The sequence below is a fragment of the Zingiber officinale genome, chromosome 6A, assembly GCF_018446385.1.
Source record: "Zingiber officinale cultivar Zhangliang chromosome 6A, Zo_v1.1, whole genome shotgun sequence".
Classification (NCBI taxonomy): Eukaryota; Viridiplantae; Streptophyta; class Magnoliopsida; order Zingiberales; family Zingiberaceae; genus Zingiber; species Zingiber officinale.
In genome coordinates, this window is record NC_055997.1 from 99,051,172 (window position 1) to 99,122,412 (window position 71,241).

The 71,241-nt window shown below is 39.5% G+C and overlaps 7 protein-coding genes across 7 annotated transcripts; 2 read left to right on the forward strand and 5 right to left on the reverse strand.

Annotated features, from left to right (window-relative positions):
- Positions 1-13,738: 13,738 nt before the first annotated feature.
- Positions 13,739-14,507, reverse strand: LOC121997122 (non-specific lipid-transfer protein 1-like). The gene is made up of 2 exons (XM_042551377.1): positions 14,090-14,507; positions 13,739-13,996 (listed from the first exon to the last, which is right to left on the reverse strand). The coding sequence occupies exons 1-2, from the start codon at positions 14,440-14,442 to the stop codon at positions 13,987-13,989; spliced, it is 363 nt and encodes a 120-aa protein (XP_042407311.1). The 5' UTR covers positions 14,443-14,507; the 3' UTR covers positions 13,739-13,986.
- A 5,287-nt stretch (positions 14,508-19,794) lies between these two features.
- Positions 19,795-29,934, reverse strand: LOC121997123 (U-box domain-containing protein 63-like). Its single transcript, XM_042551378.1, has 8 exons — positions 29,327-29,934; positions 28,967-29,243; positions 28,420-28,501; positions 21,956-22,013; positions 20,800-20,888; positions 20,598-20,693; positions 20,448-20,518; positions 19,795-20,106 (listed from the first exon to the last, which is right to left on the reverse strand). Exons 1-8 carry the CDS (start codon positions 29,769-29,771, stop codon positions 19,980-19,982), a joined length of 1,245 nt encoding a protein of 414 aa, XP_042407312.1. The 5' UTR covers positions 29,772-29,934; the 3' UTR covers positions 19,795-19,979.
- A 332-nt stretch (positions 29,935-30,266) lies between these two features.
- On the reverse strand, positions 30,267-33,824 carry LOC121995080. The gene is made up of 6 exons (XM_042548914.1): positions 33,609-33,824; positions 33,169-33,324; positions 32,966-33,088; positions 32,740-32,877; positions 30,609-30,776; positions 30,267-30,530 (listed from the first exon to the last, which is right to left on the reverse strand). The coding sequence occupies exons 1-6, from the start codon at positions 33,822-33,824 to the stop codon at positions 30,267-30,269; spliced, it is 1,065 nt and encodes a 354-aa protein (XP_042404848.1).
- Positions 33,825-35,425: 1,601 nt separating this feature from the next.
- Positions 35,426-38,155, forward strand: LOC121995081 (binding partner of ACD11 1-like). The gene is made up of 5 exons (XM_042548915.1): positions 35,426-35,501; positions 36,492-36,595; positions 36,669-36,744; positions 36,861-36,941; positions 37,625-38,155. Exons 1-5 carry the CDS (start codon positions 35,445-35,447, stop codon positions 38,153-38,155), a joined length of 849 nt encoding a protein of 282 aa, XP_042404849.1. The 5' UTR covers positions 35,426-35,444.
- Positions 38,156-39,023: 868 nt separating this feature from the next.
- On the reverse strand, positions 39,024-41,273 carry LOC121997124. Its single transcript, XM_042551379.1, has 2 exons — positions 41,126-41,273; positions 39,024-40,156 (listed from the first exon to the last, which is right to left on the reverse strand). The coding sequence occupies exon 2, from the start codon at positions 40,056-40,058 to the stop codon at positions 39,273-39,275; it is 786 nt and encodes a 261-aa protein (XP_042407313.1). The 5' UTR covers positions 40,059-40,156; positions 41,126-41,273; the 3' UTR covers positions 39,024-39,272.
- Positions 41,274-41,717: 444 nt separating this feature from the next.
- LOC121997125 lies at positions 41,718-45,357 on the reverse strand. The gene is made up of 4 exons (XM_042551380.1): positions 44,531-45,357; positions 43,624-43,772; positions 43,263-43,427; positions 41,718-43,185 (listed from the first exon to the last, which is right to left on the reverse strand). The coding sequence occupies exons 2-4, from the start codon at positions 43,763-43,765 to the stop codon at positions 41,858-41,860; spliced, it is 1,635 nt and encodes a 544-aa protein (XP_042407314.1). The 5' UTR covers positions 43,766-43,772; positions 44,531-45,357; the 3' UTR covers positions 41,718-41,857.
- A 4,444-nt stretch (positions 45,358-49,801) lies between these two features.
- On the forward strand, positions 49,802-51,673 carry LOC121995082 (zinc finger MYM-type protein 1-like). Its single transcript, XM_042548917.1, has one exon. It carries the CDS (start codon positions 49,802-49,804, stop codon positions 51,671-51,673), a length of 1,872 nt encoding a protein of 623 aa, XP_042404851.1.
- The last annotated feature ends 19,568 nt before the right edge of the window (positions 51,674-71,241 follow it).

Genomic DNA, 71,241 nt, shown 5'->3' on the forward strand with positions numbered 1-71,241 from the left:
AAGTTCTTCCTGGTTCCTTCTGCGAGCTTTGCTGAGCTCTCACTGTCGAAGCTTCGGGTGAGCTTCCTGCTGGTTTTCTAGCTGAGCTTGGATCCGAGAAGTTGCTGCTTCATCAGGATTCCAGTCGACAATGAGAAGGCAAGCAAAGGGTTTTACATTTCGATTGTTCTTGTTTGCTTTCTCTACTGTTGTACTCCTTATTGCTGTTGCAAAGTTATTGTGGCGAGGTTTCTCCACCCATAAGGAGTTTATATTAGCCGGTTTTCCGGGGACTCATCCACCGACGGATTGATAGGCTTCGTCCACCTTACGGACACGCCGAGGAGTAGGAGTTTCATCTCCGAACCTAATTACATCGACGAGTTTGAGGTTTGCTATTCTCCGTTGTCGTTTCTATTGTTTATTTCCGCTGCGCTAACCTTGATTTGTAGAAAGAAACGAGCAATTTGGGGTCGGCTATTCACACCCCCCCTCTCTAGCCGCGATCATCGGTCCTAACAAGTGGTATCAGAGCAAGGTTGCTCTTCGCCGGATTAACACCCGAGGGAGCACAAGCTAGAGAATGGATCTATTCGGAGAAGATGTCACGATTCCACCTTTCTACGATCGCGACGACTTCGCGTTTTGGAAGGTAAGAATGAAGTACTTTCTTATGACTAACCTAGTTCATTGGAGTTGTGTGCAGGTAGGGTTTACTCATCCGGTGAATAAAGACGGAGAAACCCTAGAGAAGAAAAAGTGGACGAAGGAGCAAATCCACCAATCCACAATCAACGATGAGGTAACGAAAATTCTTGAATTTTCATTACCTAATGACATTTTGTGTAAGGTAGGTGGATATAACAATGCCAAGGAGTTGTGGAACAACTTGGCCAAGCTCCATGAGGGAAGCTCCATTTCAAGTCATGAAGAGGAGTCAAGTGAGCCAAGTAGCTCACATCATGGAGGAGAGGAATTAGAAGTTGAGGGCTACTCAACATCTAAGGAAGAAGAGGAGGAGAGTTCTTCTTCAAGAATGGAGCAAGAGGAAGAAGCTTCTACCTCCGGAAGGGATGTAGAAGAAAGTCTTCATCCATCCTCAACCCTAGGTAACTCAAGCATTTCAATTTCAAATAAATTACACATAATGTGCTTTGAGTGTAGGGAGTATGGACATTACAAGAGTAAGTGTCCAAGGAGGGTTAGGAAGACTCCACCGGCGCCAAAGATCAAGAAAGCCGGAGTCCCGATACGCAAGAGCAAGGAGCGCGTGGTGTGCTTCCAATGCAAGCGAAGGGGACATTATCGGAGCCAATGTCCGAGGGGGAGGCAATCTCACAAGGACAAAAGACCGAGCACGTCAATAGGGGGAGCGAAGGCAAACCCTAAGGTAACATTTAAGTCTCACTATTGCAATAAGACACATGCTAGTAGTTTTGTTGCAATTGTTAATAATGATAAGCATGTTAACTTTAGGAACCAATACATGAGCTTAGGAGCCAAACATGTTAACCTAGATAAGAATAATACTAGAAATGTCAACCCTAGGATTAACTCATCTAAGGTTAAGGAGAACCTAGGTAGAAATCCCAAATCATCTAGACATATGCCTAGGAATACCTCAAAGAAAAATGATAAATTAAAGCTTGAGGTATTAGAGAAAGAAAATCAAGTCTTGAGGTCAAGACTTGACTCTCTAGAAAAGGCTCTTGAGGATTTGACTCTAGGGTTTAAGGGTCAAAAACCAATGTCCAAGGACAAGAAAGGTTTGGGTCACAAACCTAAGTCCCAAGTGGTCAAGCCCACTTATCACAATGTTCCATTCGACTATGGAACAAAATCTAGGGCTAGGAAGACCATCACCAAGGTCACAAGGGGAGTCACCCCTAGAGTTGATCTTGATGAGTCCCAAATGACCAAGGCTTCAAAGCCTAGGAGGGTCATTAGGAGGGTTGCTAGGGAAGTCATCCCTAGTGAATATTTAGTGAACCCAATGAGCTCCAATAGGTATTGGGTTCCTAGGAGCGTGATTTCATCATGCTAGATTAGTTAGGGTGTGCCAACCTTACTTGAATAGGTAGTTAACCTAATCATGGCAAAAGGTGGCACTTTAGGATTTTTTTCAAGGTATAATCAAGCCTTGAAAATGAAATTAAGAATTATTCCTAAGGTGATTAGAATGTGTCAATCAAATTTGAGGAATTTTTCTAGAGTCAATCTAGTTGGCACATAGTGATCTAAAAGTCTTGAGGATAAGATTTTAGGTCTATTACACTTAGGAATATAGAATTTATGGCAAAATGATCGAAATTATCAAAAATGGCAACTAAGGCTAGAATTAGGTATTTTCTATACCTTTATATATTATTTGTCATGTATTGTTTGCCATATGTCATGTCATGACATCATATTTATTTTATGATCATTTAAAATGTCATGATAATGCTTAGGTTAGTTAAATGTCATGTTTTATTTAAGTTTCATACTTTATGTCATGACATCATGACATTGGCACATGTTTCCATTTATGATACAATTATATGTCATGTCATCATCTTTTGCATTTATGATCAATGAAATTGATTTAAGGACTAAAACACAATTTGATATGGAGATCAAATTGTTATTTAGAAAAATGCATGAGAACTTAGATTAAGCTAACCTAAACCCATATCTCACATCAAAATTGACTTGGATATGTTTGATACACCTTAGATGTGTGTGAGATATTATGATTGTGAGTTAGGATCAAGGTGCATAGTTCTTGTACCTAGATGAGCCTAATTCTAATTGGGGATCATAGGGAAAGCTTGTGTACAAGTCATGTACATTTAGCCCTAAGATTGTGGTCCCAAATTAAAGGGTTTAAAATCATTTTAAAATTGATTTGAAAAACCTTGATGAAGCTTCTCTAGTGATAGCATTCATCATTGAGCAAGTTGATACAAAGTTTTTTTTTGAAACTTTGAGTTATTTCAAAATCTTTTGAACTTTGTATCAAGATTTGAAAATAGAAGTTATTTTCATAGAAAACTATTTTTCCATGATAATATATGTTATGAGGAATGTATCCTTAAAATTTCACAATTTTTGGAATTTTCTGTAATTTATTAGGGGTTTTTGAATTTCGCTGAGGGAAAATCAGAAATCAGAACCTATCAGTGCTGGATCGGTCCCCGGGACCGATCCAGGGAAGGCTGGATCGGTCTGGTAACCGATCCAGGGGACGCCTGATCGGTCTGGTGACCGATCAGGGCGTGCCAACTTGCTAATTTTCGACTGTTTTGTCTGAAATTTCAGCTGGGAGTTGGTGTTTTGGATTTCTAAAGGCTTGAAACTCTCCAAGACATTGTTGGTGCAATGGTCAAGGGGGAGTTGACCTTTAGGGGGAGTTTTACCTATTAGTCAAGGGGGAGTTGACTTTTAGGGGGAGTTTTTACTCCTAAAGACTTGAGTGATATGGGATTATCACTAAGTTAATTGTTGACCTTAGTATCAAGGGAGAAATTAAGGGTTTCAATGAAAGGTATGGGACTTTCATTAGGAAGAAACTCTTGACCTTGATTCACTCTTTTTGATGTGTGTCAAAAAGGGGGAAAATGGAGAATGTCTAGAGAATGTTCAAGGAAGAACATTGGAGTTAGTAGGAGAGTTTGTTGATCACAACGAGTGAAGTTGTGAACAACGATAACTTACTCTTCAGGGGGAGAGTTTGTTGATGTGTGCCAATAGGGGGAGAATGAAGGATTTAAGTTAGGCCTTCATTATCTAAGAAGGAGGTTGTCTTCTTAGAAGGAGAATGTAAGGTTGTAACTTATGTTTCATTACCTAGTGGCATGAAGAAAGTTGAGGCTATTGGATTAGCCTAACTTAAAGGTATTGTCAAACATCAAAAAGGGGGAGATTGTTGGTGCTATTTCCAGTAGGTCAAGGTTGACCTAGTTAACCAAGCGTAAACCTTGGTCATGGTTTCGATGTTTGACAATACAGAAGGAGGTTGTAGACATGGACAATGCAGGTGCAGTTGTCCATGCGGAGAGATACTGATCAGGGTCTGATCAGGTTGGATGAAGAAGAGTCAAGTAGGTCAAGCTTGACCGGATACTTGACTGGGAAGTCCTAATTGGGATGTTAGGCAGTTCGGAAAGTCCTGGTGAGTGAAACCAGGCAGTTCGGAAAGTCCTGGTGAGTGAAGCCAGGCAGTCTGGAAATCCTGGTGAGTGAAGCCAGGTGAATATCCTAGTAAGTGAAGACTAGGTGAAAGTGAAAGTCCTGGTGAGTGAAGCCAGGCAGTTGGAAAGTCCTGGTGAGTGAAGCCGGGCAGATTGGAAATCCTGGTGAGTGAAGCCAGGTGAAAATCCTAGTGAGTGAAGCTAAGTGAAAGTCCTGGTGGGTGAAGCCGGGCAAGGGAAAATCCGGATAGATCAAGGGTGATCGGACATCTGGTGTTGAGAATGTCAAGTAGGTCAAGGGAGTGACCGGATACTTGACACGAAGAGAAAAGTCCAAGTGGGTCAAAGGGATTGACCGGACACTTGGTGGGGAGTCTTAGCAGGTCAAGGGAGTGACCGGATGCTAAGCATGAGATACCAATAGGTCAAGGTTGACCGGATATTGGTTTGGAAGGCGTGGGACTTGGTTTGGGCAAAAACCAAGACCTGGATCGATCAGTGGATCGATCCAGTGATACACTAGGTTATCTGATCGGTCTGGTGACCGATCAGTAACCAAACAGTATGCTACTGTTTGTTATCTGATCGGTCTGCAGACCGATCAGAAAGCGAAGGAGAAAAGGAAGATTGCATGCTGATCGGTCCTGGGGACCGATCAGGGTCTTCCTGGACCGATCAGGATATGTCCTGATCGGTCCAGGTATATCCGTTGAGAGACAACGGCTATCTCCGTCTTCTTCGCTGTCTTCTTTGCAGTACAGGTTATAAAAGGAGATCGAGGGCTTCTTCTCCGAAGTTTTCTTCTTCTTCTTGATCTTCTTCTTGCTTCTGCAAGTTCTTCCTGGTTCCTTCTGCGAGCTTTGCTGAGCTCTCACTGCCGAAGCTTTGGGTGAGCTTCCTGCTGGTTTTCTAGCTGAGCTTGGATCCGAGAAGTTGCTGCTTCATCAGGATTCCAGTCGACAACGAGAAGGCAAGCAAAGGGTTTTACATTTCGATTGTTCTTGTTTGCTTTCTCTACTGTTGTACTCCTTATTGCTGTTGCAAAGTTATTGTGGCGAGGTTTCTCCACCCATAAGGAGTTTATATTAGCCGGTTTTTCGGGGACTCATCCACCGACGGATTGATAGGCTTCGTCCACCTTACGGACACGCCGAGGAGTAGGAGTTTCATCTCCGAACCTCGTTACATCGACGAGTTTGAGATTTGCTATTCTCCGTTGTCGTTTCTATTGTTTATTTCCGCTGCGCTAACCTTGATTTGTAGAAAGAAACGAGCAATTTGGGGTTGGCTATTCACACCCGCCTCTCTAGCCTCGATCATCGGTCCTAACAGTTACTACCCCCTAGGGTTTTCCACCTGCCTAACCGCAGCTAAGACTTTTGCCTAAGTACCACTTAGGACTTTCCTGCAAGCTCCACGAACTTGTTAGATCACAAGACGACTTAACTTTGAACCCTTTGCCATTATCAAAACTTGGGTTCGATCGTCTGATGCTTCCCGCACCAACATTATATTCTGATCTCTGTGTCTAAGTGTGCAGGAGCTTAGGAGAACAGGAAGCCAAGAGGAAGACACAACTAGCGAGATGGACGACACGAGAGAGAGCCGATGGGCTTGGTGCGTTTGAGAGACAAGGTGCTGGGGAAGAGTACACCGATGGACGAGAAGGACGCGCGCGGCGGTCCGAGGGACGAGAAGCCGAGGAGGAAAGCTGCTTGAGGAGAAGGTTGAAATTGGATTCGGGTGAGCCTTATTTCGGTTGGCTGAAATCACCCAAGCAGAAGAGCGAGAGGAAGAGAACAGAAGCTGAAGCCTTTTGCTAGAAGGTGCCTTCACTGTGCATGGAAGGCGCCTTCCTTACGCATGGGAGGTGCTTTCAACTCACCATGGAAGGCGTCTTCCATGGCTATGAAAGGCGCCTTCGACCAGGCAATTTGGCCGTTTGTGGAAAGGATAAAGTTTGATTCTTTGGTCTCACTAGAGGCGCCTTCCAGCCCTATGGAAGGCACCTTTAGCCTGTGGATAAGTTTTTCCCGGGGTTATAAAAAGACCCCTGGACCTAGGAAAAATGTAACAAATTTTGTATTCACTTTCCTAGTCTTTTCTGAGCTTTCGTTGTGTGTAAAAGACTTCTCCACCTTCAGCAAAGGAGATTCTTAGTGAGTTTTCATCTGCCTTGGATTAACAACTATCTAGGTTGTAACTAAGTAATTCTTGGCCTTTTACTTATTTTCTTTAAGTTGTTATTTATATTTTAATTGTTTTGCTACTCTAAGTCGAAAGACGAGAAAGGAGTTTTTTTAGTGTCACAGGCGACTCAACCCTCTCCAGCCGACCTACCTGGGACCAACACATAATACACCGGCGACGTGAATAAATATTGGCGATGGTTAAGGAATTAAGTCCGAGAAAGGAGAAGGTTATTGCTAGAGTATATCTTGAATCCCAAAATTTGAGAGTGCATAAGTAATGTAATTGGAGGTTTTAGGAACTTGATGGTGAAAAATCCTTTGTTGTTGATTTAATGGATGAGAATTGTTCATGCAGAGCTTGGCAGATTAATAAGCTTCCATGTGAGCATGCTTGCGCCACTATTGAGTCGAGGTCGTTGTATGATTTTTACGACAAGTATTTTAAGACTGAAATGTATCATCAAGCATACAAAAATTATTAATCCAATCCCAACTTTTGACATTAACAAGTCAAATCTTGGTGAAGGAAATGTAATCAACGCTCCTGATGTGTGCAGTTAGCCTGGTCGTAGGAGGACTAAGAGGATACTATCTCAAGTTGAAACACGTGTATCAAAGTGTAGTCGTTGTCATCAGAAAGGTCACAACAGACGCAGCTACAAAGAAGCTATAAACTAATTATTATTTCATTAAAATGATGTTTAAGTGTTTGATTTGTCATTTGTTAGTAAATATATGACACTTCAGAATCCATCTTTGATCCAGCTAATACAAGCATTTTATCATGAATTGTAATCCTATTTATGTTCTCGACTTTTCCTCCAAATAATCGAGCCACAAATTTGAACTCCATGCTGGCATTCAAATCAATAGATTGCCCCACATGGGTCAAACCAAGGATGATGCAAAACTCGGTCGATGTGAATGAAACTACAATGTTGTCACCAAACAAGAAAGAACGTGAAGACTGCTGGAATCTGTTTAATATTAAATCTATTCTGGTACTACTAATTGACATTTCAGGAATCTTGAGCCATCGAGAAAGTGGAGTGCTTTTGATCCTCACTTTTTGCTTATTACCCAAATTGGGTAACACTTCATCCAACACAGTTTTGAAATATGTTGGTGAACAATGTGAACATGATTATTTGCTACTCTTGCTCTTTTCTTGCTATTCTCCACAGATTTTCCCTTAATCTTCTTTAATTTTATAGTTCTGATTTTCTTTTCCATTTCTATATAAAAACAAATTATTTTACAATTCATACCATAAACTATAATTCATGGAAAATATGGGCATCAAAGCAAGTATATTATTCAGTTTATTGATAATCACTACAAAACAACCACATATCTCATTCAATCATTTAATTGAAGAAGATAAAATACAAACACATTCATAAAACAGGTTGCAATTAGAAATCCAAAATTCATTTTTATTCAAACTAACAAAATCAACCACACTCAAACAACAAGAACAATTTATAATTCATACCATAAAGTACAAGTCATGGAAAATATGGGCATCAAAGTGCTTAAATTGAGTATATTATTCGATATTTTGCTAATCAATACACAAAAGTAACCGATATCTTTCAATTCTTCAATTAAAGAAGATAAAACACAAACACACTCAATTGCAATTCGAATATCAAAACTAATTTTAATTATTTGAGTCAGAGAATGGACAACACCATCAAAACTAGTTTACCCATTCATACCCTAAAGTACAACCCTACAGGTTTTGAGCATCCAAGTACCTAAATTGAAAACATTACTCAGTTTATTGATAATCACTACAAAATTTGCACATATCTCACATTTTTTGAATTGAAGAAGATGTAATATAAACTCATTTATAAAATTGCAATGCAGACACCTAAACCTAATTTTATTTAACATCAACCTCACAAAATTGAAAACACCCATGAACTAAAGTTTTAATTTTTCGCAGATGAATTAAAAGAGATATAACAGAATTATCCAAATTGACCAGATCAAATTACCAAATCAAATCATATTAGTATTTGGATTATTCTAATAATTCTGTTATAATTATTCTCAGAATTATTCTTAGAATAATTCTGTTATTTATTAATTAGTTATTTGACCAAGTACTTTTGAACATTATATATTGTATTGTCCTTAGGGCAAATATCAATGAACAATAGATTTTATTATTCTCATCTTATTCCTTCCTCTCTCACTATTCTTCTTCTTGCATGGTATCAGAGTCATCTCTCTTTTTATCTTCCCTCAATTTCTTGAGGCGGAGATCGTATAAACGATGAATTTTTTAAATTTTTCCCTCAAGCCTCTTATTTTCTCCTACGTGTTTTAATTTTCTTATTCTTCTCTATTTTTCAGAACAAACGAAAAGTACTTATTTTCTTCCGCTGCCAACCCCTTTGCTTCTCTTTCCTCTTCCTTAATCTCTATTTTTTTTTCCACTACCACCGGACAAGTTATTTTTTACTTTAGATGTCAAATACTCGACGACATCAAAGAGGACAAAAGCAAAGTCCAGACCGATGTCAAATTTGTCACATCGTTGGTCATACTGGAAATATATGCCCTAAAAGACTTGATTGGTCTAGGGTAAAATGTCAAATTTGTCTTGGAATTGGACATTTTGGTATTCAATGTCCTAGTCCATTTGATTCAAATTTCATTGGTGGTCCTACAACCTCAAGACAACCATCTATTTCACAAGTATATCCTAAAGTTCTTTCGTCTGTGCCTACTTGTGGTAAAAACCCAAAGTTCTCATCTACTGATTGGTATATTGACACTGGAGCAACTCATCATGTCACATCAGATTATAATATCCTTACAGACGTAATGCCATATTATGGCTCAGATACGGTGCAAGTAGGCGATGGTTCAGGTTTGCAAATTGCTAATCTTGGAAACACATATGTTCATTTATCTAATCGAACTTTTCACATGCGCAATGTCTTTCATGTTCCATCTATCACTAAAAATTTACTTTCTACACGCCAGTTTTATCTTGGAAACACATGTTCATTTATCTAATCGAACTTTTCACATGCGCAATGTCTTTCATGTTCCATCTATCACTAAAAATTTACTTTCTACACGCCAGTTTTGTCTTGATAACAATGTCATTTTTGAATTTCATCATAATCATTATCTTATAAAGGATAGAGGAACAAATGCTATTGTGTTTTACGGAAGAATCAAAAATGGCCTCTATTGTCTTCAGAGTTCTTCAATCAAAGCTTTTGTTGGTGAACACACAAATAAACCAGCTTGACATGCTCGACTTGGTCATCCTTCCCTTCCTATTGTTCAGTCAATCATCAATAGGTATGGTTTACCTACTTCTATTACCTCCTCTCCATCTTATTCATGTAGGGCCTGCATGGAATCTAAAAGTCATAAGCTACCTTTCTCTTTATCTGATCATGTTTCTAATTTTCCACTTGAAATAATTCATTCTGATGTTTGGGGCCCTGCACCTATTTTGTCTAATCAAGGTTTCCAATATTATGTTACGTTCATTGATCATTTTAGTAAATATACTTGGTTTTATCCTATGAGAAGGAAATCTGATTTATTTGATATATTTTGTAATTTTCAAATTCAAGTTGAACGATCTTTTAATCGTAAAATACTCTCTTTTCATTCTGATTGGGGAGGCGAATATCAAGCTCTCCATCGTCATTTTGTCTCTTATGGAATTGTTCATCGAGTTTCTTGTCCTCACACTCCAGAATAAAATGGCTCTGCTGAGAGAAAACATAGACATATAATTGAAACTTCCTTAGCTCTTCTTCATCATGCATCAGTTCCGCGCAAATTTTGGGATGAAGCTGTTTGCACTACAGTATATCTCATAAATCGACTTCCTACACCATTGCTCAATCATAAATGTCCTTTTGAAAGACTTTATAATCAAACCCCTGATTACACTTTCCTTCGAATTTTTGGTTGCGCATGTTATCCATGGTTACACCCCTATTCTAAACACAAACTTGACTCTCGTTCACTACAATGTGTTTTCCTTGGTTATAGCAATTTGCACCATGGTTATCGTTGCTTGCATATACCAACAGGACGAATTTATATTTCACGACATGTTACTTTTGATGAGTCTTTATTCCCTTTTTCGGTAACTTCTTCAATCTCTCCTCCAGATACAAGTGACACCTTCTTAATGCCACCTAATATTATCAGAAGTGATGGAATTCTAGGTCCTGCTCCGGGGCTCTCTAATAACTCTCCTATACCATCAGAATCACCTCCGGTTGCTACTCCAATCTTAGAAGTCTCGCCGATCGAAGATAATATGCTCTCTGGTTCCTCGGATAATGCAAGTCCGTCATCTACATCACCATGTCAGCCTACTTCCTCGTCGTCATCAACAAGTGATTCAGATGATAATGCTCCTCGTCGCATGCTTCCCATTAGTGATATTTATGACCGTTGCCCACCAAATGCAACTCGATATCCCCTTCCACGAGCTCTAGTGGTTTCTTCCAAATCTATTGAACCAACCTGTTTTACACAAGCAAACAAGGATCCAAACTGGCGTAGTGCAATGGCTACAGAATTTGATGCACTTCTTCGCAATGGAACATAAACTCTAGTTCCGCGCACTCCCTCAATGAATGTTGTGGGCTCTAAATGGGTATTCCGTCTTAAGCATCGAGTTGATGGTTCTCTTGAAAGATACAAAGCTCGACTTGTAGCTAAAGGATTTAGTCAACAGCCAGATATTGACTTTAATGACACTTTCAGCCCAGTCATCAAAATTACATCTGTCAGACTATTATTATCAATAGCTGTTAGTTCTAATTGGCTTGTACGACAATTGAATATTTCAAATGCATTTCTCCATGGTCATCTTGAGGAAACTATATTTATGGAGTAACCACCTGGTTTCATTCATCCACAATTTTCATCTCATGTTTGCCAACTCAAGAAATCCTTATATGGTCTTCGACAAGCTCCTCGTGCATGGTTTCATCGACTATCTAAATGGTTACAAGCTCAAGGATTTTCTGGGTCAAAGACTGACTCGTCTCTATTTCACATATATAATGATGAAAATATGATATTTTTTCTTATTTATGTGGATGACATTCTGATAACCGGCAATGATCACAAGGGTATCACAACTTTATTAAGTCTTCTCAATCAAGAATTTCCTACTAGAGATTTGGGTATTGCTCGTTTTTTTCTTGGTATTGAGCTTATTCCACATGAGGATGGCTATCTTCTCTCTCAGAGTAAATACATTACTGGACTTCTTCAAAAAGCCAAAATGGATGGAGCATGTCCGGTCTCTACGCCAATTGCTATAAACAACTCTCCAACTTCATCCTCTCCTGCTCTATCTGATCCACAAATTTATCGAAGTATTGTTGGGGCCTTACAATATGTCACTATCACACGTCCTGATATTACTTTTGCGGTAAATCGTGCTTGCCAATTCATGCATGCTCCAACCGAACAAAATTGGGATAATGTAAAAAGAATACTTCGCTATCTCAAAGGCACTATTCTACATGGTCTTCTTTTATATCGCCAATCATCTCGAGATTTACATGCATATAATGATGCGGATTGGGCAAGTTCTCCTGAAGATAGACGCTCTACTAGTGGATATGCAATATTTCTTGGACGAAATCTTATCTCATGGAATTCGAAAAAGCAACCTACGGTATCTCGTTCAAGCACTGAGGCAGAATATAAAGCTATAGCAAATACAATGTCAGAAATTATTTGGCTTCAATCACTTCTCTCTGAACTTCATCTTGCATCAAATATTGCACCAAAAATTTGGTGCGACAATATTGGAGCAACATATCTTACAGCAAATCCAATCTTTCATGCTCGTACAAAACATGTCGAAATTGATTTTCATTTTGTTCGTGAACGTGTGACAACTCAGCAGTTATCCGTTTCTTATATTTCTGCTGAAGATCAAATCGCTGACATCTTTACTAAGCCACTATCCAGACAACGTTTCAACAAGTTAGCAAGCAAACTCAACGTCAGAGATCTCCCGCTGAGTTTGTCGGGGGTTAAAAGAGATATAACAGAATTATCCAAATTGACCAGATCAAATTACCAAATCAAATCATATTAGTATTTGGATTATTCTAATAATTCTGTTATAATTATTCTCAGAATTATTTTTAGAATAATTCTGTTATTTATTAATTAGTTATTTGACCAAGTACTTTTTAACATTATATATTGTATTGTCCTTAGGGCAAATATCAATGAACAATACATTTTATTATTCTCATCTTATTCCTTCCTCTCTCTCTATTCTTCTTCTTACATGAATAACAAATTAATTGAAAGCTAGGGCACACAAATTTTACTTACCGATGATTCAAGGGTTTAAGATGGTTTAGTCGGGTTATGCCGTCTCTTTGATTTCTACCTTCAACGTCGATGGAGATAGTTTAGGAACGAAGCCGAGGAGTGAATCACCGATGGGCTGGAGTCGCGAAGGCAGAGTGCGTCGTCAAGTTTTGGAGTCGCGGAGGTGGAGTATGTCGCTGAGGTTTGGAGAGGCGAAGTGATGCGTCGGACGTTGGAAGAGAATGCATTTAGTTGTGCATTTAAATCTAAAGGACAATATAGTAATTTCGCTATGGTCAGGGAGTTAAAATAAATAAACTCGTTTGATCAAGTATCGAGAATAAATTTCTACTAACACGAGGATTGAATGCAATTGTTTAAGTTTGCATGGGGATTTTAGAGCAATTTCCCCAACTCGTAGCAAATTTGTTCCATCTTATAAACCAAAACTTAGCTATTTGCCAAAGTATTAATCTCCATCTTAAAATACTAATCTTGCCAAAGTAAGCTCTATGAAAATTTGGAAATTGTAAACTTATTTTCCTTGTCTGTATTACTGGTCTTCAATTCCTTCAGAAGTCTCAATCCTTGTTCCTGCAAATATCAATTAAATTCAGATAGATATTGCCAGTCGTTGTCCGTGAATATGGAAGCATGTATTTTGAACATGCTGAGCTCCAGGTCATATCTATGGTGATGCAGTAATTTAATGGCTTTCGCAAAATGTAAAGTTTCTAGTCTTTTGGCAGAACCTCCTGTGCGGTCAGAATTTATTGCATTCAATGCTAGATCTGCATCGTGATGATATCATGATAGTAATTTCAGAATAAATGCCGAGGGCCGGGAGACTCTGATATCAGCTGTGGATCTTAGTGGGAAGAACACAAATGAAAATTGCACAAATTACATCATTTTTCTTTTATAAAATTCTGAACTTTCCTCACCAATCCAATCTGTGACGAATCAGTTTTTAACATGGCTTAATTATAGCGGTTACCGTAATCTCTTCTCTAGCAGTCATTTTTTTCACCCAAATAGTTGGCAAACAAACAGTAAACATCAACACGAAGACGACTAGAATTAATTATCGTGTGACATGATATTACAATACGTACGTACCATGCACTGCAGCAAGACAACGTACCGTAGACGACACAAGCAACTAATTTAAAACGCATAATTAAAGGCAATAGGTAGGAATAATGCTTGGGCATGTCGCGTGACATGTCCAGATCCTGATTATTATTCTAACCCAGGAAAACGTAGTGTACGTCCACCACTTCACCTTCCTCGCAAGGTTCTTATTCCACCCTGCAAATCAAATCAACCAAAGAAAAGTTGATGATCTATTAGTAATGAAGTTAGTTAAGAGGAAGAGTTTGGTTAGTTAGGTTTTAGACAGACTTGCTGCAGTCGACGGAGGTGGAGATGGGGTAGGGGACGGTGACGCCGCACTTGCCAGGGATGCCACTGACGATGCTGAAATTGATGCCACTGACGGAGGCGACGGTGGACTTGAGGCAGGTGCAGACCATCTGCCGGTCGGCCTTAGATTTTACAGCCGCGTTCAGGTTCCGCACGCCGTTGCAGCACGACATCGTTGGCGCTTTCGCTACGCCTCGTGCGTACGAGATGCACGGCGCCAGGTACGTCACCACATTCCCGCACGCCAACGCCTCCGCAGTCTGTGGCGCCACCGCCAGCACGGCTGCCGACACCAGAAGCAGAGCTGCCACGAGAGGCATTGAGCGCGCCATGAGCTGGGTGGATCTTCTGCGCTCGACCGGAAGTGTGTGGGGAGAAGGGCTGCCGCCGACGGTTTATATAGAAGCTTTTGGACACTGATCACAAGACTAGTCGGAGAGGGAGGTGGAAGGGGCAGTTGGAAATTTAATGCGGAACATCAGGGAGGAAATTGGAAATTGCACAAAAAAACAACGAGCAGAGAATTTCTTTCATAAATTTATTTTATAAAACTAATCATTTGTAAGTGTATCTACGAGCAGCGTAATTACGCCCTACAAATGAAATTAGCAATATTACAAGATTCACCTCTTGACTGTTACACTTACACATGCGCCCACCCTGAGGGCCTCCTCCTCTCTGCATTAAAGCTTCTGTCTTCGTTAGCTGTTCGGTCTGGTTAGAATTTAATGTCAATTTCGATGTTGGGTCTTTACTATTGATCAATGGTCAGACTAAACCTACCATCAATTAACGATGAAATATAAACAATTAATTCTTGCTAATTTCCCAGGCAATTGCTTGGGCTATATTCTTATATTTTCCATAGTTTTGGGCAACATAGTGTAATTAGAATATGCAAAAGAATAGTTTAGGGCAACATAGTTTAGGGCAACATAGTGCAATTACTCATGACTTAGAATTCACTCCATAATTTACCTCCTGTCTATGTACCTAAATTTAGCTTCCTTCATACTTGTGGAGCCTGTTCTAGGAGTCGTTGAAGTGACGGATCCACCCTTAATGTAGAGCTGAAGTGGAAGGTAGAGCTGTAATGAATCATGCCAGAACAAATTTTATTATCTTTGATAAAATAAATAAGTCAAATCACGAGTCTAATATAAATCAAATCGTTAAAATGATTATTTCAGTTCGACTTAGTTTCTTTTTTATGAGTTTGAGCTTGATTTAAATTTTAATTTTTTAGATGTTATCAAGTTTTTAATTTAAACGTGTTTGATTGTTTAAAATTTTAATTGATTATTAAGTTTGATAATATAATATAATATATTTATTTTAATTTTTTTATTTAGCATAAGAGTTTTATTGATAATCATAGTTTATGAAAATTGTTCACGAATATTATTCACAAATGCTATTTACGAGTGTTGTTCATAAATATTATTTATAAATATAAATGAGTTCAACACATATGTGTTCAAATTTATTCGTTTAGTTTAACAAATTATTCAAATTTATTATTTAATTAATTTTATATATATTAAATAAATATAAATAAATTCTTACTAAATCGAACACTACTTAAGTATTCGTGAAAGTTTAGTTTATTTAATTACAGCATAGATGAAGCTTAGGGTTTGAATCCCCATCAGCTTTTGAGGTTTGCAGTGGTTTAAAATTTGTATCTGTACCTGATACCTTACAAGCTAGGGCTGCTGATAAAGGTCTTACGATGAAAGGATCCGAGTTTTGGATTCGAAATCTATTAGTTTTAGTTTTCGATTCAGTTTTGAGCTGAACTTTTCAAGGAAAGTCGTCTAAGTAGTAGATACTAGACGCAATAAATTAGGTCTATTTCCCAACCTATTGAGTTTGTTAACCTATTGCGATCGTCATATGAATTATTCAGCCTCTCATCGGTTCGACCATTAGTTTCAAGGGAGTTAGCGTCGTTTTCTTAGTTTTTCCCCATTTATTGTAGCCTTTTTAACAAAAAAAAAAACATTCGTTAAGTTGCATTTTCATAATTTGGATATAGTTTCTAATAAATTGCATAGGCTAGATGTGGTCCTCTAATAAAAAAATATTAAATCTATTACCATAATAACTCTGAAATATCGATTCCACGGATATAGAGAGGGGTAAATGTATGTACAGAGACATTAAATCATGATAGGGTAAATCCAGGTCTTCAATTTATCTAAAAATCGACTCCTAATTATTACGTCAGAGATGTCATGTGTCCATCGTCTGTGCTATACCTTGATACACGTGGTCCTCTAATCAAGAAATTATCATAGTTTGATGATGACGACCCCACCCCACTGCCACGGTGGAGGTCAAAGTTAAGGCGGTCAAGGCGTAGATGGTATCGACCAGTCAGGCAAAGAATGCCCAGACCAGGGAGAAGGCTATGATCCGCTGCTTCGACACGGGGAAGCAATCAAACAACCGACGCTCAAGGGAGACAATGTGCAGAAGCCGAGCCGAGCGGTTATCCCGCTCGGCCAGACAACAGTGACATGCATAGCTCAACTTCAGCTGGGCAGCTACCCCGCTCGGCCTGGCAACAGGCTTTGGCAATAACACAGTGAACCTTCGGTCGAGCAAACACACATGGAGGAACAACGAGGTTCCGGCCAACCAGATGGGGCACCAGGGCGGCAGAATTCAAGCCGAGCGGCCAACCCTCTCGGCCTAGCAGTATACTCCTAATGATATCTAGTGATATCCTTTTGGGAGTTAGTGCCGTCAACATCGGGCATGGGCTGTCATAAGATTGTACGGCGAAAGTTTCCACTATCACTTCAGAGATATGCTCGGGTCGTTAAGGTACTGTGTCAGAGACACTTTACTGACAAGTTTTTTCAAGGAAAATTTTGACAAGCGTGCTCGTCTTGGGAAGCGTGCACGCGCGCTACCGGAGCTTTATATAAAAGGAGGTCCAAGTATCGACGGAGATACGCAATACATGTGATATTCACTGTTTGTGCTACAATAGTCTTCTTATTGCTCTGCTTCATTTCTCGTCGTCGGTGACTAATTTAAGCATCGGAGGGTCAACGCTGAGAACCTCTTCTCTAGTTCGGCACTGACGTACTCTGTATTACAGATTCACACGGAGTCCACAGGAGGTAAGCATCAATGTTACATCCCTAACTTTTCATATCTTCGACTTTTAGATTGAATCATATTTAAATACCCACGCATCTTGATTATGAATGCTAGACAAGATAATATTACACACGTTGTGCTCAAACTACTAAGACAATTGAGCTACTACATTAAGAGTCGTTGCGCTTCCGGATTTATTCCGGATTAATACTACACAGGTCTTCCGGATTTATTCTATTAGTAGAATCAAAGGCCTAATTAAAAAAAAAACATAAATTTTACATATTGTGGGATCTTCTAGCGCCCCTATCTAGCTGTCGTGTGCATTGTCTTTTTTTTGTGTTTTTTTTCACATGCAGCTGTTTTTTCATGTCTCAAGTACAATAATTTCTTAAAATTATACCCTATCTTTCATCCAACCCCAGACTAGATTTGTTGGTCCGCAAAAGTCCATTCAGGGATAGACTATTTATATTTATGATTGAATTATGATCATGATCTGATCATAATTATAAGTAATCCATCTCCTAATCTATTTTGTTTAGACTGATCTGGTCTCCCAACTCTCCTAATCTATTATGGTCACGACACCTTCTAAACATTAAAAAAAAAAAAAGAAACAATGGGATTGACTATGCCATCTCTATGCATAAATTTGGATCTCAAGGTCAGAAGTTCTGAGTCACGGAATTAACATCTTACAAAGTGTAAAATAAGGCCGTGTGATCCGATCCTTGCCCAGAGCCGACACTGATTAAAGCTCTGTGTACCGAATTACCCACTGTACTAATGATCAGACAGAAAAAAAATGACAAGTGATGAGTTTTTAGCATTAGGCTTTAATGGATTAGTACATGGACAGTTGGGCACCATGAATGCATTGATAATAGCCTACGTTATAGGTAAACTATCTCTAATAAATATTAATGTCTACCATATGCAATAAGCTCAACCATCTATTGGTTGGATTGGACAACTCTCCAAACCTAGAGAAGAGACAATTTAATGCCTCATAATTGATGGGTAACATGGCTGTTTGAGGTAGTGGTATGCTAATTAAATTTAAATAATTTCTTGTGATTATATGGAATGAGAAAGGTAGAGTTATAGAATAACAATGACTCTAATATCCAACAATATTGTGGGGCATTTAGTTTGGTTTATGGAATAAAATCACCCAGTTTAGGATATGTGTTCATATATATATAGTTAGTATTTAAACGATACTGACACACTGCACTCGGGCGCGTGCTTGAGGGGGAAGTCCATGTGGGTGCCTGGAGCTCCACATCACGTGGGCCCCACACCCTTAAGTCACGCACCCCGAATAAAAGAGGTCAATTCGGATGAATTAAATTAGATTTTTTTTTAAAAAAAGAAAAAATCTAACTCGAATCTGAATATAATCTTGAACTCGTAAACCTTAATCCGACCGATCCGAATATTTCGATCTAAAATGTTTTTTTTTTATTTTTAATATAATTTTTTATTTTATCTTAATACTCTATCATCATATTAATATTAATATTAATATCAATATATATATATATATATATATCTTAATTTTTAAAATAAAATTTAATTTAATCCTAAAAACGCTACGAAATTTTAAATTCAGATCAACTCAGATAAACTTGAACTTGATCTAAAAATTTTCAATCCGAAAATCCTTTAATCCAAATCCGACTAAACAATTTTCAATTCGAAAACCTTTCAATCAAAATCCAATTCGAATTTGATTTTTTTTCAAATTGATTCGGATCGAGCTCATTTTTAACACCTCTACCCCGGGTGCATTTGGCTACCTCTATTTGTCCGATTTACTTCGCTCTACTCTTTGTCTACCTCAGCCTGGCCTTCTTGGCCACCCCTATAGGTCAACTCGGTTTGTAAATTCCAGTCGGCTCTCCTAGCCCACCTAATTTGCTCGATCAATTCGAACTACCTAATTAGCTTAGCCCACCCACACCTCTCTAATTTGACAAAATCTGGTCATTCTTCATCCATAAAGGAATCCATTACGTTTTAACCGTCTAAAAGGCATTTCGAACTCCTATAAAACTGAACATTAAATATTCGATGTTCAATCAAAATCTTCAAATAGTTCAATCAGTGCAAAACAACACTAGTAGCTCTTGCAGAAGTTCAAAATTCATACCTGCATATCATTGTTGCTGCACGATGCCAAGCAAGTCGACATTTCGCTCCCACAGAGGGTAAACTTTTAGCCAAATTGAATCATCTCCATTCTCCACAATTGATTATCGTAAATATTCACGAATTAGAAATACTGAAATCACGAGACAGTGGAAAACACACAACACACACATATATATCAGTGTCACGAACCTAGTGATAACAAAATACTATAGCACAGATCAGAAATCATATGGCATTATTGGTTACTTGCATTTTCATGTTTAAACAGAATTAAGAGATGCTTCGGACAAAGTTGCAAGATAACAAGCTCCCCTAGAAGATTAGAACTCAAAGTTGCATGACAAAGTATATCTCAAAAGATTTCGTCTAGGATTGCAGTAGTCCTATGAGAAACCTTCGTTTTACCCAAGTTAGGGGGGAATCAGATGCATGTTAACTTACTAGGAATATTGTTTGTCCAAATTACTAGGAACACATTATACAAACATTGTATATCATATTAGCTGCATTTTAACTTACTAGGAATTATATCTAACATAGTTCAATAGCAGAAAAGGATAAATTAAAAATCATTTCTCTTGTACACATCAATGCCTTACAGCCAATTGGGAGTTAGGGTTTTGTCAGGTATCATCTCAGTGCCTTGATCATCCATAAGCTTTTCTAATGATCGATATTGCAACTTGACGCTCTCTGCATTGTCCAATGTCTTCACGACGTACCTATTATGCATTAATAGTCTTATGAATTTGTTCTACTGAGAAATGAGAAAACAAATGGAAGAAAAGAAAAGAAAAAAATCTAAAGATTCACGTTAAGCTTAGGCATACATATACAACCACTGCCATCATGCACTAATACTTATCCTGGAATATTATGACACTATTATTCATTGGCCTAATTCAATTTATTCAGTTCTTCCCCATCAGAAATTAGGTTAAGAAAGACTCCAAAGCACAGGTTAGTACCAAGAGATAGTTGCCCAAGATACAGCTGTTAAATTAACCATGTAGATTGGCATCTAAAACTGTAATAAAGTGACTCGTGATCTAGAGCAACTAACCATCCATTTAAGCACTGTGCTGTCACAACTGCTACACGTCCAACAAATCTTTGTGGAGTCCTCTTGTTACCCTGAATAATTTTTTTTAAAGGCCAGTAAAATACAGATAATGCAGCATGGCAAACAATCCTTTAGCATTTTGGTATTTACCTTGATAATAACCCTGTCAGAGACAGCAAATGGAAATTGAACACCTTTACCGCGCGAAAGATCCATGGAAAACAAATCATTGTTATTGCATTTTTCCTTCAGATAGGGAAAAGGGAATGATTTAGGCCCGGTAAAACACATATAATGCAAAATAAAACCTATCCACATAAAGAGCACTAATGTACCCTATCACAATGCCCACCTGCTCAAACTTCTCTCTTTTTCTTCTTGATGCTTTTAACAAATGCAACTCCTCTTCACGACGGAATGCCTGGACAGCAGCACGAAGAGCTGATGAGAGAGATGTGAAATGTGAGATAGAATGTTGCTCCTAGTAGCAAGAAGTAGCATGAGCTAACTCATAGAGTTGTCTGGTAAAAAAAATAAACAAGCATAATCAAAAGGATCATGGTTTACTAGCAGCACTCAATAAAAACTGCAGCAAGTAGCTGACATGTTTGGATGCCCTTGCACTCACTAGATCAGATTTACACAATAAATACCCTAGCAATTGTTTCACAGTATCACATAAGCAGTATCATATTAATTTAATCTTAGCTCGCTTGCTAGATCAAACTAATCTACTGATTCAATCAACTCTGATATCCTTAGCTACAAACTAGAGGAATATGAGTAATATACTATACGACTAATTACAAATACAGAGTCATCATACCAGAGAAAAGAGATAGTTATTGGATAATTTCTAACATGCAAACCATAGTAAATTCAAATAGATATTGCCATTTGTTTTCTAAATGCATCATGGGAAATCCTAAATGGATAGCCAAAAATGCAATTTTGCACTATAGCCATGCAATTAGTCACAATGAAGCTATTGCCTAGGCGGTATTAAGAAGAAGACATACACCTAGGATAATTGGAATCACCTTAGCAAATACCTCAACTTGCCTGAGCCATGCCATAAAACCTACAGGACTTGAGCAAGATAGTGCAAGTACTCATAAAAAGTTTCGAATTAATTTGAGGTCAATTCCATGCTTTCGATCAAACAGATACAAACTTTGTTTGCACAATTTAAAAGAGACGACATAGGCAGCGAGCCAAGTGTTTCTGCTTTCTGACCTCCCAAATTACAACAACCCCTTGGAATCACAATAATTATACATAGTCACAAGCATTTACACGTGAAATATCCAGAGTGCTGTAAGCAAAGGGCAATCATATACAATTTATGTGAATTACAGGAAATGCCATAAAGGAAATAGAAGAGATGACAGTACAGGTGAACACGTAAAAGAAATTTATCAACAGGCAATGCTACAGAGGGAGAACAATAAACAGCAGCCATTTTAGTTAATATTTTTGATACATTGAAAGGAATAATGAAATCTTACTCAAATTCGGTCGAACTGAGTAGTCTGATACAGGCTGAGAACAAGTAATACAAGCTTTCTGCATGGAGAAGCAAAAAAAGTTTAATCATAAATTTACATCATTTTCACCCAAGAAACAGTATAAACTCAATTATCTAGAAATACCTCTTAGGGCAAGCTATATCAGGACAAACTGGTGCAGCATACAAGTACAATTTCCGATTGAATTAATTATATATAAAAATAAACAACAGAATATGTCAAATACCCAATAGCTCAACTAATTTGAGCAAAGAAATTAAAAAAATTAAATTTGTTGGTAAAATATTTAAACTAGCTAGCATTATGGAGTTCAAAAAGAGATGTGATATTATTGTTCGTGTTATATAAATTTGTTGATAACTTGTAGACATATGTATTCATAAAGTTACCCATTGTGATCACCATAAGGCCTTTATAAGATGTTTATCACGCTGTTTTATATATGTATGCATATGTCTTGATGACTCAGCAGCTGAACTAGCAAAAATCAAACAACACAGACCAAGTTCAAGAGACTTGAATCTTCAGGTATTAACACTGATTTATGGCCCAATAAGCCAGGAATCATTAACTCAATCTCACAGCATGATCACTCTCTGAACGATGCTATCATCCCTCCAAAAGAACCTGCTAAATTCATGCATCAACTAATGACTAAGTACCTTGTGCTACTGAATATCTCTATTATTCAAACTTCTCAATCTTGGAAAGTTATAATTTAGGGTTTGACCAATTCAAAAGGTTATTGAGGATGATCATAGGTGTGAGTTTGATCCTATCCGCAAAGAATTTCCTAAATGGGTCCCTTGGGATAGTCCATTTAGGTAAAATTAGAATGTTTTCACCATAACATGATGTATGTGTGCACGTAGACATGCATGCGCTCATGTTTTTGAATTGAAATTCATTGGATCTGTTGAAATAAAGAGTTTTTAATATTCATCATATTTGAGGAGAATTACATATGCTTATATAGCCACACAACCCTAAGCATCAACTTATTAACAAAAGATAAAAAGACTTATCTACCCTTGCTTCTCACAACACTCCCCCTCAAGTTGAACATATATATCAAACGTGTTTAACTTGCTAAGAGAAGAGTCAAACACAACTTGGGGTATAACTTTTGTAAACATATCAGCAAGTTGATCCTCAGACTTAACATAAGGCAGACATAGCTCTCCAGAATCAAGTCTCTCCCGAATAAAGTGACGGTCAATCTCAATGTGTTTAGTCCGGTCATGTTGTACTGGATTATTTGCAATATTGATTGCTGCCTTGTTGTCGCAATACAACCTGAGAGGTAATTCAACCTGAAATCCTATGTCTGTCAACAGAAAACTCAGCCACAACATCTCTGCAATACCATGTGCCATGACTCGATATTCAGCTTCAGCACTGGACCGTGCACACACATTTTGTTTCTTACTCCTCCAAGTTACCAAGTTTCCTCCCAAAAAAGTGCAATAGCCAGAAGTGGACCTTCTATCATCTCGAGAACCAGCCCAGTCTGCATCAGAATAGCATTCCACCTTCAGATCACCACCTCCTTTAAACAGCAAGCCTTTTTCAGGACATGATTTCAAGTACCTTAGAATCCTGTCACCAGCCTTCATGTGGATAGTTTTAGGAGCATACATGAACTGGCTTACTACACTAACAGCATAGGTGATGTCAGGCCTAGTCATAGATAAATAGAGTAATTTTTCCAACCAGCCTTTGATACGCTCCCTTTTCCAGACTTGTAAGATCTTCCCCACTAGAACTAGTAAGATCATGATTTACTTCTATAGGAGTAGACGCTGGCCGAGAACCCAGCTTCCCTGTCTCCTTGAGTAAGTCCAACACATATTTTCTCTGACATACATAGATTCCTTCCTTTGATCGAGCGACTTCAATACCCAAGAAGTACTTCAATGATCCAAGGTCTTTAATTTCAAATTCTGATGTTAACTTGGACTTAAGAGCCTGGATTTCTACCTCATCATCCCCTGTAACTATTATATTATCAACATAAATCAAAAGAATGATAGTGCTGTCCTTTTTCCTTTTTATAAAGAGTGTATGATCAGCATTCCCTTGTTTAAAACCAAACAATATCATGACTTTGCAAAACCTATCAAACCATGCTCTGGGAGATTGTTTAAGCACATACAAAGCTTTTCTTAGCTTGCAAACCATTCCTTTTGTTTCAATTCCAGGCGGTGGCAACATGTATACTTCTTCATAAAGGTCACCATTCAAGAAGGCATTTTTAACATCTAATTGAAATAGAGGCCAATCATATTGAGCAGCAAGAGAAAGAATTACCCTGACCGAGTTCAGCTTTGCAACTGGTGCGAAAGTTTCCAAGTAATCTACCCCATATGTTTGGGTGAATCCCTTGGCAACAAGTCTGGCTTTATATCTAATCACTTCACCCTCTGAGTTATACTTGATAGCATAGACCCATTTAGAACCAACCAAGTTCTTCCCCTTTGGGGGATCAACTAATTCCCAAGTACCATTTCTGTTAAGAGCCTCCATTTCTTCGTTCATTGTTTCCTGCCACCTTGAATCCCTTACAGCTTCATAATAGGAAGAAGGTATAGCATGATTTGATAATTGTGAAACAAATGCATGATATGAAGGAGACAAACGAGAGTATGAAACATGGTTGGAGATAGGATGTTGAGTACATGACCTGACACCTTTTCTAACAGCAACCGGAAGGTCCAGCTCGTTCATATTTAGAGGTGCGGTTGGCTCAACTGATGAGGATAACTGCTTCAGAGGATCAGGAGTCAGAGCATCCGATTCAACCAGCCGATCAATAGGAGGTTCTTGCTTGTGTCTTCGTCGTTTATAAGTAATAATATCTGGTGAAGACTGTGCTCCCAGTAATGGAGCATCTTTTCCCAGTGATGAGGCATCTTTTCTATTTTCTATGACATCCAGTGGAATAGGAGAAGAAACCACTTGAGGAACGACCACTTGAGGCACAAAGGAAGAGGTAATATTCTCCCCCTGAGGATGAGACTGAGGAGAATAATAAGACTCAGACTCAAAGAAAGTAACATCCTTCAAGATATATCTCGTCCTAATAATAGGATCAAAGCACTTGTAGCCTTTCTGGCAAGTGGAATACCCTATAAAAACTCCTCGTATAGAACGAGGATCAAGTTTAGAAGATTTAGGACCAAGAACATGTATAAAACAAAGTGAACCAAAAACCCGAGGTGTAAGGGAGAACAACTCTACGCTAGGATGAAGAATAGTGAGAGGACACCGGTTCCCGAGACCTTTAGATGGCAATCGATTGATGAGATAAGCAGCGGCAAGAACAGCATCAGCCCAGAAATATTTGGGTAAGTGACGTTGAAATAAAAGTGCACAGGTTGTTTCAAGAATATGACGATTCTTTCTCTCGGCCACTCCATTTTGTTGTGGTGTGTAGGGACAAGATGACTCATGAAGAATTCCTGAGTCTTCAAGAAAAGTATTTAGAGACTGTGCAAAGTACTCACGGGCATTGTCAGAACGAAGAATCTTCACCTTTGAGTTAAATTGGGTTTCAACCATTCTACAAAAATTTTGAATGAGACGAGGAACTTCTTCCCTGGTTTTCATCAAATACAGCAGTCATCAATAAAAGATAGAAAATATCGATAGTCATCCAAAGAAGTCACAGGAGAGGGCCCCCACACATCCGAATGAACAAGATCAAATGGAGACAAACTCTTCTTTAAAGACTCAAAAAAATGTGTTCTACAATGTTTGGATAACTGACAGATTTCACATTGAAATGACTGAAGAGAAACAGAAAGGAACAGACTAGGGAATAAAATTTTCAAAGACTGAAAAGACAAATGTCCCAACCGAGAATGCCATAAAAGAATTTCTTGATGCTTAGTTCCCAAACACTTGGCTGCAGATTTCAGAGCAAATGTTGTTTCAAGCTGGTAATAATAAAGACCCCCTACTTCACGGCCAGTCCCAATCGTCTGCTTAGTCTCGAGATCCTGGAAGACACAATGATCAGGGAAAAAGGTTACGGAGCAGTGTAGTTGTTTAGTAATGCTACTAACAGAAAGTAAATTAATAGAGACGGAAGGAACGTGAAGTGCAGAGGATAGGAAAAAATGATCTGTAAGTTTTATGGAACCTTTGCCAGCAACAGTGGCTTTGGTTCCATCTGCAATGATCACTTTCTCCTGCGCAGAGGATAAAGAATAAGAAATAAAGGAGTTAGCAGCATTTGTCATGTGATCCGAAGCTCCTGAATCAATGACCCAGGGGTTGTAAGAACTGGGACCAGTAACACTTAATCTCAAGCCACGGATACCTGTGTGCGCTTGAAATGGAGTAGAATCTGCAGGAGTAGAGGCCGAAGATGAAGCCTGAAGCCGAGAGAGAAGATGCTGGAGGTTAACAATATCAGTAGAAGACAATCCCGTGATAGAGGACACAGAGGAACCAATAGTCTCTTCACTTTCTAACTTTTAGATAGCAATATTACTACTATTAGGAGCCTTCTTAGCATTGTGCTTAAATTTTTCAGGTTTCTTTTCCGAATATTTTTCCCAACAGAAATCTGAATCATGATTAGTTCTCTTGCAGTGCCGACAAAATCTGTCTCCTTGTCTTTTAGTTCCCCCAGGCCAAAACTTGTTTGCAGAACAGACAGAGGTCTCCCCAATCGAAGGACTTCCAGTGGAAATCCCCTTGTTGTTCATGGTCCTTTTTCTACCTTCTTCACTTAAAATTTTGTAGTAAACCTGTTCTAGAGAAGGAATAGGATCAAGACCAAGAATTTGCCCTTTTAAACTCTCAAACTCTGCAGTAAGTCCATCTAAAAATTTAATAATTCTGTCTTTTTCCAGAACCTTTAAATATCTCTGATGATCATCAGTGGAACTCCAATTTTCCATCCGGTAGTAGTCAAACTCATCCCACAGTCTCTTCAGAGTAGCAAAATAGTTGGTGACTGACATAGAACCTTGTTCAAGTTTGAAAATTTGACTGCTGATCTGATAAGTACGCAGCATATCATGTCGACGTCCATACATCTGCTCCAGTGTCTTCCACATGTCGTACGCTGTTTTGTTATGAAGAATGACTTGTTTGATGCCAGAATTAACAGAATTAAGCATCCAAGTCATTAATTGAATATTGTCACGTCGCCAAGTGTGAAAACTAGGATCCTTTTCATCTGGTTTCACTTTAGTGCCATGAAGAATATCAAGTTTATCATGACCTTCGACATAAAGTTCAACAGCAACTGCCCAAGATGCATAATTTGTCTCAGACAATTTTTCTGATACTATCTGAAGACCAGACCCTCCAGTGCCTGCCATTGTGAAAACTGGTTGTACCTGTCCTGAAGAAGACATAGGGTTCGCAGAAATCCCCGAGGTTTCGCTAGCGTTGTCCGCCATTAAAATTTTTCTGGAAGGGGCAGCGGGAGTAGACTGGGCTGAAGAAAAAAAATTCGAGAGAAGGTGAAGTGTAGGAATTCACAGCAGTTTGAAGAAGCTGCTGCTCTCCGGTGACCAGCAGATCACTACAGCTTTGCCAGTGAAGTTGGGGCGGTGGCAACCTTGTGGGCACCTTCGGGAAGAAGATCTGCACGTGGCAGAGAGAAGGGAAGAAAGCTTGGTCGGCGCCAGGAGATCGCGATGAAGAAAGGAAGAGGAAAGCTTGGTCGGCGCTAGGGCAAAGAGGAAGAAGATGCGCCGACGGCTAGGGTTAGGGTTAGGGATCGGAACTTTGCTCTGATACCATGTTGAAATAAAGAGTTTTTAATATTCATCATATTTGAGGAGAATTACATATGCTTAAAAAGCCAGACAACCCTAAGCATCAACTTATTAACAAAAGATAAAAAGACTTATCTACCCTTGCTTCTCACAACAGGATCATTAATCCTAGAGATTCAATGGTCTGAATGGCCATCTAATTCATTCACACACATAAGTCTATGGAAGTTGGATCACCTAAGGTGATCTAGATTGTAGAATTGCACTGTCCTATTGTCCAAATCACGATCAAGACTACAATATTCTAAGACTTTTATCCTTACATTTTAAGGCCTGAACAAAAGAGTACTATAACATTATAGTAAAATTTAAATCTTTGTTGTATCCTCATATCCTTGTTCAAAATTTGAACACCTTTTGTCAAGTTCCTATCTCCCCACTTCTAGAAAATGGTGTTAAACACTACTCATTCTGTCAGGTATCCATGCCAAGTCTAGGTAACAGAAGTACATAACCATTAAAAATGTGTTGTCATCTTCCTCTTGTTCTTTAGAGATCACACATACAATCATATAATTGATATTCTCAGTGAAGTTGCTATTCAGGCCTGAGCAAAATAGCAGTTAATAAAAGGTTGACAAAGAAAAAGATTCACACTGTCAATAATTAAATGGAGAAATAGCATAAGAACTGGTCATAACTTACCATTTTATAAACACGCTGCATTCCACTATTTCCAAAAGAATGTCCACATGACAGTATCATCGCATCATCCATAAGGGCTCCGCTGAAAGAAAAAAGTTAATCACACATACATAAATAAAAAAACAAAAATATTCCTCAGGAGCCTGGATAAGTCTATCTGATGCACAATCAAATAACTCAAGCAGCTTTAAGAAGTATGATACTAATCGAGCACATTCTAATGCCACCTAAACAAATGAGCTTCTAAAGACTTCGGCAGAATACAATCTATAAGTAAAGAAGTAAACTAGGACCTAATATCTGAAAGGCAAAGATATTAAAGACCTTAGACCAATTTCCCAAAAGATGTTCACTTGTTGACTCAGTAGGGATACAAATGGTAGCAGATCAAATCTCCAAAACATATTAATATAGTAGCAAATACTAAAGCAGCGTGTTAGTTGAACTTGTTTATATTGCATAAATATTCTTAGTTAGATTATATTGATCATTTGGAGATCAAGTACTGTAAAAATGGCCTTTCATCAATAATATTATATAAACTCACGTTGTAGGATCTGATAGTTGTGTCCTCAACGTCTCCCAATAACCAGTCGTTAGTCCAGCCTCCTTTCTACCATTGAACCCACATCCATTCTCCCCTCTGTCTTCCTTATGATGGGATAAACCATCCGCTCCAGGCAAAGCATGTGCATAGTATGGTTCAGTTTCCATGACGGTAACCGCATTGTGACAAGCATCCATCCTGCTCACTTCGTAGGATTGATCCTCTAGGCATCCTCTTCCTCCATTTCCATCTTTCAGCAAGACACCTCTGCCCGATCCTAGAACTCAATTGATTCGCTATCAAGAGGAGGAAATAACAGAAATTCAAGAAAAAGATGGGATTTTTTTCTTTGTGCTTTACCGAAAGATGAATGGTGCTCCTGCGAAATCGTTCGCTCGTCGCAGATTTTATCCGAACTGCTCTGTACGCTACCACTGCTGTTGTAGTTAATCTTATTGTTACCTTCCTCCAAGGAAACCAGCCCATCTCCGTCGTCAACATCCTCGTCCTCTTCGTTTCCTTCTGCATCCTCATCCTCCTCCTCCTCGTCGTTGGGCCCATCCCCAGAGTGAGAGCCGCCGTCCATGAATCCGCCCCAGCCCTGGGTCTGGGCACGGCGGCCGTGGAGGTCACTGAGGAATCGGCCTTCCCGTTCGCCAGAAAATATCTTGTCGCCTCCAACGGCTGCAAACCCAGCAGGCCTTACTTTCCCTTGGCTGGAGCGCTCGCCGTCAACGCAGGAGAATGGAAACGAATCGCCTTGGAACGCCGCCAGTCTGGGAGAGAGGCCATTCTCCGAAGCCATGGCGGAGGCGAAACCCTAGTCAAAGGGTCCGTCGGCGAATTGCCGCCGACATGATGCGGAGCTGCGATTTGGGGACGAGGAAGGAGGGATTTGCTACGATTAATTTTGATTTGGGGGAAAAACGGCAATTTGCCCCTCTCTCTCTCTCTCTGCCTTTTTTTTTTTCAATTTTTTTTTTTTGTGTGTGATGATTATTCATAGTATTAAAAATTCACCTAAATTAAAATTAAGATAAATTTATGCTCAATTTATAACAAAAAAAAAAATGATATACCTTATTACAATAATATAAAAAATTCGTCAGCCATGAACACAATCAATCACAAACGAAATTGGGTTATGATCTTCATAACGACAAGAAACACTATAAATTAAGTCTTACTAGGCGCCTAATTAATTAGGAAAGCAGATTAAGATGGGAGTTGCACCAGGACATGGCTGGCTGCGGTTGCATCATGCACGGAACCTGGGTCGATCGATCGATCAATCGATCGATCATATCTTAGGAGACGACGAAGGGCTCAGCGTCTCCTTGTCCATGCTGACGCTTGAGCTTCGAGGGAGGACCGACGACATCTGGCTGATGGGATAGACTTCTGTCATCTCCTCGATGCCTTCGTCTAAGTAGACCACGTCCTGCATTGTGAGCTGATGGTACTCGATGATCTCGTGCAGGAACCGGTTCTCGCTCGCGTACACCGAGTTCTCTCGTGCCAAGCGAGCTTTCTCTTCGAGCAAAGTCTCCAGCTGATGGCGTATCTGCATGGCCATTGCCGATATATCGAGTCAAGCACGAGAGAAAGGAGAGATAGTGAGTTAAGACATGGTTTAACAGACCAGTTCGTCGTCGTCCGCTGGGTTTTCCCCCTTCTGGCGGTTCTCGCGCAGGGCCTTGTTCTCCTCTTCGAGCTGAGCGCACCGTTCCTTCGCGAAGGCGAAGTCGGCCTTCACCGTCTTCAGCTCCCTCAGGAGAAGCTTTGCCTTGGCAGCTATGGCGTTTGCAACCTGAAAGAATGAACAAACTTAAAATTTATAGGTTTGCAATCATCTCAATTTGTTTTAATCAAAAAAAAAATTACATCTCATTTAATGTATAATTACTCAACTATCTTACCTTCCACCATGTTATTCTCATTATTATCTCTGGCCATATTTCCCGTCAGTGACTATACAGTTAGGGTGCGTTTGGTTCAAGTCATCATGTATAACCTTGGTTATGTGATTACCTGGTAATCACATAACCAAGGTTATAGGGAATAAAATATAACCAAATGTTGTTTGGTTCAACTTAGGTAATGCAACAAAAACCTGTTTGTTTAAAGGTTTTAATGAATACCCTAGTTTAATATTTTACCGTATTACCCTCAGTTACAAAACCAACTATACATAATATTATTATTATTATTATTATTTATTTATTTATTTTTTAATGTTTTTTTACTTTTCTTTTTCCTTGTATATTTTTTTACTTTTTTATGTGTTTTTTTATTTTTTAATGTTTTTATATTTTTATATTATTTATATTTATATTTTTTATTTTTTACATTTTTTAAATTTTAATTTTAATTTATTTATTTTTTTATTTTTTTTTAAAATTTTTATAATTTTTATAATTTTTTTTAAAAATTTTTAAATTTTTATAATTTTTTTTTTATTTTTTTAAAATTTTTAAATTTTTTAAAAATTTTTAACATTTTTAAAATTTTTATTTTTTATTTTTAAATTTTTATTTTTTATTTTTAAATTTTTTTTATTTTTTAAATTATTTATTTTTTTAAAAAAAAAATTAAAAACATTTTTTTATTTTTTTTCATTTTTTTTATATTTTTTCTCTTTTTTTCATGTTTTTTCTTATCGGAGGGTATTTTTGGTAAAAAAAATTCGTTAACCCCGGAATCAACAAAAACCTTAGGGTGCGTTTGGTTTGCACCGTTTTCATTTTCATTTTCTGGAAAACGCGCGTTTTCTAGAAAACAGAAAACGACTTTTTGTCATTCTCTGTTTTTCTAGAAAACGATAGCCAAATTTTTAGAAAACGCGCGCGGAAAACACAAACCAAACACCATTTTCCAGAAAACGCGCGTTTTCCAGAAAATGAAAATGGAAAATGCGCGTACCAAACGCCCCCTTAGTTTTCTGAGGTTTTCCGATTCCGGGCTGCATGACCCTTTTGCAGACGTGTCGGGCATGGAACATTACTTGGGAATCATCGAATACCTAAACCAAACAAGGTTTTTGTTGATAACCTTGGATGAATAACCAAGGTTATCAAGAATAATCCCGAACCAAACGCACCCTTATAGTAATAGCTACAATGCAGTTATAACAATTTAGTAGTTATTACAATTGAATTGCAACATAGTTGTAATAGGTTTCATAGTTACTATTACTGTAGTAGCTAGGTTGAATCATTGAACACATAATATATCAAATAGAAGAAACTTGTTCATCTATATTTGTTATCGGTTGTATCCGTAACAACTCAGTCTTAGACCTAAAAAAATATTACTTAAAATTTTTTCGGAGACTATGAAGAATTTTAATCTTTTTTATTAAGATTATTTTTTATATTATAATAATTGTAAAACCATAAATGTTATAATGGTTGTAGTTGTAACAGCTACAAAATTATATCTTCTACAACTATGATCGCTACAACTGTTGTTGCTGTAACAACTACAAAACGATAGCTATTATAACATGTGTCACATTTATGATTTCATAGCTGTTATAATATACCTAACGGATTCATGATTTAGACGGAGAGATATAAATGGGATACTAATAAGAAGAGTATGAAAGGATAATTATGTAATTTTATATGGTAGAATGTTCTTTTCATTAAAAAAAAACATGAGGTGCCCTTTGACCATTTGGAAAAAAAAAACAATTGAAGCCTTCCTTAATTTTGCCCAAGTTTATAATCTTCTCGCTATAAAGGAATTATGAACAAACATAAGTCAGTCACCTTCTGAGAAGCCTTTAGTTTGTTCTCATACTCAATCTGAAACTGAGTGAAATCGTCCACGGCTTCGGTTGCAGAATCTGAACTTTCGGGGTTCTTGATTTGCAGCTTCTTAGTCGCTTCGATCGCCGGAATCCCTTCCTGTAAAAGAGAATCGAGATAAATTTGAAGTTTTCTTCTTCATTTTTTATAAGAGTTTGAAGTGTCGAAAGATCTGTAAGAACATTACTTTCGATGCATGTTTGAGGGTGCCACTGGATTCCTTCGTCAGAGAAGAAACAATTGCATCCTTCTGGATCGCAGGACTCTGATCGGTCTTCTGGTTTTTCTCATTAGAACACTTTGTTCGAACCTAAAACACCCAAAAAAAAAAAAAATCATGAGCTTATACGGAAACGCAAGAACATGTTTCATTCTGAAACAAAACTCAACCTGTTCATCTTTCGAATTGAGCTTCTGGGAATGATCTTCAGGCTGCTCCTCATCTTCCAGAATAGCTTTAGCTTTCTTAGCCAAAACCTCCCAAAATCTCTGCCTGCCGGTTATGTTCTTCCTCGTCGTCGTTGAGTACTCGTAGACATTCGAGCCCTACATCGATCGAGTCTCAATATTCAATGCCCATTAATGAACGGATAAGGAAGCTATCGAATTCAACTCAAATGCAATCAATGTCCATAAAACAGATCAATGATAAGAACAGTCGGAGTTGCATCAATTATTGTTTTAGGGATCCATCAAAAAGTTAACTCTTTTTCTTAATTCTGCAATTATCAAGGAGATTAGCAAATGATGATGCAAATTGGGCTTCCAATTGAAGAACATCTCAAATTAAGATCTGAAGCGTAAATTGAAACAAATGATGAAAACTTGACCTGTTTATGGAAGCTCCGGCGATCGGCGGGGGCAGAGGGGACGTCAGCACCGTCGTAAGCGGAGGAGAGGGAGGAGTCCCGGTGGGCGGCGGAGGCACGGATGGCCTTGGTGGCGAGGGAGTGGGATGAGTCACCTTCGTCGTCGACGCAGGAAAAGGAGCGGTAGTCCTCGAAGGTGGCGGAGCGCGCCGTGCTGTGTCTCCTTCGGTAGGCCATCTTTCCCGGCGATCTCTGCCTCCGGTCAACAGTGAAATAATTGAATTTGCAAATAAATAATTGTAAGAGGAAATAAATAAATTATTTAAAAAAAAAAACGGAAAAGAAAATCTAAAAATGCGACTTCATAGCAAACCGTAACTGTCCGACCACCAATAACTAACCTCGAGGATAAAAATGGACACCATCGAACTAGCTATTTATGTGGATCTTTAGTTATTATTATTATTTTTATTTTCATATATATATATATATATATGTATATGTATTTATTAAATGGGTAAAAATATTTAAAATAAAATACCTGATTAATAAATAGTAACATGATTTCTAACTAATTGAGCGCACGAATCTCGAAGCGTTCCGGGAACACGACTCTAACAGTGTACCTTGAACACTAATCTCCGAGCATGATTTTAGCACGAATCTGTAAGCAGACGCTGCTCAAATCCATAGGAACCGCTAACCTTCCCGCGGCCGCGAATTCTTCCTCTTCGTTCTCCCCTTTTTGTTCGACGGGTTCCTTGCCTTCTCGTTCGATCGCCTTCCGTTCGTTCAGGATTCCTCGTAATGTCGGTGAGTGATCGAACCTCTCATTACATTTGTTGCTCGTTTCGATTTGATCCTCTTGGGGTTGCTTGTGATGGCGAGTTCAAACCATTTCTCGCATAGTTTTAATCAAATTCACGGATTCCGGTTCTGAGTTTGTGGATCGCCTTTTGCCCTAATTTTGATGGGGGATCAGACTGATTTCTGATTCTCCATTACTGAAAGCTCGAGATTTGTCGTGTTGTTTATATGATGAATTCGTCTTTTGTTTCCGAGACCGATTCGTGCCATAAATTCTGGAGACATGGATATGAACATAAAAGGTCGCATTTTAGACTTTTGGTGCTCAAGTATCACGTATTCTGTGCTTTCGGATGTATTGCGAAATTGGGGAATCGAGATCTGAATATGGTATGCTTGTTTTGAAAGTTTAAAGAAATTTTAGTTCATGGCGTTTGTTGCTTTCAAATCTTTTTAGTGAATCCTTCATGATTTGGGAATTTTATTCCTCAGTTCAAGGAGATGAAGAATAAGAGCTCTTCCGTTTTGGCTTCATGGTGTGTGCTTTGGAGATTCTACTAGCCATATGATTACCATGGCACTTTTTTTTATTTTGTTTGCCTCGACAAGTCCTTTATTGGTTGTATAAAAAAAGATGACTTTTCTATTTTGGTGAAAAATGATACTACTATGATTCTAGTACTCCCTATGTGATCACATCTCTATGTTTTGAGCAGCATTGTGCTTTCTTTTAAAGTGGAACTTTTACCTCTGCATTAAACAAACTCTTAATTTGTTGGGTAACTAATTGTTGTCGCAACTCTGAAATTTGCTTCATTCCCGTGACTAGGATACTTTATCTATTGCTTGTTCTGCTGTACTTCACGCCATTCTGTAGCTTGCAAGGATAATGACAGCTTCATCTAGCGTTAGGTCCTCTTTTTTTTGTGTGAATTCTAAGTACAATAGATGGTTGTCGTTGTTAAGATTTGTCTTCTTCTTCTTCTTCTTTTTTGCCTCATTATAATTCAATTGAGCTTGCAGATTCCAGTGAAGCAGGATAACTTGACGATGGGAGGGGATCAACAATCAAGGACGACACCAAGTTGGACAATTGATGTTCCAGATGTATGGGCTAGAATGTTTGTTTTATTTATTATACTATACAAACATTTTATCCATGTGATACACCCGTAGATGATCTTTTTCAGAAATGTTAGTTTGAAAGAGAATGATTTGGACAATCAGGAACAGCATAAATCAACTGTAAATAACCTTTTGTATGGACTTTATACCCCAACTAAGAAAGAGACCTTAACAAATCAGCATAGACAATAAACAATACTATTAGACCTGTTCTTGGCATATTGGAGTTCAATTTGATTATGCTTTGATTCTTCCTCTCTGGTGGATCTTCGAGTGGCAATACATGGAAATCAAGAATCTCACACAGCTTCAAAATTCTCTAGGTACTCGCGTGAAAACTTTTAGGCAATGAGAAGTCATGCATGCTTAAAGAGAAACTACTGGAATGTATGAATTATCCAACATAGAGCATGTCTTGGCTTTATGAATAAATATCAATGGTGGAAATTCTAGAGATGATTTTTATGAAACTTAAAAGGTGGCTCCTATTATTCCATTGATTAAACTAGCTTGTATTTGGTTTGCCTTAAAGATCTTGCATTCCATATTGATAATGGTGCATGTCTCAATTTCCTAAAATAATGACTTTGGATTGGTGCAATACCAAATGTGCAAAAATAGAGACTCACTTGGATCCCAATAACCACTGATAATTACCAGTGGATGTTCTCCTGCTAACTCATGACTTTAGGATCTTACATTGAACAAAGTAATTTCTCTTGTGTCGCATTCTCTTGTTTGATCCTAGATCTTTATTAATCTGATTTGTGTACACCTTCTCATTTCTGTCATTCGTTTCCTCTCTTTTCTACCACAAGAAGGCTTGTTGTGCTATCTCTACCTTATTACCATTCAATATTTTTTCAATAACTTTGATTGTAGAATTTGGTTGCATTATTGACAGATTTTCTAGATGCTGAATGCCTGACTGAATCATTTCTCGTAAGCACTTTTTTCTTTCTCCTTGCACAGGTAAGAACAGTGAAAGTTAGCAGCCTTCCCTTGGCTGCGTCTGTGAGTGATATTGAAAAATTCTTCTCCTTCTCGGGGCATATTGTATATGTTGAAATGCGAAGGTAACTTTTAGTCGTTTGTGTGTTAAGTTCCTGTAGCAGTTGATGGATTCCCGCAAGGTTTTTCTGTTGGCAGTGAATCAGAAATGACTCAGGTTGCTTATGTCACTTTCAACGACGCTCAGGCAGTGGATACTGCATTGCTTCTTTCTGTAAGTTAAAAATTAGAAAAATTCAAAGGTGACTTTTCTGTGTAGCAAATGGGTGACATATAAAATGAGTTGAAATCTTGTTAATTAAAAAGTATTGTGTTTTAAAATAATTGCAGGGATCGATGATCATTGACGATCACGTTGTCACTGTTACTCCAGTTGAGAATTACCAGTTGCCTCCTGAAGCTACAAACTTTGTGAGTATCTTTGTTAACAATGATGTTTATGATTTGATACTTCAATTTTCAGAAGAACAGATTTATTTATGTCATTGAAAGTTTCCCCCAAGAAGGGGAGTCTTGGTGCAATGGTAAAATTGTTGCTTTATAGCAAAAGGTCACGGATCCGAATATTGGAAACAGTCTCTTACAAAAAGTAGGATAAGGTTGCGTACAATGAATCCTTCCTCGAGATCCCGCATAGCAGAAGCTTCGGACACCGGGCTATCCTTTTTATTGAAAGTTTCCCTCAAGAGCTTTCTAATAAACATGCATAGCATGTTAGTAGGTGCAATAGATAGAGAGATTACGTATATATAAATTGTTAGAATAAAAAATGATCTACTTAATTTGAGTACTACTACTGATATAGCCTTAGAGCTTAATGAAGGCATAAAGTTCATGTAATCAATCAACCTGAAATAGTAGTTAAATTTTAGATGGTAGTCATGTTTAGAAGGGAGATCGATTTGTTTGAGTATTGCAGTTTTTACTTGTAGGTTAGTTACAGTTGTTCAATAATTTCAAATAGATATTTACGAGAAAAATATTGCTAGTTTGTGGATTCAATATTTTGGTTTATAATTTTGAGTCCATATATGTCTCAAAGCCTAATATTCCATTTTTGTTCCTTTGATACTCGCCGTTGCAATTTTAAAAAGCAAGAGAAGTCATTGCCAGTTGATGGATCCATCAGGAAGACAGAGGAAGTGGTGAGCACCATGCTAGCCAAGGGCTATGTTCTTGGCAAGGATGCACTGCAAAGAGCTAGATCCTTCGACGAACGACACCAATTACTCTCATCCACCATTACCTCACTCGACCAAAGGATTGGACTGAGCGAGAAGATCAGCAGCAGCACAGCTGCAGTCAGTGGGAAGTTGAGGGAGGTGGATGAACAACTGCAAGTATCCGAGATCGCAAGGTCCGCCCTTGCAGCGACTGAGCAAACCATCATGAGCATTCCCTATGTGTCGACCGGTGCATCGTGGGTCACAAGTGCATTCGGCAGAGTGCTGAAGGCGGCTGAGGATGTTAGTGTGATGACAAAGGAGAAGGTAGAGATGGCAGAATTCATGCAGAGGCAAGAGATGGTGGATGAGTTTGCTAAGCTCTATCTAGATGACTCCTCACCGAGAGTAATTGTGGGGGCTGCTCCCTCTAGTTCTTCAATGGATGATAGGAAACTATGAATCACATGACATTTTTGAATGGATCACGTTGCTGTGAATTGAGTACCGGCTGATCTATGCGACAGTGATTACCATCCACGTTTGTTTTTTTGGCTTTTTGAGGACAAAGGCATGTTGGCATATATGGCCTATTTTGATTCTCTCAGAGTTTATATATTTGTTTGTTTGTTTTATTTTTAAGCATACTGTAAATGTCAATTATCGGTGGGAACTTCTTATGATCATAGATGATGTAAAATCTTATACTAAGATAAGCGGTGCCAATGGAGCTAATTACAGTGTTATCATAGAGCTATGCAATGACAGTGTAAATAAATGATGTAAAATCTCATATTATGATTGTTCAGTGTTAATCAACTTGAGCTATATACTTCTTTTAGGAATGCTTGGTAATTTTAAATTTTAAATTTTCATATTCTTTATTATAACATTTACTTTTATGCTAAACTTGAGTTGGCTAAGCACGAAACTCTGAGTCTATTGAACTAGTGTTGGATTCAACCTAAGTCATGTCAACTCTACATAGTTCTGCACTGGCCAAGCCCGACACATGTTAAATAAGTGAAGAGTGAAAAATAGATGAGACTTCAATTTGATAGAAATTAATATTTCAGTTCGTTGAAAACAAATTAAATATTCATAGGAAATAAAATAATTATTCTTACAAACCAATAAACCATTATTTCAATCTTCTTACGAATATCATTCACATGTTTAATATTCTGTAATTATCCAATTATAACCTTTTTTGCACACTAAACAACAACATCATCAAATTTCACAATAACCTCAGAAACTCATGTTCATGGTTGCAAGAGTTCATTCAAACAGCATGCAAAATCTACTCCAGAAGAGAAGGAAAAAAAACTGATTAATAATACATTAAGAGATCGAATGCATTAAGACTGAATATCCATGTACAAGGAATGGAAACAAGGCCATATAGTAAGAAATCCCTATTCAGTCAAGAACAATGCTAGAGCAAACCGCCTCAATCCCTTCAATTACCTAGGGTAAAAGATTTTTGCAGTTTTAGTAACACATCAAATACTGCAATGATGCAGACCAGTACATCACTCGAAAACCAAATGTCAAGAACACATCTTTGATGTATATATCATGCAAGAATTTCTCTGACGAGCCAGTCTAAGACAGGGTAGGCAAAGTATATCATTAGAAAGGACGGCAATGCAAACAGGATAGTGATTATGATAAAAACCACTAGAATGGCAGCGCTTGCAGGGATAACATACACTACAATGAGAAGGAAGACAATCACCAGCGGAAACTTGGCGGTTACTCGTATGAAGAGATCCACAGCCTTGCGTAGCGCAGCATGTATTGTCTGTATGTTGAAGTAGTTACCAGAGGAAGGGCCTGAAGAAGTTTGCCTCTGGCGTGTGTTTTCTCCAATGGGTGATTGTGTTCGTTGGAGGCTCTGGTGGTAGGAACCATGACTAGATCTTGCAAGGTTGCCAGCTGACTGCAAGAGAGAATCATGTTCTGCGTGATTGATGATGGTCGATGTTCGCCTGTCACCATTCATTCTCTCAACCATCCAAAGGAGGAAGTAGTTTTTGCGGGGAAATGCAAGGTTGCCCTTGTACATAAACCGTAAGGACAAGAAATTGCACCATGGACAGGAGATCATGAAAGGTAGCTGAATTGGTGTGTTGGGGAACTTGACGATAGCCCATTTAAGACCCAGGATGCAAGTTTTGCAGAGTGTGTGCCCACACCACAGGACATAAGGCACATTCTCAACAATATTAAATGATTCCCAGCAAATTGGACACTCAAAACCTTCTTCTTTGCTGGAGCAGGAAGAAACCTCATCATCGGAACAATCAAGACTAGCCATGGTTGATTTCGTAGAATTGGTATTGGGCACAAAACTCCACATTTCAGTTCTGAAACTGTTTATGAAGAACTGAAATTGGACAATCGATCACAAACACCCACTCGTCTTGTCAGACATACCTGGAAACCTCTAAATTGGTCCTGAAATATGCAGGAAAACAAGGTGCCACTCTCATTCAATCTCAAACAAGCTGGTCTTATTAACATGGACATTACATTCAATGTATTGATCTTTTAGATAAAACAAAAGCACTTTCACATAGGCAATTGCTAGAATCAATATAAAAATTCTTTTGACTTAATTCTAATTTTTTGTTTACCAGAATAATACTTATGCATCCTGATGCCAAAAATTATGAAGAAGATCTACGCAAAACAAACTTTCAACAATACTGCGATGATTAAAGATGTTTTGAAAGAAAAAAAAAAGAACGGAACTTAAATAAACCAGTTTCAAATCAATGGCTCTCTTCTTTCGAAGAAGAGGGACTCTTTTTCTGTAGTAGGAAAAGTGAAATTAAATTACCAGAACAGCACTCATATATCCTTCGAAACGGAAATTTTTAAATAAAATATGCATAAACATGAAGTTTTAAAAATCCTACAAAGCTCAAAGATGTCTTTGGAAGAAGAAAAAATCTTCAAGTTATCTCTCAAAGAAAACAGACATGTATTTTATCCATTTTTATTTTTTAAGGAAAGAGGAATTGATCTCCAGTATATAAGCTCAAAGAATATCAAAAACATAATTCAAGGCACAAATAATTTGTCAATGGCGCAAGAATACAAAGATGAAAGATAAATATAAAACACAGTCGGTCACAAGAGAAAAAATTAAACCAAATCTAGTTAGAACTGCAATCAAACTGCGTTTGGTCGAAAATTAAAAACCCTAGAATCCCCAAACGCCAGATCGCGTGATTGTGAAACATAAAACTCGATTAAGGAACTACGAATTTCTTCTTTATATGCTCAAATCAACAAAAATATAAGCGGCGAAGACGAAAAAGAATACCCAACATCACTTAAAATCCAACCCTTTCCCGCACAAAAAGAAAAATCAACTTTTTCCTCGATCAGCAGTAGAAATGCCAAAGAAATCGAGCTTACCCGGAAGGCATGGAAACGGATCGGAGAAAGGAAAATGAAAAGAAGAATTTCATGGAAGCGGGTAGTTCTTGGCGAGATCTACAGACGTTGAGGAAGAAAACAAGCTGTTCGCCAAATTCGTCGATCGTTTTGGACGACGTGGAATGGGCACTTATTGTCGTCTTCCCGTGCCTTTCGATCTCATCTTTGCCCTTCATAACACATCGGACGGTTGGAAAAAATCACTGGAGTCTAGCTAATTTGGTTGGCTTCTTGACCACATTTAATAATCGTTTTATATAATTCTCAATAAATATATGTTTTTCAATAAATCAATTTCTCAATTAATTCTCTTGTGTCATCCTATTAATTGTATCATAAATATAAACACATTCAAATAGATAATATAAAAATAACAATATTTTTTAAAATTCAGTGTGATCCAAGTATACGCTATAAAATTTACTAATTTTTAAAAATATATTATTTTTATAAATGGTTGATTTGTGTGAATTTATTTGTACATATTATAGTCCGTTGTTTGAACCTTCCCTAAGGCTAATTTCAAGCTCATTACTTGTTCATTCTCTTTGGAAGCATAAAATCGAAAGCCTGATATCAAACTTGTTCATGAACGATCGTTCAATCTGCTTATCATTGCTGGACTGTTTCCTCAACTACATTATAATCAAGGAATTTAATTTAATTTATAGTGGCTTAAAGCCTTAAACCATGAGAAACATGCCTTGGTGTTTATTTCTCACACTCATCTTTCCCAAATACCTCCTCTATCACATTGACTGTGGACAAGAGCCCATCTTTCTCTGATCCACCACTGCTATAGCTCATATCCCAAGCTTGAAGGTTACAATGCTCATCCAAGAACCCATCGTTCTGGTCATTTTTGTAGATCAAGTTCATATCGTCGTCTTTGATCCTGCCTCGCGGAAATGGATCGATACTAGGAAGGTCCATGAAACTGGTCCCATTGTGCTGACCTTCAAACGATGTGCACGACTCCTCCTGAATATCATAATCCCCAGATGAGGGCAACTTGCTTCCAGGAAATTGTGTCCCAGACACAAGAGTCGACTGATCACCACAGGAACATTTCTCGTCGTCATATAGAGCAAGCTCGTAATTGTGGCAATTCTCTGCGCCATCAATTTCCTCAACGGTTTCCATTTCATTAAGATCTTCTTCTTCGTCGACAACACTTTCATCCGCAACAGGCGACTCCACGTCAGAATCTTCTTCTGATACAAATTCACCATCTTCACTTTCTTGCAATTCCTCATTATCACTGTCAATGTGCAGTGGGTTTAACCTGTTCTGGACTGCTCGCCTTCTGAGCATGAATACATTGAAGTAGTAGCTCACTAGCTCTTTGCTACTTTTGTCGGGGAAAAACACAGGCATTTTATTCCAGAAGTTCTTGCCCAGTGAGACAAAATTCGAAGACACAATTTCTTCGAAAAGTTGTTCCTCCCTTTCAGTCCATCTTTGAGCCACGATCTCGCCCATATTGCCAAAACCCAATTCTCCAAATCTTTCAAGGCCAACATCTTGTTTGATCATTTCTCTTGCTCTTGAAACATGCTGTCTCACACATCTGATCGAGCCATCATCTATACAACTACAATCCATCTTGCGATGCAAAGTTACATCGTCTGAGGCAAGCAAAGAAGATTCAGGCATAGGTGTTACCCGTGTCCCAAGCCATTTGTTGCTGACAATTTCAAGATTATCACATGAAGAAATTGTGATTGAGGTCCATTGAGAAGCACAGTTTGCAGAATCCCTTGATTGATTCTTAAATTCATAAGGCCTCCACACTGGAATATCAGCTTGATGATTGCCACCGATAGCCACACGCTTCCGGATGAATCCATAATAAACAGGCAAACATATCTCTTCGCAGTGATCAAACTCAGATGCTCGAGAGCCATATCCAGAAGAACCCGGACAGAAAGGTGGCCTGATGGGTGAATCTTGAGCAAACCAATGACTGCTCTTTGCTTCCGTAGCAAATTCCTCAGCACCAACAACCACCTGATGATCCTTCTCGTCCTCAAGAACACCTAAAAAGATATGTATTATAATCACATATTCTCTTTCAATCATGTTTTGCATGGAAACGACCAAGTAATCGAACTACCTGGAGATGGCTGCTGAGCAGTACTGGGGCAAATTTCTTCAAAAGAACTTGACTGCAAATCTTGATCAGCCTGTTTTGAACGCTTGTTTGCTTGTAAACAAGACTCATCCTCCGAAATACGCCTTTTGTCCTTATCAGACAAAACAACTTCCCTGGTATTATTGCCTGTCATCCATAACAAGGGCTGCCATTGAGTCCACTTTGATGATTGTCACATAGATCATCGGCAGTCATATTCTTAAAATATTTGTAATAAATACGGAAATCATTCTCATCATCTACAGAGATTTAAGCAAAAGTTTTAAAGCTATCTTTGCCAATAAGTCACATAATTTTTAGATTAAATACCAGCTAAAACTACCTGAAGCAAGTTCCTCAGTAGCCGCAACCCCATACAGAGAATGTTCAAAAGGTTGTGTGATTTGATTATCACAAGAAAGATGTCTTCCATCTACATGAGTAAATTGGTTGAGAAAACATGCATCAACATGGTTGAACACCATCTTTATCCTGTATAACAAATAAACAAGTATAAATAGCTTCAGCAAAATAAAACACAGGCTTGTAAAACAAAGAAAAAAAGCATCCAGTTTGTTGATGTTCAGGCCCAGAGTTTTTAAATAACAAGAGAATATTTGTTTTTGTTAGGGATAAGAAGTTAGAAGAATCACATACATAAGTGGTAGTTTAAATACCTATTAACATCTAAAAATGTTTGTAAGAAAAGGAATTTCAGTATCATCCCAAATCAACTAGGACAGAAACCTCAACTCTAGCACGTTTATCATTGAAGACAGTGTGCTCCCAAGCTCAAATGAGCATACAAGATCTCATACGAACAATAGATTCCTTGAAGCAACAGTATTATTAAGAATTTTGCCTGTCACACTAAAAACTTTTATATTTTTCATGAAGTTACTGTTCCAAAAGTATAAAAATAACAAACCACCATAGCCTATTGTAATGTTAGATCACCCACTATTTCCTTCGAAAGTCTTCCCCAAAAGCTATTTTTAGTTTGGAATCTGAATCAAACAACTAGTAATGATCTTGCTTTTACTGATGCAAACTGATCACAAGAATGTAAACAGTTAAGGACAATAACAAGACACATCATGTCTTCGGTTTAACTAATGCATTGCCATTGACATCAGCATAGAGCTATGTCACAGAACTAAACATCAAATAGTACAATCTGTAATCTTACATTTTCCAAGAAAACAGATGAAAACATAGACGAAGACAGGCACATTTGCGGCTTTATATACCTTTAATGAGAAATCCAGCAAAAGAGCTCGCTCACTTGAAGTGGAATATACAAATACAATTAGACTGATAGAAGAATTATGATAAAAATGAGGAAATGTTTCAACAGACAAACGAGCTGAGAAGAATGAGATTTGACCAAAGAAAAGAGTCAAATGAGGAAATTTCCCGAGAAGAAGAGACCTGGCCGAGATCCTGAGCTGTGAGAATAAGATTGAGGCGCGAGAGGGAAACGTTCAAATTAAAAAAAAAGATTAATTTATATAAAAACTCAAGGGAAAAGAGTAAAAAATATAAGAACTTCGTCTGAAAAAACTCTAACCCTAGATTTAGATCTTACCGTCAAACAATTCTTCAGGAAGAATCAATTTAGGGCAATGATAGAGACCTATTCGAGAAACCTATTGACTAAACCGATTCGAGATCGAGAAGGATACGAGACCTGATTAACGAATGGGAACCCAAACCCTAGAAGTGACAAGCATAGATAAGATCTTACCGACCAAAGAACCTATCGTCAAAAATCAGTATGGGGCAAACATAGAAACCAACTCAAACAGCCTAATTAACGAAACCGATTCAAAGATCGAGGAAAAATCGAGACCCGTCAAGCGGAAGGAGACGCAAACCCTAGAAATGATCGTTGGTTTCGAAAGAGGACGAAATCGGTACCAATCGAGAGAGAGAAACAAGGGAAGACCGAATTGGGCGACAATTATGGGATTCGAGGGAAGATCGAAGGCCGATCGTGAACAAAATCTGTGAAATTTGGAAGGTAAAAAAAGAACGAAAGAGAGCAAAAGTCCGCGTTCGCCTTTTTCTTAATTCGATAATTAGATAAATAATAACATTTTTCGTGTCGGGTGATGTGGACGCTACTCACTTAAGCCATTTGAATTTACCAAAAGACCCTTACCCTCTATGTGTATTTATAAATGACAGGGGTAAATAGCCAAACGAAGGCTGTCCCCATCCTGTAGCTTAAATAATTATTAAATGAAATTTATCAAATATTTTTTGAAGAAAATAATTGCGAGAGTTCTTTTCTTATTCAATAAATGATTTAGTCACGTGCGAGTTGACTACATATATTTATCAGCCACCAATTTTCCCCACACAATAAACGGTACCCAAACGCACACCCGACCGAAAAATGTCTGGTCTTGTGGGGTCTACTCGGGGTCGGGAGCGGAGCAAGAAAGCGCCGCTTCCCAGATCGGGGCACACCGTCGTTACGAACGGGCCCCATGTAATTCCCTCGTCTATTGGCGGTAAAGAATGGGTACATATACATGAGGATCTTAGAAAAGATGGAAAAGGATAAAAAATAAAGTTAGCAGTAGCGGCGGGGAGCGACTCTTATACTGATTTCCTCCTTATTTCTCCGAATTACAATTTGGTCCTCGTCCTGGGCAAGGCTACAGATTATGAATCGAAAAAGATAAACGAAAAAACTTAAAAGTAGATGAGATTTGAAATTTTTATTTTAAATGCAGTAGTGAAGTTATAAAGTTTTCTATTTCTAAATTGAGAATATGAGTGAGACCCATAAAAAAAATATTAAATGAAAATTATGCATAACTATATTAAATGGAAAATAATAAATAAAAATATATGATTAAAAATTTATGGCCAATTAAAAAGTTATAGAGAGATTTTTTTAATAATTCAAAAAGTAATAAGTTTTTATATATTTAATGTGACGTATTGTAATAAAAAGTAATTACGACGATCTCAAATGTCTTTCATAATCCGTTCTTAAATTATGTGACATATTAATATGATACATTGTAAATAATAATAAAAGTTATTTAGGAAGTGTTTGGTAGACACGTATAGGAGGTTGAAATAGGAATGAAATTTGTTTCATTCCTATTTTTGATGGTTGGTAGATGGGAATCAAAATCAAAATATGGGTTTGCTACTTTGATTTTTTAAACAACCTTCCTTTTCTTCTCTGTTTTTTTTTTCTCTTTCACATTTGCGCCTCCTCTTCTCCACCTGTCGACGCCTCTTCCTCCCAATTCTATTCCTTCCTTTTCTTTTCTTCCTCCTTTTCTCCCCCTCCTTCTTGCTCATCGTTCGAGCTCCTCCACCTCCTTCCCCTTCTCTTCCTCATCTTCTTCTTTTTCTTCATTTCTCTTGATTCTTCTGCTTTCTTATCCTTCCTGTTCCATCCCAAATTTGTCCGAGCCAAAGCTACGAGGAGACTTTTGATTGTGGGACAAACCAAGATTGTTGAAGAGGGGAGTTTAGGGTTTAGAGAAGTTGCAATTTGAAGCACATGAGCACGCATTAAGTACTTTAATATACTTTTAGGTAAGAATAATTTATTGATTTGTCCTTATTTGACATGGATGGTAACTTATTTTTTTGTATTCTTATTGTTAGGACATTTGTGTCCAACTAGAGAGGATGAATATTCTTTCTTCGATTTCTACCTATAAATTGTTAGCAGAAGCAAAAACAATGGAAATGAAATAAAGAAGTAATGAGAAGGTAATGCTAACTCCTCGATTTACTTGGTCTCCACTTCCTTGAGATAACTAATCTAAAGCACGCACACACATGATTAAGCTCCACTATGATCTTCTCCTTCTCAAATCAAGTACGAAGGTGGAGAAACCTTTACAAGATGATCTCTTCCTCTTACAAAACGAAGGATGAGCTTAGGAGGAAGAGATTGAGAGTTCTGTAAGCTTTGAGATCACTTGGAGAGCTTAACAACATTTTTGCATAAATAAATGTCTTCTCTCCAAGCTCTCAAGTCTTTTATATTTGAGGCTGAAAACATCGATCATCAGTCGACTGATATATGCATCAATCGACTGGTAGCAAGTAACGACTACTATTTTTATAAAATCTATGGGGATTTTGTGTATCATCAGCCCAACGACATTACACTAGTCGATTGGTAGCTATCGCAACTCTCTGTTCGTTTTAGAACCGGGTATCGGTTGACTAGTGTGCGTACTAGTCAACTTGTAAAATATCGAAATAGGCGAATATTAATAAGGGAACTTTCCAGAAGTTTTAGAAATTTTTCGGGAATTTTTCGGAGCTCGCATGGACGAGTTTATGGGGATAAATATTGGGCCCCGGGAAAGCCTGTTTAGGCTACCCATTTAAGCGAGAAATTGTTTATTTTATAAATTCCTTTTTCTTTTTTCTTATTTCTTTTCCTTTATTCTCTTCCTCGCCAAAACCCCGTGCCCTCACCCGCGCCTATTTTCTTCTCTCGCGCCCGACGCCGGCCCTAACTGCCCGCGACAGTTCCTTTCCTCTCCCCATCGCGCCGATTTCTTCTTCCTCCCCCCGAGCCGAACTCCTCTCCTCTTCTGCCCTAGCCTTTGTACAGCGCCACCGCCGCCCTTCCTCTACCGACGCTGACCCCTCCCATGCCCTAGCGCCGGTGTTGCCACCACTTCCTCTTGCTTTTGCCGACTCCGCCGATCCCTTGCCGCTGCCCTCTCTGGACCGAAGCAGCGCCGCCCACCGCGACCACCTCCTTTCTTCTTCCCGAGACATCGCCGGCCACTAGGTTCGACCCAGCGCCGCCGCCCCTCTCCGATCTCCTCTGTGCCAGTCCACCAAGTCCGTCCCCAGGCGCTGTTGACTCCACGAATCCACTTATCTGCACGTGTGCCCTAGCCAGTGGCGAATTTACACTTGGACCCGGGGGGGCCATGGCCCCCCCAGTCCATGTGTAAAGTTTACTAATATTAGTTATAAACTTATAATATTAATTATGAGTAATAATATTATTAGTAAATATTAATTAAATATTTTGGTGGAAAAACATGTACGAGTTCCGAACTTTGCAAGAGGCGGCAGCGTGGTTGCAGCGGCTCCTCTGACCTCTCTCCGGTGTTGTTGAACCAATGATCGTCGGATGTTAGACGTCGAGCGGTGGAGGTCTAGTGCGACGAGAACATTCTCAAGCCCTATTTGAGAGAAAGGTACAATTTTCTTCTACTCCTTGCTATATAGTTCTTAGGGTTTTGAAATTCTTAAATCTGAGAAGGGAGAAAGAAAAAAAAACTATTTTTTTGATGTTTCCATGTTCTGATGTTCATTTCTAGTTTCCTACCACACTATGAAGGTTAGCTGTTAGCACAAATTCATACCTTTATTTATAAATGAGGCAAACCTGCAAGGCAAGAAGAACATACATACAAGGGACAGGGGAGATAAATACCCAAAGTTCAAAGACCAAGATTCTATAAATTTTGTGAGGAAAAAATCTTAATATAATTAATAATATTACTATCACATGGTCCCCTTGTCCTACTATTTAACTGCCGTGGGCCCTGAAGCAACCTATAGATTCATCCTTTCAGTTCTTTCTCAAAAATAAAATTATCTAAACTTCACAATTTTATTAGATTCCTTATTTTATTTGCTTTTCTCTTTTGTGCTGCATTCTTTGATTTTGTTTGGCTTTCTCCCATTAAAATGATTAAATTTAGATATTTTAATAAAATCTTGTGATTTTAGAAATTAAACTACCTAAATGGCTAAATAATTGAAATTAGAATGGTTGATTTAATATTTGATGAAATAATAAAAAGCATGATGTTTTTTTTTTGATGATTTGTTATTATTCACTAACTTAATGTTTTATTTAATAGTGTTGTTATTAATTATTATTCACTTATTTGAAATAACATGAGTTTTCATTGTCAAAGGCTTCATATACTTCAAATGGGAAAATCTGTTACGATTGATAAGTTTTTTCAAAGAAAGAGAGCAAATGAACATGATCCAGCTACTCCTATAACCCCATCAACAAGATCAAATAACGATGATCTTCCATCTGAAATCCCCCCTAACAGATTCAAACATACAGAAACAGAAGAGGTTGATCTCCATTCTTTAGAGCGTGATCCAGGATTGCGTCGACAAATTTGGGAATATCATCCTAACTAACGAGAGGAGATTCGTCGAGCTTATTTGAATCTGAAGGCATATCAACCTATTCTTCGAGAATATCCATTAAATAAAAATATTAAGCACCCTCGAAGATTTCAGTCTGCTTGGTATGAACAATTTCCTTGGTTGGAGTATTCACCAGCTAAAGATAAGGCATATTGTTTTTCATGTTTTATCTTCAACAAGCCATCAGGATGCTCAAATCAAACTGCATTTACTGTTGATGGATTTGATAATTGGAAGAAAGTTCGAAATGGAAAAGCTTGTGCTTTCCTAGGCCATATAGGGAAAGATAATGTATCTTCACCCATCGTAATGCTGAAAAGGCATGTGAGGATTTGATGAACCAACCACAACATATATCAAGGAGATTCGACAATTTTAATGATGAACAAGTCGCAGCTAATCGTCTTCGGTTAAAAGCTCATATACATGTGGTATTGTTGCTTGCACTTCAAGGAATTCCGTTTAGGGGCCATGATGAGAAATCTAGTTCATCTAATCGTGGCAATTTTCTTGAATTTTTGGATGTGCTAACTATGTATAATGACGAACTTTCAAAAGCAATTGCGAAAGCTCCAAAAAATGCCAAGTATACAAGTCATGATATTCAGAAACAAATACTTCATGTGATTTCCATGAGAGTGAAAAATGTAATTCGTGAAGAAATTGGAGTTGCCAAGTATTGCATAATTGTCGATGAATCTCGAGATGAATCAAAAAGAGAGCAAATGTCTATAGTATTGAGATTTGTTGATACTAATGGATTCATTCAAGAACGTTTTTTTGGGCTTGTTCATGTATCTGATACTACGGCTTTGACTTTAAAGAATGTCATATATTCTACTTTGGCTCACTATAATTTGGATGTTCAAAATATTAGAGGTCAAGGTTATGATGGTGCTAGTAATATGAGGGGTGAGTTTAATGGATTGCAAGCTTTGATTATAAAAGATTGTAGAGGTGCTTATTATGTTCATTGCTTTGCTCATCGGTTACAATTGGCTTTAGTTGCAGCATCAAAAAATGTGACACCTATTCATCAATTTTTTGATAGATTAACTTTTATAGTTAATATTGTTGGTTCTTCATGTAAGCGTAATGATGAATTGAAGAATGCTCATGCGGATGACATTGTACATTTGATTGCAATAAATGAACTCGAGACAGGGCGTGGACTTAATCAAATAGGTACTTTACAACGAGCTGCTGATACACGCTGGAGTTCTCATTTGAGATCATTGAAAGGCCTAATTAAGATGTTTAGTGCATCGTGTACGGTATTGCTCAAGGTTATGGATGATGGGCTTCCTTCTCAACGAGCAGATGCAACATCTGTTTATGATGAAATGACTTCTTTTGATTTTGTATTCATCTTGCATCTTATGAATGAGATTATGGGGATCACAGATATTCTTTGTCAGGCTTTACAAAGTAAGTCTCAGGATATTATAAATGCAATGGAGCTGGTATTATCTACTAAGAATTTACTTCAACATATGCGAGATAACAAATGGAATGATTTGCTTGCAAAAGTGAAATCTTTTTGTGAACTTCGAAATATTGATATTCCTGATTTCAATGCTTCGTATATTGATAGACGAGGACGAGCCCGCGTTCGTCAAGACAATTTCACCATTGAGCATCATTATCAGGTAGACCTCTTTTATGCTTCTATAGATTCACAGTTGCAAGAAATTAATGGACGCTTTAGTGATGATGCTATGGAATTGCTCATTCTTAGTAATGCCTTAAATCCTCAAAATGCGATGGAGTCTTTCAAAATTGAGGATATTTGTAAATTAGTAGAAAAGTTTTATGCCCAAGATTTTACAAGAGATGAAAAAGAGCAATTGGAGATGCAATTAAAGCATTATGAGCATAATGTAGTCAAAGGACCCGACTATAAAAATCTTTCAACCATTTCAGAATTATGTCAATGGTTGGTGAAGACTAACAAATCTGTTATATACAACCTCATTTTTAGAGTGATTATACTTGTGCTTACTCTTCCGGTTTCCACTGCTACTACAGAACGATCATTTTCTGCGATGAATATTGTGAAAACAAGACTTCGGAGCAAAATGGAGGATACTTTTCTCTCGGATGCATTAATGGTATATATTGAGAGAGAAATTGCTAGAAATATAAGCATAGAAGATATCATTGAAGACTTCGAAAATTTAAAAGAATGTCGAATTCCTTTTAGTTAGAGGATTGTATTTGATACTTAATTGAATGTACATTAAGTCCATGGTTTGATCTTTGACTATGAGACTAATTTACAATTAGTTTTATGCCATTTCATCTATTTGAAAAAAAATCTACTGCTCTATAAATTCAGCAAGTTTGTAGGTATGTTGGAGGTAGTTAATTCCTATTCGTTACTGCTCTGTACAATCTGGTGGGGAGTTTGGCTGTGGTGTAAAATCTTGGATTCCTATTTGCTCCCTATCCGTCTATAAAATCTGCTGCTTTGGGAAATCTGCCGCTCCTATTTGCTGCTGCTTTGTAAATTAAATTTAGCAAGTTCTAAAAAAAATCTGCTTCAAAAGTTCTTATTGGAGGTTTGATAAAATACATTTTAGAATATCTTATTGCCTTGCTATTGATTTTCTGTTACACAACTTATGATGGTCTTATTACTTTATAGGTTTTTCATTTGGCACTGAGGATTGAGTTTAAAAGAAGCATTTACAAATTATGAAGTTGTTGATGGTAAGTCGTGATTGTTTTTCTGATTTCTTTTTAATATTTGCAGTACATTATACTCACTGGTATTTATGCAACTAGAGTCATTATTGATATGGAAAGTGGAAGGTCCAGACTCTAGAGGGTTTGGTTTTATGACTTTTACATGCAGTGAAGAAGCTTCAGTTGCTATATGTGGCATGGATGGGAAGGTAAACATGTTTTTCTATTCTTTTTGTTTATTTTAGATAATGTTAATAGAATATGTAGATGTTGTGGCATCATTCATTTTAAAAAAATATGAAAGTGATGGGCACTTTATGGGATGCATAGTACAAATTAGTAATCTAATGGTATGGAGTTTCATATAGACACAGTGATTATATTATGCAATGTTAGATTTCTTAACTAAGGACTATAAATACTAATTTAGTCATTTTTTTTTCTTTTTTAATCATTCAAGTGTTTAAGATTGTGCTTAGGTCCTTGATAAGTGCCTTCGGAGAGTTTCTGAGTTCGAAAGAGTAGATAATTTTCATTATATGGCCCCCTCAAATGTAAAATCTTAGATCCGCCCCTGGCCCTAGCCATCTTCTTTGTGGCGTCTTCTCCTTCTCCTCTACACTTGGCGCCGGCTGTTTCCAGCCCTAGCACTGACGCCGTCGACAGATTGCCACAAAAGCTCACCGGAAGAAAGGATCAACACCACCATTTAGTCTCTGCCCTGGTGAAGGTAGCTGACCCTTTTTCCTTGCCCTAGGTTTACTTTTGTTGCCGGATCCGAACCCTAGCTCTGCTGGGTTTGGTTGTGGTCAGCCTACAGATAGGTAATAGTTTCTTTGTGGTGTTGACAACAGATTTGGGGTAGCAAGGTTTTCCGGCTAGCATTGTCCAGCATCTGCATCTTCTAGCCGTGTGTCCACAGGGGCAACATTGTACTGGAGTAAAGGTTGGAACTTTCATATCTGATATAGCTTAATATGAATAAATGCTATTTGGTGTAGGATAACTGATTCAGAGGAGGTAATTGTGGTTAAAACGTGGGATTTAACCTAAGTTTGGGTTAGATCCGATTCATGATTTTAACAAGAGGGTTCGTTGATTTTGTTGGATTGATTAGTTGGATCCAATTTAGAACTTCTTAAATTGGATTAGAATTTATTTTGGCTAAATGTGGTATGGTAGAATTAGCTAAACTAGACATTATGTTTAATATACAGGACCTTGACGCGAGACGAGTATCTCGATTATCGGATTGGACCATATTGGACATTCTTATTGGAGGCAGGTACTTTTGACTTATTGTCTTTGATATGCATAGTAATGAAATTAACAAGTTGCATTAATTATGTTCCTCATTTGTTTCGGTTAATCACTACCCGATTACCTGTTACCTCCTTGATTGATTGTTTGTTTTGTATTTCGTGTTGTTATGTATCTGATTACACATGCTCATAGGGGTAGTGATATAACCATGTTTCCCATGTTCAGGACCTAGGTTTGATACCTTATTTGATCAGTGTACTTTGATATGATTTGTTCACTATGGTGCACATCATTTTATGTCCATAGATCGGTTTAGTATAATACCATGCTTAGTGTCATGCACCATTCGCATGATTGCATGCTGTGTGATAGATTGCTCCATTATTGTCGAGCACATTACCAGTTTCATCACTGTTCGGTGCTCCGTTGTGACGCTCATGGGTAGCGTGACGCAGCGTGGTAGCACGTCAATTTGCTCTTCCGGTGCTCCGTTGATCCTCTCAGGGGTAGTGTGACACAACGTGTAGCACGTTAGAGATCCCTCCCCGTCATCGTGTACCGGGAGATGAGAGCATTGCGCTCCCCCATTTATGATTTGGGGTAGGAGTATGTGTGTACTCCGACAGCATTCCGTCCTCTCTGTCACTCATCAGGAGTAGTGATGCAGAGTGCACGGTCGTCACAACCCTACCCACTCGGTCCCACTTCTGTTATGAGTTGGGTGACCATGACATTGGCATCATATGCATGATGCATTTATTGCTTGTGTTTGTGTCTCTGCATTTATATGTCGCATATTGTTCGATACCTATGTTTGACATGCATAGGTCTTCTATACCTTTCTGACTGTTTGTCCTTATACCGAGTCCTGGTTAGCAGTTCTCTCCTGTTACTTGGTTTGCATTTACCTTTATTTTTATCAGGTACGCATGATTAGTGCTAGGTGTTATTTCCTTACTTTGCATATCGCTTGTACCGCTGAGTATTGACTCACCCGCCCATTGTTGTTATATTTTCGAGTTGAGGTCGTCCCGAGGCCCACCGCTAGTCCCCATCTGCACGTAGTGCTAGACCTCTGCTGGTCTTGAGTTGTTATTTTATCTTAGTTTCGCTATCAGACTTTGTTTTTAGTCTTGTATTGTTTTACTTATGGATACTGTATGGATTCTTATCGTTTGATGGATTTTTGGTATGATTTGGATTTATTCTACTACATGCCTGCCTGGACGACAAAATAGGTGAGTTCATCGGATTTGAGCTTTACGAGTGTAGTTGAGTATGGTTGATTTTGAGTCATGGTATTACTGCTTTGGGTTGCTTATATTTATATAAACTGCGTGGTGATAGTTTATTTACATGTTATTATTCCAGCCGCATGTGGCTGAGGTATGTGAGGAAGTAGAAAAGTTTCAGATTGTTCGCCGTACAGGGGAGATGTTGCCGAAATTTTCTCGGACAGGGACTCCTCCGGGGCGTGCCAATTTAGTGGTATCAGAGCTTAAGTTTTACGATCGTTGTTTTCGTATTTTAGATATTTGGGATAACCTGATACCAATTTATATAGTACCAGAGCGCCAAGGTTTGGCGATACTTGTTTGGTTTCCGTGTATTGGATTTTTCGAGATTTATCTGATACCAAATTATTGGTATCAGAGCAGGGTGTGATACCTGCTTTTAGTATTCTGGATATATTGTGCTAGCCCAAGTTTGCGAGTCAAACTGGGTAGTTATTTTTGGTTGCATGGATTTTCCATTACGTATATGTTTTGGACTTTCATTTCGGATTTTATTATGGATTTCCGATGATTTTCTCGTATTGAATTTCGAAGTCAATTTGGGGACTGGACAGCGACGGAACATCTCCAGATAGCAATTAGGTATGATATTATTTTTGTAATTGGTTATACTGGTAGTAATATCTGTAATATAATTTAACAGATATGAGGCGATCTATTCGTATTGCCTCATACGTGGTGCTGGACGACCACGTATGAGGACCGCGGGATCTCTGGATGTGCCAGAGATGCCTTCTGTTGATGAGCCTGTCAGTCAGGGACAGACTCAGCATGCTGCGGGCGCGTCGGGCTCTCAGACCCCGATGGCCCCCTTAGAGGTACCTACCTCAGCTGCACCAACAGTATCCACTCCTACTGTATTTCCGGTACCACCAGGGGTACCATTGGCATTCCCGACACCAGCTCCAGCCCAGCCTATGGCGTATTCGGTACCACCGTCACCTGGGCCTACAGTGTACCCGACACCAGCGGCACCTGTGCTCCCAGTACATCCGGTGTACCCAGCAACCATTGCCTACCGTACATCCAGCCGCGGCCACTTTAGTTCACCCGACAGTGCCACCGACGACATATGCTCCAGTTTACCCAGCAGCACCGGGAGTACCTCCTCCGGTTTATGCAGCGGTACCACCTGTAGCACCAGCTCCAGTGGTTCCGCCAGTCCCGACAGCCGTTCCGACACACCTTACTGACATTGTTGCGGCACGAGCCAGGATTCCAGCATTGGCAGAGTCGATGAAGAGTCGATTCACACTCTTCCGAGGAGACCGAGATCCGAGTGTGGTCCTGTCTTGGATTGAGACTATGGAGCGGACTTTCTTCTATATGGCTTGCTCCGAGTGGGAGAAAGTAGAGCTAGCTGCTTTTCATTTACGGGACGCGACCGACACCTGGTGGATTACTCAGCGTTCCATCATCGGTGAGCAGAACATCACTTGGGTCAGATTCAGAGATGCTTTTGAGAGCCGTTTCTTTCCACGAGTTTATCAGATGGCTCGCCGGCAGGATTTTCTGAGTTTACGACAGGACAACCGGTCGGTGACAGAGTATAATATAGAGTTTGATAGATTAGCCAGATTTTGTCCAGAGCTAGTTGCTGAGGACAGTTCACGTATGCAGCAGTTCATTCAGGGGCTGAATGGACATTTGCAACTAAGACTTGCAGGTCTTGGTATCACATCTTATGCGGAGATGTTGGACAGAGCCCTCATTATTGAGTCAGCTTAGCAGAGAGTTTGCCCGGATAGGAAAAGGAAGCAGCCGAGTCAGACATCTGGACAGATCCAGCAGTCACAGGCTACACCACAGCAGAAAGGTGCGGTCGATCAGTGGTACTGGGTATCTCGTAGGCCCTGTAAATCGTGGCTTCTTCAGACGCTTCCGGTCTACACAGAACCGTAAACAACTCGCCAACGACATTCACTGCTTCGGATGTGGGTCCAGATCACATCACCACACTATGGAATAGCCATTGCTTTTATTGCAAACCGCCTGGCACCAGAGTCGAGATTGCCAATGAAGGCTCAGATATCGCTCCCGAGTTACCGCCGGAGGACAAGACAACATCAGATCTCAACGAGGAGGGTAGATTCCACCTCACATCATCGCTAGGGACACCGCAACAAAGATTTGGCATGCATGGACAGGAGTACCCCGGTGCTTCCATAGCACCCCAGAGTTTGCTCCGGACCTTATTATCCGACGCAGGCGATCGATGCCTTTAGGCCAAGACTCATCCCCACCATCAACACAAGACGCCGCCTTTCGCCTTCTCCGCACATTATCCAAGAATGGTAGCGTTACCACCTCCTCCTCTGCCAGAGACTGGACGTGTTCATGCGATTACCAGAAAGGATGCGCAGCGAGCCGACGGATCCGTTTTCCGCGGTATGATTTCCATTTATGCATTTTCCGCTGATATATTGATTGATACTGGTAGCTCGCATTCTTTTATATCCCGTACCTTTATGCGGGAGATTGGTAGATTACCTACTTTTAGACTGCAGCGATTGACCGTCTCCCTACCGTCCGGTGATACTTTAGATGTCACCCAGGAGGTCAGAGGTTGCCCGTTAGACTTTGGCAATATGATACTTACAGTAGATCTTCTAGTATTGGAGATGGTCGAGTTTGATATCATTCTTGGCATGGATTGGCTATCAGTATATCATGCTACCGTTGATTACCAGACGAGGGTGGTCACCTTACGACCTCCGAACCAACCCTCGTGGGATTTCACTGGCATCAGAGATGACGACATATCGATCATTTCGGCGATTCAGGCTCAGAAGCTGCTATCACATGGCTGTCAGGGTTTTTTGTTATCTTTGATTAGTACTAAGGACAACGGTAGTTTGCAGCTCTCCGAGGTTCCTATAGTCCGAGAGTACCCAGATGTATTTCCAGAGGAGCTGCCAGGTCTGCCTCCCAGAAGGCAAGTGGAGTTCGCTATTGAGCTGATTCCGGGGACCGCACCGGCATCGAAAGCTCCATATCGTGTGGCACCAAAAGAGTTGAACGAGCTGAATGTTCAACTCCAGGAGATTTTAGACAGGGGATTCATTCGCCCTAGTGTTTCCCCATGGGGTTCTCCGGTATTATTTGTCAAGAAAAAGGACGGCACTATGAGGTTATGTATTGACTATAAACAGCTGAATGCAGTGACCGTCAGAAATAAATATCCTTTACCCTGGATCGAGGATTTGTTTGATCAGCTCAGAGGTACATCAGTGTATTCTAAGATTGATCTGCGATCCGGATATCATCAGCTGAGAGTCAGAGACTCAGATATTCAGAAGACAGCTTTCCGTACCAGATACGGTCATTATGAGTTTTTGGTAATGCCATTTGGGCTTACCAATGCTCCAGCGGTGTTTATGGACTTGATGAACCACATTTTTCTAGAGTATCTGGATCAGTTTGTTATCGTTTTCATTGATGACATATTGGTCTACTCGCATTCTGAGGAGGAGCACGCACAACATCTTCGCACAGTTTTGGAGATTCTTCGACGACATCAGCTGTACGCGAAGTTCAGCAAGTGTGCGTTCTGGCTATCCTCAATCGATTTTCTGGGACACGTGGTCTCTAGCAGAGGTATTTTAGTTGATCCCCAGAAGATCGAGGCTGTCACTAGTTGGGAGCAACCGAAGTCAGTTCAGGAGATCCGCAGTTTCTGGGATTGGCCGGATATTACCGACGTTTTGTCGAGGGTTTCTCGCGTATTGCTATGCCGCTGACACGCCTTACCAGGAAAGGCGTGAAGTTTATATGGTCCAAGGATTGCGAGACTAGCTTTCAGGAGTTGAAGCGGAGATTAGTGTCGGCTCCAGTTTTGGTTTTACCTTTTGGAGAGGACGGATTTGTACTCTACACCGACGCTTCTCTACAGGGTTTGGGTGCTGTTCTGATGCAGCACGGCAGAGTAGTCTCTTATGCTTCTCGTCAGCTGAAGGAGCATGAGAAGAACTACCAGTCATGACTTGAGTTACTGCCATCATCTTTGCTCAAGCTTCATGATCATTTATACGGTATTACATTTGAGATTCTCACTGATCATAAGAGTCTCAAATATATTTTCACTCAAAAGGAGCTTAATCTCCGACAGAGGAGATGGATGGAGTTCCTGAAGGACTACGATTGTACCATTAGCTACCACCCGGGAAAAGCTAATGTGGTTGCCGATGCACTCAGCAGGAAGTCCAGAGGGACTTTGGCTTGCCACCGGACTTCAGTTACGGACTTGATTCAGGGTTTCTCTGAGTTAGATCTTGAGGAGCAGGGACCGACAGAGCAGGGTATTCTGGTTACCATGGTCGCTCAGTCGTCGACCAGGACGAGGATCCGTGAGGCACAGGCTGCTGATCAGCATTTGCAGTTCATTAGTAGTTAGATAGCTTCCGGGCAGCAGACCGAGTTTACACGAGACGAGGAGGGTATTATATACTTCCGAGGCAGATTATGCGTACCTCAGTCTCATCCGGTCTTACAGGAGCTACTTCAGGAGGCTCATCGCTCTCGATTTGCGATCCATCCAGGCGGGACCCGTATGTATCGAGACTTGAGGCGTTCCTACTGGTGGAACGGCATGAAGAAAGACATCGCGAATTTTGTAGCTAGATGTCTTGTCTGTCAGTAGGTGAAGGCTGAGCACCAGAGACCTGCAGGGTTACTTCAGCGGATTCCTATTCCTGAGTGGAAGTGGGATCACATTACCATGGACTTTGTGGTAGGGTTGCCGAGGACACGACGAGACCATGACGTGATTTGGGTAATCGTTGATCGATTAACCAAATCCGCGCACTTCTTAGCGATCCGGAGGACTGATCCTCTGGATCGATTGGCAGATCTGTATTGTCGGGAGATTATCAGACTACATGGTGTTCCGTTGAGTATCATTTCGGATAGAGATCCACGGTTCACGTCTCGTTTCTGGCAGAGTCTGCAGCAGGCCTTAGGTACACAGCTCCGTTTTAGTACAGCCTTTCATCCATAGACAGATGGACAGTCAGAGCGGACCATTCAGACTTTAGAGGACCTGCTGAGGTCTTGTGTTATGGATTTCGGAGGCAGTTGGGAGGACCATCTGCCATTAGTAGAGTTTGCTTACAACAACATCTTCCATTCGGCTATCCAGATGGCACCGTTTGAGGCGTTGTATGGTAGACCTTGTCGGATACCCATCCTCTGGGATGAGGTTGGAGAGGCCCAGTTGTTGGGACCTCATAGAGTTCAGCAGGATGCAGAGTTGGTCCGTACTATCAGACGGAGGATGTCAGAGGTGCAAGACCGCCAGAAGAGTTATGCTGATCGGAGACGCAGACCACTAGAGTTCTCTGTTGGCGACCATGTATTTCTGCGAGTTTCACCCATGAAAGGGGTGAAGAGATTTGGCCTCCGAGGTAAGCTCGCTCCGCGGTATATTGGCCCTTTCGAGATCTTGGAGAGGATTGGAGCGGTAGCTTACCGGTTGGCACTACCACCGTCTCTGTCAGGCATTCACGATGTATTCCACGTATTTATGCTGCGGAGATACGTGCCCGACCCGACGCATGTGCTGGCAGATATTCCAGTTCCAGTTCAGCCTGACATTACATATGAGGAGGTTCCGGTACGGATTCTCAACCGAAAAGAGCGTCAGTTGCGGAACAAGACTATCCGGTTGGTTAAAGTCGGATGGCAGCATCATTCGGACGAGAAGGCTACTTGGGAGCTCGAGGATACGATCCGAGCTCGATATCCCCATCTTTTCACTTGAGGTATGTAATTTGGTTTACCATTCAGCATTTATACTCTTTACCTGTTATTAGTACTAGCTGATGGTAGATAACGAAATTTGGGGACCAAATTTTTATTAGTGGGGGAGAATGTAAAATACCGAAAATAGGCGAATATTAATAAGGGAACTTTCCAGAATTTTTAGAAATTTTTCGGGAATTCTTCGGAGCTCGTATGGACGAGTTTATGGGGATAAATATTGGGCCCCGGGAAAGCCTGTTTAGGCTACCCATTTAAGCGAGAAATTGTTTATTTTATAAATTCCTTTTTCTTTTTTCTTATTTCTTTTCCTTTATTCTCTTCCTCGCCAAAACCCCGTGCCCTCACCCGCGCCTATTTTCTTCTCTCACGCCCGACGCCGGCCCTAACTGCCCGCGACAGTTCCTTTCCTCTCCCCATCGCGCCGATTTCTTCTTCCTCCCCCCGAGCCGAACTCCTCTCCTCTTCTGCCCTAGCCTTTGTACAGCGCCACCGCCGCCCTTCCTCTGCCGACGCTGACCCCTCCCATGCCCTAGCGCCGGTGTCGCCACCACTTCCTCTTGCTTTTGCCGACTCCGCCGATCCCTTGCCGCTACCCTCTCTGGACCGAAGCAGCGCCGGCCACCGCGACCCCCTCCTTACTTCTTCTCGAGACATCGCCGACCACTAGGTTCGACCCAGCACCGCCGCCCCTCTCCGATCTCCTCTGTGCCAGTCCACCAAGTCCGTCCCCAGGCGCTGTTGACTCCACGGATCCACTTATCTGCACGTGTGCCCTAGCCATCTTCTCTGTGGCGTCTTCTCCTTCTCCTCTACACTTGGCGCCTGCTGTTTCCAGCCCTAGAACTGACGCCGTCGACAGATTTCCACAAAAGCTCATCGGAAGAAAGGATCAGCACCACCATTTAGTCTCTGCCCTGGTGAAGGTAGCTGACCCTTTTTCCTTGCCCTAGGTTTACTTTTGTTGCCGGATCCGAACCCTAGCTCTGCTGGGTTTGGTTGTGGTCAGCCTACAGATAGGTAATAGTTTCTTTGTGGTGTTGACAACAGATTTGTGGCAGCAAGGTTTTCCGGCTAGCATTGTCCAACATCTGCATCTTCTAGCCGTGTGTCCACAGGGGCAACATTGTACTGGAGTAAAGGTTGGAACTTTCATATCTGATATAGCTTAATATGAATAAATGCTATTTGGTGTAGGATAACTGATCCAGAGGAGGTAATTGTGGTTAAAACGTGGGATTTAACCTAATTTTGGGTTAGATCCGATTCATGATTTTAACAAGAGGGTTCGTTGATTTTGTTGGATTGATTAATTGGATCCAATTTAGAACTTCTTAAATTGGATTAGAATTTATTTTGGCTAAATGTGGTATGATAGAATTAGCTAAACTAGACATTATGTTTAATATACAGGACCTTGACGCGAGACGAGTATCTCGATTATCGGATTGGACCATATTGGACATTCTTATTGGAGGCGGGTATTTTTGACTTATTGTCTTTGATATGCATAGTAATGAAATTAACAAGTTGCATTAATTATGTTCCTCATTTGTTTCGGTTAATCACTACCCGATTACCTGTTACCTCCTTGATTGATTGTTTGTTTTGTATTTCGTGTTGTTATGTACCTGATTACACATGCTCATAGGGGTAGTGATATAATCATGTTTCCCATGTTCAGGACCTAGGTTTGATACCTTATTTGATCAGTGTACTTTGATATGATTTGTTCACTATGGTGCACATCATTTTATGTCCATAGATCGGTTTAGTATAATACCATGCTTAGTGTCATGCACCATTCGCATGATTGAATGCTGTGTGATAGATTGCTCCATTATTGTCGAGCACATTACCAGTTTCATCACTGTTCGGTGCTCCGTTGTGACGCTCATGGGTAGCGTGACGCAGCGTGGTAGCACATCAATTTGCTCTTCCGGTGCTCCGTTGATCCGCTCAGGGGTAGTGTGACACAGCGTGTAGCACGTTAGAGATCCCTCCCCGTCATCGTGTACCGGGAGATGAGAGCATTGCGCTCCCCCATTTATGATTTGGGGTAGGAGTATGTGTGTACTCCGACAGCATTCCGTCCTCTCTGTCACTCATCAGGAGTAGTGATGCAGAGTGCACGGTCGTCACAACCCTACCCACTCGGTCCCACTTCTGTTATGAGTTGGCTGACTGCGTCAGGGGTGACCATGATACGTATGATGCATTTATTTGTGTGTGCCGTTTATAGTCCATTCATGTTGGATACCTATGTTACGACATATAGGTCTTCTATACCTTTCGGACTGTTTGTCCTTATACCCAGGTCCTGGTTAGTACAGTTTCTCTCCTGTTTACTTCGGTTTGCATTTACCTTTATTTTTATCAGGAGGCTGTACGCATGATTAGTGCTAGGTGTTATTTCCTTACTTTGCATATCAGTTGTACCTGCTGAGTATTGGACTCACCCCGCCTCCATTGTTGTTATATTTTCAGGTTGAGGCTGTCCGGAGCAGTTCCAGTCGCTAGTCCCCATCTGCACGTAGTGCTAGACCTCTGCTGGTCTTGAGTTGTTATTTTATCTTAGTTTCACTATCAGACTTTGTTTTTAGTCTTGTATTGTTTTACTTATGGATACTGTATGGATTCTTATCGTTTGATGGATTTTTGGTATGATTTGGATTTATTCTACTACATGCCTGCTTGGACGGCAGAAGAGGTGAGTTCATCGGATTTGAGCTTTACGAGTGTAGTTGAGTAGGGTTGATTTTGAGTCATGGTATTACTGCTTTGGGTTGCTTATATTTATATAAACTGCGTGGTGATGGTTTATTTACATGTTATTATTCCAGCCGCATGTGGCTGAAGTATGTGAGGATGTAGAAAAGTTTCAGATTGTCCGCCGTACAGGGGAGATGCTGCCGAAATTTTCTCGGACATGGACTCCTCCGGGACGTGACACAACTAATACTTCTTAATGTGAGAGAGCAGCACTTCAAGCATTTTCCATCAACCTTGCGCCCTTAGGATGCTTCCGAGCCCACAAGTCCTCATCCTTGCGCTTTCTTTCAAGTGCTTCCTTCGGCTTCGTCATGCTAAGTCTTCTTTTACCAAGAAGTCGTACTTCCTAGACTTCACTACAAGAGCCACACTTCGGGACTTCATCTGCCAAGACTTTCTTAGACTTTCCTTGCCAAGTCTTTATACCTACGCTTTCCTTTATACATGCTTCCTCAACATATATGTTAGATCATCAACATTGTCTAACTTAAACTTATTTAACCAACCATCAAAAGTAAATAATGTCTGGAGCAAGATTGCACCAACAATCTTCCTTTTTTTGATATTGGACAAATTGTTTAAGTTAGATCTTTATATATGCAATAACCATAAAGTATAAGCATAATGAGTGTGTATGAAAATCATGATCATAAAGTGGTCTTTAAATATGCAACAACTATAAAGTATAGGCATAAGAAGTGTATATGAAAATCATGATCATAGAACTCAACTTTTTTTAAGGTAAAGGTTATACTTAACCTATTCATTTCTCCCCCTTTGATATACACCAAAAACATAGAAGGAACACAATCCAAAATTAACCCAAGCTCCTCCCTTAATTCAAAATACTTTCTAAGTGTGAGGTGATAGAGTAATATGTCACAATAAAATATATCCAAGTTAGATAGATTCAAGGTGAAAAGCTTGAAATCAGAGTTGAAAATACAATATACCAGTCGACTGGCACCAATTTTTCAACAAGGATGGGCATTACATTTTAGAGAATTGCATATTAGAGATGCAAACACCCATGAGTGCACTACTCAAATAGACACACTTATGAAAGTTAGACATTTCACACATTGAAATAGATAAAACATATCAATCATACACAAGCGCTAATAAGAATAAAAATCACACATAGGCATTAATAGACATAAAAAGTCATACATAAGCATAAGTCTATACAAATTCACAAAGAGATAGGCATGAAATATAAAGTGTTACAAAAGTCAGATAAACTAGTGTTAGAAATGAATAGAAAGTGAACATGTCTAAACCAAAAGCCTTTCGACACCAACTGAGAGTCAGACATCGCATCTAAACATCATCACTAGGAGGAGGAGGAGGAGGACTCTGGTATGCAAGATCCCAGCGTCATATCATTTCGAACATTTCCGTCTGCTACTGACGGACCTCTTGAAACTCTTGATGCACAAAGTCCTCCAAGTGGGGCATCCGCTCACTCAGGGTTATGCCTGCTGATCCTGAAGCAGGGTCCTCCTCCGCATCATCATTTGAGTCTGAAGAATTTTGTCCATGCCTGTGAAGCCAAACCATGATGTCCTGACGTCGCGCAATTTGTGTCAAAGATAATTGTTGAGGTCCTAACTGATCAAAATCCTTCGACAACTGATGTTGTGCACCCTTAGTAACATTAATCTATCTAGATGTGAAGAACTATGTCAAGATATGACAAAACGACATGTACAACTTCCCTTGTATAGGACTAAAGAAGTGTATGATGGACTCATAGACTTAGAGAGCTACGTCTATATCTAGTCGCTGCTCCGATGCATATAGCATGACTAAATGAGTAGTCTAATCTTGGCTTGCCCTTTAGTGACAATGGGTAAGATACATGCAACGACAATTTATAAAAGATATAACTAGGGAATAACATGTGTGTGATATCAAAAATACACCTAAGAGGAGCCCTAGGAGATGAAAGTAATGCTGATAAATCATGTCTATGGACACCTAGGAAAGTGACTGAGTGAGGGGTTCAACAACCTAAGTTAGTAGACCTCTTACACCCTAAGAATGATCTCAACACATTAGGGGTGAATTCAATGCATAGTCCTCCAAGAATAGTGTCAAATGTTCGACCATTACTACTTATAGGATGTAGGTTATTGTAGAACTCCTTACATAGATCTACATTAACAATATGCGTGCAATTAACCAACCTATCTAAATCATAATACATAATAGTCTCAATGATGTCAGGGGCAATCTTACACAAATAGGGTTGATTGAGATATCAACAACTCATCACTTGAAAGTCGGTATTTTCAAATCATTGTCGAGCGACCTTAGAAGGAAACCGATCCCCCGAAGGCGCTAGAGGGGGCTGTTGAGAGGTACCCTCTCCTGCTTTATGTTTTTGCCTAACTCTAAACCATGCAAATGCAAAATGATGTACCCATTTTGATCCAATCAAAGGAGAAGCCATGGAAAATATGCATACAAGTTAGGTTTAGCCACTAATCGACAAAAATTGAAGAGAGGAGTTGACAACTCATTACCTACTCTCCATTTGTCTCTGATTGAAAATTTGATGAAGTATTGGCGTGATCCCCAAACCCTAGACTCAGATTAGTCTATTATCCCTAATTTGGAGAAGAACACTTGTTGAGAAAGGAGAGAGAGGATAGATCTGAGGGTTTTAGGAGATTTTAGGAAGTTGGAAGAGGTCGGAGATGTTAGATTTTGAGAGATGTCCTAAGGCAATCGTCTTACAGTTTTTACTAAATATAAATTCACTATTTGAGTCTATATTATATGTTTGATTGTCTTAAGTTTATTTACTGAATACCCGTAATATAATTCATAGCATGAAATAAATTATGATTGGATCATAACTAGTGATTATCTCTACATGTGCAATTGTGAACGTATTAAAATTTCTCTAGTCGTCAAATTGATACATTCAGATATCATCAATTCTATAAGATTAACACGGTATATACTCCTTGGTTCACTAAACAACTATTTTCTTATTAGCTGGAGATATTGGGATGTCGAGAGTTAAACGTAGATGCTAATTATGGTAACTAGTTCATTAGAGTGACTCACTGTAAAACTTCATATGATTATCTATATATATGGATGTCTGTGAAGCTCTTACTACAGCTCGAGTGCAAGTCATCTTTGTCATAAAAACTTGACATCTTAAGCAAGTACCTTATTAAGGTGTAGACCCTGGATGATTGGATATAAGTCGAAATGCCCGAAGATTTTTTGCTAGCCACAGAAGATTCACCGCTCTTTGCTATGAGATATATACCCTATGGCCACTCATTAGGATTATTACTCAAAGTCTTTGGTCAAATCATCACATGTTAAGAGTGCGAAACTCTTAGACACATGTACGAGTAATTTGAATCCGTAAAATGAGGAAGTATTACTTGGGCTAGATATAACATAGTCAGTCTAGTGGGGATAGACACATACCATGTTCTGAACCGAGTGGGTATAAGACGAGTGAAAAGAACAAAGAACGACTTACTGTAACTGCTGAAGGGTTTAGAAATAATTCTAAGATCAACTATGATTTTTTGACTAATTGGAGATCATGATGTACTACTAGATGTCATTCATGATCGTTCTATAATTAAGAAGTTAATTATGGATGACCAAGATAAACCTATTAGATCGTGAAAGTCGATAGGAGGGGTGAATATCGATCGAAAAAATGTTTAAGTGAGTACGTAGCGGAAAGATGAAAACACAACGCTAACACGAATCATTTTACTTAGTTCGGAGCCTTAGTCGACTCCTACTCCAAGGCCCATACTTGTTGAGTGCTTTCGTTGGGCAATTACTAATAATTCACAAAGTTATTACAAGAACTAGGTACGAGAATTATTAGAAAGGAATACCGACAACACTGAAAAGAAAAACTTGAGTCTCTTGTTGTCAGAGTAGCTTCGCAACGTCACAGGAGCACAGCACGGCAGAGCAAACGTTGGAAGGTTTTGTTGTGAGTTGTATTTTGCTTCAGGGCTCACCCTCCTTATATAGGATGCTCCGGGTGCCCAGATCCCTTACGGGCGCCTAGAGTGTGACGTAGCCCAACCAACCATGAAACTCCACGTGGTGAAGCGCGATGAGGATAACTTTTGTATTCCGGGCGTCTGGATCCCTTCCGAGCGCTCGGAGGTCCGGGAGCCCGGACCACTTTTCTCAAGAAAGTCCTTCTCCTTCAAGAAAGAGTTAGTCCGAGACAAAATGCAAACTATATTACCCTGCAAAACAAAGTATTAGCACAGTTATAATAAACAAACAAAGTATTAATTATATTCCATCTCACCGAGACTAGAATCTAGTCAAGATCTCAACTTAGAGTTCTGAAATAGTTCTAAGTTGGATCAGCGCCTAAGTTCCCTTCCCGGGAACGCGTCCTCACAGTTACTCCCCTCTAGTGATTTACCTTATCTTACCTGCCAGACATCCGGTTAGCCCTTCGACCCGTATGGACTTCGTGTCAGCTACCTGATCAGCTCATCGACCTAGCTGAACTTCCCTGCAACATTAAGTTAGCACAATAGATAAAAACAGTGTTAACAGAATTCAATTATAACCTAGGGTTATCTCCCCCTAGGGTTACCTAGCTTCACTCACTAGGACTTTCATTGCCTGACTTGACTCACCAGGACTTCTTCCACCTAAATTCAATCACTAGGGCCCGACTTCACTTACCAGGACTTCCTCCACCTAGATTCGCTCACTAGGGCCCGACTTCACTCACCGGGAATTCCACCACCTAGCTTCACTCACTAGGGCCCGACTTCACTCACCGAGACTTCCACCTTGCTTAACCTCTGGTTAGTGTTAGGATCTTCGGATGGCTAGAGAGGGGGGGGGGGGGGGGGGGGGGTGAATAGCCTCCTCTAAACGCTTAAGGAATTTCTTCCTACAAATCGTTAGCGCAGCGGAAATATGCAAACAAAAATGTAATACATAAAAAAAAGAGGAAAGACAAGCACCACTAACACCAGTATGTACGAGGTTCGGGGATAACTTGCCCCTACTCCTCGGCGTGTCCGTAAGGTGGACGATTCCTTGATCTTTCGGTAGATCACACCCCGGATAGATTCCGGCTAAAGATTTCCTCCTTCTCGGTGGAGTAACCTCTCCACAAAGTCTTCAGAGATATGTAAATGAAGCACAAGACTTACAGCAATCGTTGGCTAGAAAGATTGAAGAATATGCTCACAGCCACACGAAGACGACAGCAGAGCGCAAGAAGGAAAACCACAGCTTCTCAGCCAAGAGCAAAAAAAAAACCTTTATTTTTTTTTTCGCTTGATCGATCCTGATTCTTCTATCTTCTTCCTTCTTCTTATGCCTCTGTTTTTCCACTGCGTTCAACCTGTACAGAATCACTGTCAACCTACACCGAATCACTGCTGCAAGCTAAGGTGTCGCCAATCACTCTTCCTCCTCATCTGATTCTCTGAACTCACACCAATATAACCCATGTTCTTCACAGGTGTCTCTGAGCTCGAACCAATAAGCAAGAGTCAAGCTGACTGTCAACTGATCGCAGCCAGATCGCAGCCAGTGAACGTTGATGCTCCAATTGCACCATTTGCAGCGAAACACAGTAGAAAGAACCCTTTGTTTTATTCTCCTGATGGAGTTTAATTTGAATTTAAGCATTGGCATGATACATGCAACCTGTAACTTAAAAAGCTCACAGCAGATGGTTAAATTAGACGAATTAGAAGTTGCAGAGAAACATCAGAGACTACAGACATTATCGTGGATCGGTCAGCAGACCGATCCAATGCCTATGTAGGTTTAGAGCTTCCCAGCCCTAAACCCTAAAGCCTTCCTGGTCTAGAGACCGAGCTACCGAGCCCTCTCTGACCTAGTCCGGAGAACGAGCTACCGAGCCCTCTTCGACTTCCACGTCCAGTCCATAAAACGAGCTACCAAGCCCTCTCTGACCTAGTTCGGAGAACGAGCTGCCGAGCCCTCTCCGACTCTGTCCGGTCCAGAGAACGAGCTACCGAGCCCTCTCCGACTCCGTCCGATCTAGAAAACGAGCTACCGAGCCCTCTCTGACCTAGTCCAGAGAACGAGCTACCAAGCCCTCTCCGACCTAGTCCGGAGACCGAGCTGTCGAGCCCTCTCCGACCTAGTCCAGAGACCGAGCTGCCGAGCCCTCTCCGACTCCGTTCGGTCCAGAGAACGAGCTATCGAGCCCTCTCTGACCTAGTCCAGAGAACGAGCTACCGAGCCCTCTCTGACTCCGTCCGGTCTAGAGAACGAGCTACCGAGCCCTCTCTAACCTAGCTCGGAGAACGAGCTACCGAGCCCTCTCCGACCTAGCTCGGAGAACGAGCTGCCGAGCCCTCTCCGACTCCGTCTGGTCCAGAGAATGAGCTACCGAGCCCTCTCTGATTTCGCGTGCCAAGTTTCCATACTTGGACTTTTCCCTTCCATCTGATCAACCTTGATCAATAATCAATCTGAGTTTAATTAATATCTGATCAAACTTAAATCAGTGTCAACATCAAAACAACAGCCAGGTCAGACTGTATCAACAATCTCCCCCTTTTTGTTGTTTGACAACACGATTTAAGTTTAGATCAGAAATGCTCATCTTCCATAATTTTAGGGGAATCAAGATCCTCCCCCTAAGACGGATACAACACTATGTAAGGAAGTCAATAATCCTCAAGGTTATCCTCTCCCCTAAAATCAAAACTTCATTCATCTCTAAACTTAGTTATCTTCTCCCCCTTTGTCAAACACCGAAAAGGTGCAAATAAGGTAATAGGACTTAAAAGACTCCCCCTTAACCCATACTGTCTCTTTATTAATCCACATAGAATTCTTTCTAAGTGTACAATCAAGATATGGCATATGAAAAGTATATAAATAGCCAATAAGAACTGAAACATAAAGAGAAGCAAGTAATAGAAAAATGAGTAGCATAAATATATGAAAACAGCTAATATCCAGGTCAGACACATGTATCTATCAAACAGTATCCGAAACATAGACAATCAAAATGACCAACATAAAACAAAGTGTATCAATCAACATCCTCAATATAAGGAGCATCATCATCATCAGCTGGAGGAATGAATCCCTGAGGCGGCAAGCTGTTGCTCGAGGGTGGATAGCACGAGAAATACTGCGGAGGTGGGTAGCTGGCCATCCATCCCAGAAGCACCTGCTGCGTCGCCAACTGCTGGCCATCCATCCCAGAAGGGATCGGGAAGAGTTAAGAGGGATGGGTGATCATGATCGGACAACCGTCCGATCATAAGAGATCCTGACCGATCAGGGAACCTCCTGATCGGTCAGGGAATACCCTGATCGGTCGACGGAACGATCAGGGAACCTCCTAATCGGTCCCTGGACCTATCAGGAAGCCTCCTTGTGTGCCAGAATAACCTGATCGGTCTCTGGACTGATTAGTAAACAAACAGAGAGTTCTAGATCGGTCGATAGACCGATCCAGCCTCTCCTGATCGGGTTGTGGACCGATCAGTGTCTGACAAATTGAAATTTCAGTAACTGAATTTCGTAGAAATTTTCTGTCGAAAATTCTGAAGATTCAGAACTGAAAAAGTTCAGAAACTTCCAAATTCAGAACCTAGAACCTGAAGAATCTACAAACATAAATATTTCTGAAAGATGAGCTCTCACGGTCTGAAATTGTTCAGAACCGGAAAGTTCCAAACATTTAAAAACTCAGACCAACTCCAAACGCATAGAGTTCAGACGTTTTGAACCTTAAGGTTTCAAAACCAAAGAAACTTCTGAAACTATGATCTATAGCGAACCAAGGTATTAATCAAAACTTATGCTTTTTATTACCTGGTTCAAAACACATCCTTGCTATGATCAGTTTCAAGTTTGTCAAAATATATCCAAATTGCTATCATTGCCTCAATAGCTTGTCTTATTTTCAATCAAGATCATGAAAGGTATCGATCAAAAATATCAATCAACACATTAACCAAAGTTAGATAAAT

Bases quoted from the DNA above. Each gene is read 5' to 3' on its own strand.
- LOC121997122 (XM_042551377.1), bottom strand. From the start codon at position 14,442: ATGGCGCGCTCAATGCCTCTCGTGGCAGCTCTGCTTCTGGTGTCGGCA.
- LOC121997123 (XM_042551378.1), bottom strand. From the start codon at position 29,771: ATGGCTTCGGAGAATGGCCTCTCTCCCAGACTGGCGGCGTTCCAAGGC. The intron at 20,889-21,955 runs GTAAGATTTCAT...CTCTCTCATCAG, and splicing joins CTCAGTTCGACCGAATTTGA to CTCTTCGTGCTGCTGTCCAG. The intron at 20,107-20,447 runs GTTAGTTGCTCT...AATGCATAATAG, and splicing joins GCACAGTGCTTAAATGGATG to GTACGTCGTGAAGACATTGG.
- LOC121995080 (XM_042548914.1), bottom strand. From the start codon at position 33,824: ATGGCCTACCGAAGGAGACACAGCACGGCGCGCTCCGCCACCTTCGAG. The intron at 30,777-32,739 runs GTGACTGACTTA...TCATTCTTTCAG, and splicing joins AACTAAAGGCTTCTCAGAAG to GTTGCAAACGCCATAGCTGC. The intron at 30,531-30,608 runs GTCTGTTAAACC...ATGGCCATGCAG, and splicing joins CAGCGGACGACGACGAACTG to ATACGCCATCAGCTGGAGAC.
- LOC121995081 (XM_042548915.1), top strand. From the start codon at position 35,445: ATGGGAGGGGATCAACAATCAAGGACGACACCAAGTTGGACAATTGAT. The intron at 35,502-36,491 runs GTATGGGCTAGA...CTCCTTGCACAG, and splicing joins GGACAATTGATGTTCCAGAT to GTAAGAACAGTGAAAGTTAG. The intron at 36,942-37,624 runs GTGAGTATCTTT...AATTTTAAAAAG, and splicing joins CTCCTGAAGCTACAAACTTT to CAAGAGAAGTCATTGCCAGT.
- LOC121997124 (XM_042551379.1), bottom strand. From the start codon at position 40,058: ATGTGGAGTTTTGTGCCCAATACCAATTCTACGAAATCAACCATGGCT.
- LOC121997125 (XM_042551380.1), bottom strand. From the start codon at position 43,765: ATGGTGTTCAACCATGTTGATGCATGTTTTCTCAACCAATTTACTCAT. The intron at 43,428-43,623 runs GTAGTTTTAGCT...TATGGATGACAG, and splicing joins TACTGAGGAACTTGCTTCAG to GCAATAATACCAGGGAAGTT. The intron at 43,186-43,262 runs GTAGTTCGATTA...ATATCTTTTTAG, and splicing joins TGCTCAGCAGCCATCTCCAG to GTGTTCTTGAGGACGAGAAG.
- LOC121995082 (XM_042548917.1), top strand. From the start codon at position 49,802: ATGAACCAACCACAACATATATCAAGGAGATTCGACAATTTTAATGAT.